Source organism: Phoxinus phoxinus (assembly GCF_949152265.1).
Source record: "Phoxinus phoxinus genome assembly, chromosome: 2".
NCBI lineage: Eukaryota > Metazoa > Chordata > Actinopteri > Cypriniformes > Leuciscidae > Phoxinus > Phoxinus phoxinus.
This window is the reverse complement of record NC_136877.1, coordinates 2,196,957-2,268,575: the sequence shown is the minus strand read 5'-3', so window position 1 is coordinate 2,268,575 and position 71,619 is coordinate 2,196,957. Positions and strand designations below refer to the sequence as shown.

Sequence of the window (71,619 nt, the reverse complement as noted above, 5' to 3'; positions counted from 1 at the left end):
AAGAGGGTGATGGAGTGTGATGGAGTGTGAAGGAGTGTGATGGAGTGTGAAGGAGTGTGATGGAGTGTGATGGAGTGTGATGGAGTGTGAAGGAGTGTGAAGGAGTGTGATGGAGTGTGAAGGAGTGTGGAGGAGTGTGATGGAGTGTGAAGGAGTGTGATGGAGTGTGATGGAGTGTGATGGAGTGTGGAGGAGTGTGATGCAGTGTGAAGGAGTGTGATGTAGTGTGATGGAGTGTGATGGAGTGTGAAGGAGTGTGAAGGAGTGTGATGGAGTGTGATGGAGTGTGAAGGAGTGTGAAGGAGTGTGGAGGAGTGTGATGGAGTGTGAAGGAGTGTGGAGGAGTGTGATGGAGTGTGAAGGAGTGTGGAGGAGTGTGATGGAGTGTGAAGGAGTGTGATGGAGTGTGATGGAGTGTGGAGGAGTGTGATGGAGTGTGATGGAGTGTGGAGGAGTGTGATGGAGTGTGATGGAGTGTGAAAGAGGGTGATGGAGTGTGATGGAGTGTGAAGGAGTGTGATGGAGTGTGAAGGAGTGTGATGGAGTGTGATGGAGTGTGATGGAGTGTGAAGGAGTGTGAAGGAGTGTGAAGGAGTGTGACGGAGTGTGAAGGAGTGTGGAGGAGTGTGATGTAGTGTGATGGAGTGTGGAGGAGTGTGGAGGAGTGTGATGGAGTGTGATGGAGTGTGAAGGAGTGTGGAGGAGTGTAAAGGAGTGTGATGGAGTGTGATGGAGTGTGAAGGAGTGTGGAGGAGTGTGATGGAGTGTGATGGAGTGTAAAGGAGTGTGATGGAGTGTGATGGAGTGTGAAGGAGTGTGATGGAGTGTGATGGAGTGTGAAGGAGTGTGGAGGAGTGTGATGGAGTGTGATGGAGTGTGATGGAGTGTGAAGGAGTGTGATGGAGTGTGAAGGAGTGTGGAGGAGTGTGATGGAGTGTGGAGGAGTGTGAAGGAGTGTGATAGAGTGTGAAGGAGTGTGATGGAGTGTGGAGGAGTGTGAAGGAGTGTGAAGGAGTGTGAAGGAGTGTGATAGAGTGTGGAGGAGTGTGAAGGAGTGTGATGGAGTGTGATGGAGTGTGAAGGAGTGTGATAGAGTGTGGAGGAGTGTGAAGGAGTGTGATGGAGTGTGATGGAGTGTGATGGAGTGTGAAGGAGTGTGATGGAGTGTGAAGGACTGTGAAGGAGTGTGAAGGAGTGTGATGGAGTGTGATGGAGTGTGAAGGAGTGTGAAGGAGTGTGATGGAGTGTGAAGGAGAGTGATGGAGTGTAATGGAGTGTAATGGAGTGTGATGGAGTGTGATGGAGTGTGATGGAGTGTGGAGGAGTGTGAAGGAGTGTGAAGGAGTGTGAAGGAGTGTGATGGAGTGTGAAGGAGTGTGATGGAGTGTGATGGAGTGTGAAGGACTGTGAAGGAGTGTGAAGGAGTGTGAAGGAGTGTGATGGAGTGTGATGGAGTGTGAAGGAGTGTGATGGAGTGTGATGGAGTGTGATGGAGTGTGGAGGAGTGTGATGGAGTGTGATGGAGTGTGAAGGAGTGTGATGGAGTGTGATGGAGTGTAATGGAGTGTGGAGGAGTGTGATGGAGTGTGATGGAGTGTGAAGGAGTGTGATGGAGTGTGAAGGAGTGTGATGGAGTGTGATGGAGTGTGATGGAGTGTGATGGAGTGTGATGGAGTGTGAAGGACTGTGAAGGAGTGTGATGGAGTGTGATGGAGTGTGAAGGAGTGTGATGGAGTGTGAAGGAGTGTGAATGAGTGTGATGGAGTGTGATGGAGTGTGATGGAGTGTGATGGAGTGTGATGGAGTGTGATGGAGTGTGAAGGAGTGTGATGGAGTGTGATGGAGTGTGATGGAGTGTGATGGAGTGTGATGGAGTGTGATGGAGTGTGAAGGAGTGTGAAGGAGTGTGATGGAGTGTGATGGAGTGTGATGGAGTGTGAAGAAGTGTGATGGAGTGTGATCTAGTGTGATGGAGTGTGGAGGAGTGTGATGGAGTGTGATGGAGTGTGATGGAGTGTGAAGGAGTGTGATGGAGTGTGATGGAGTGTGATGGAGTGTGATGGAGTGTGATGGAGTGTGAAGGAGTGTGATGGAGTATGATGGAGTGTGATGGAGTGTGATGGAGTGTGAAGGAGTGTGAAGGAGTGTGAAGGAGTGTGAAGGAGTGTGATGGAGTGTGAAGGACTGTGAAGGAGTGTGATGGAGTGTGATGGAGTGTGATGGAGTGTAATGGAGTGTAATGGAGTGTGATGGAGTGTGATGGAGTGTGATGGAGTGTGATGGAGTGTGATGGAGTGTGAAGAAGTGTGAAGGAGTGTGATGGAGTGTGATGGAGTGTGATGGAGTGTGATGGAGTGTGAAGGAGTGTGAAGGAGTGTGATGGAGTGTGAAGGAGTGTGGAGGAGTGTGAAGGAGTGTGATGGAGTGTGATGGAGTGTGATGGAGTGTGATGGAGTGTGAAGGAGTGTGAAGGAGTGTGATGGAGTGTGATGGAGTGTGATGGAGTGTGATGGAGTGTGATGGAGTGTGAAGGAGTGTGATAGAGTGTGATAGAGTGTGATGGAGTGTGAAGGACTGTGAAGGAGTGTGAAGGAGTGTGATGGAGTGTGATGGAGTGTGAAGGAGTGTGAAGGAGTGTGATGGAGTGTGAAGGAGAGTGATGGAGTGTAATGGAGTGTAATGGAGTGTGATGGAGTGTGATGGAGTGTGATGGAGTGTGGAGGAGTGTGAAGGAGTGTGAAGGAGTGTGAAGGACTGTGAAGAAGTGTGAAGGAGTGTGATGGAGTGTGAAGGAGTGTGATAGAGTGTGATAGAGTGTGATGGAGTGTGAAGGACTGTTAAGGAGTGTGAAGGAGTGTGATGGAGTGTGATGGAGTGTGAAGGAGTGTGAAGGAGTGTGATGGAGTGTGAAGGAGAGTGATGGAGTGTAATGGAGTGTGATGGAGTGTGATGGAGTGTGATGGAGTGTGGAGGAGTGTGAAGGAGTGTGAAGGAGTGTGAAGGAGTGTGATGGAGTGTGAAGGAGTGTGATGGAGTGTGATGGAGTGTGAAGGACTGTGAAGGAGTGTGAAGGAGTGTGATGGAGTGTGAAGGAGTGTGAAGGAGTGTGATGGAGTGTGATATAGTGTGGAGGAGTGTGATGGAGTGTGATGGAGTGTGATGGAGTGTGATGGAGTGTGATGGAGTGTAATGGAGTGTGGAGGAGTGTGATGGAGTGTGATGGAGTGTGAAGGAGTGTGATGGAGTGTGAAGGAGTGTGATGGAGTGTGATGGAGTGTGATGGAGTGTGAAGGAGTGTGATGGAGTGTGAAGGAGTGTGAAGGAGTGTGATGGAGTATGATGGAGTGTGATGGAGTGTGATGGAGTGTGATGGAGTGTGATGGAGTGTGATGGAGTGTGAAGGAGTGTGATGGAGTGTGATGGAGTGTGATGGAGTGTGATGGAGTGTGATGGAGTGTGAAGAGGGTGATGGAGTGTGATGGAGTGTGAAGGAGTGTGATGGAGTGTGATGGAGTGTGATGGAGTGTGAAGGAGTGTGAAGGAGTGTGGAGGAGTGTGATGGAGTGTGAAGGAGTGTGGAGGAGTGTGATGGAGTGTGAAGGAGTGTGGAGGAGTGTGATGGAGTGTGAAGGAGTGTGATGGAGTGTGATGGAGTGTGGAGGAGTGTGGAGGAGTGTGATGTAGTGTGAAGGAGTGTGATGGAGTGTAAAGGAGTGTGGAGGAGTGTGATGGAGTGTGATGGAGTGTGAAGGAGTGTGAAGGAGTGTGATGGAGTGTGATGGAGTGTGATGGAGTGTGAAGGAGTGTGAAGGAGTGTGATGGAGTGTGGAGGAGTGTGAAGGAGTGTGATGGAGTGTGATGGAGTGTGATGGAGTGTGATGGAGTGTGGAGGAGTGTGATGGAGTGTGATGGAGTGTGATGGAGTGTGAGGAGTGTGATGGAGTGTGATGGAGTGTGAAGAGGGTGATGGAGTGTGATGGAGTGTGAAGGAGTGTGATGGAGTGTGAAGGAGTGTGATGGAGTGTGATGGAGTGTGATGGAGTGTGATGGAGTGTGAAGGAGTGTGAAGGAGTGTGAAGGAGTGTGATGGAGTGTGAAGGAGTGTGGAGGAGTGTGATGGAGTGTGATGGAGTGTGAAGGAGTGTGAAGGAGTGTGACGGAGTGTGAAGGAGTGTGGAGGAGTGTGATGTAGTGTGATGGAGTGTGGAGGAGTGTGGAGGAGTGTGATGGAGTGTGATGGAGTGTGAAGGAGTGTGGAGGAGTGTAAGGAGTGTGATGGAGTGTGATGGAGTGTGAAGGAGTGTGGAGGAGTGTGATGGAGTGTGATGGAGTGTAAAGGAGTGTGATGGAGTGTGATGGAGTGTGAAGGAGTGTGATGGAGTGTGATGGAGTGTGAAGGAGTGTGGAGGAGTGTGATGGAGTGTGATGGAGTGTGATGGAGTGTGAAGGAGTGTGATGGAGTGTGATGGAGTGTGAAGGAGTGTGGAGGAGTGTGATGGAGTGTGATGGAGTGTGAAGGAGTGTGGAGGAGTGTGAAGGAGTGTGATAGAGTGTGAAGGAGTGTGATGGAGTGTGAGGAGTGTGAAGGAGTGTGAAGGAGTGTGAAGGAGTGTGATAGAGTGTGGAGGAGTGTGAAGGAGTGTGATGGAGTGTGATGGAGTGTGAAGGAGTGTGATAGAGTGTGAAGGAGTGTGATGGAGTGTGATGGAGTGTGATGGAGTGTGAAGGACTGTGAAGGAGTGTGAAGGAGTGTGATGGAGTGTGATGGAGTGTGAAGGAGTGTGAAGGAGTGTGATGGAGTGTGTAGGAGAGTGATGGAGTGTAATGGAGTGTAATGGAGTGTGATGGAGTGTGATGGAGTGTGATGGAGTGTGGAGGAGTGTGAAGGAGTGTGAAGGAGTGTGAAGGAGTGTGATGGAGTGTGAAGGAGTGTGATGGAGTGTGATGGAGTGTGATGGAGTGTGAAGGACTGTGAAGGAGTGTGAAGGAGTGTGAAGGAGTGTGATGGAGTGTGATGGAGTGTGAAGGAGTGTGATGGAGTGTGATGGAGTGTGATGGAGTGTGGAGGAGTGTGATGGAGTGTGATGGAGTGTGAAGGAGTGTGATGGAGTGTGATGGAGTGTAATGGAGTGTGGAGGAGTGTGATGGAGTGTGATGGAGTGTGAAGGAGTGTGATGGAGTGTGAAGGAGTGTGATGGAGTGTGATGGAGTGTGATGGAGTGTGATGGAGTGTGAAGGACTGTGAAGGAGTGTGATGGAGTGTGATGGAGTGTGATGGAGTGTGAAGGAGTGTGATGGAGTGTGAAGGAGTGTGAAGGAGTGTGATGGAGTGTGATGGAGTGTGATGGAGTGTGATGGAGTGTGATGGAGTGTGAAGGAGTGTGATGGAGTGTGATGGAGTGTGATGGAGTGTAATGGAGTGTGATGGAGTGTGATGGAGTGTGATGGAGTGTGAAGGAGTGTGATGGAGTGTGATGGAGTGTGATGGAGTGTGAAGAAGTGTGATGGAGTGTGATCTAGTGTGATGGAGTGTGGAGGAGTGTGATGGAGTGTGATGGAGTGTGATGGAGTGTGAAGGAGTGTGATGGAGTGTGATGGAGTGTGATGGAGTGTGATGGAGTGTGATGGAGTGTGATGGAGTGTGAAGGAGTGTGATGGAGTATGATGGAGTGTAATGGAGTGTGATGGAGTGTGAAGGAGTGTGAAGGAGTGTGAAGGAGTGTGATGGAGTGTGAAGGAGTGTGATGGAGTGTGAAGGACTGTGAAGGAGTGTGATGGAGTGTGATGGAGTGTGATGGAGTGTAATGGAGTGTAATGGAGTGTGATGGAGTGTGATGGAGTGTGATGGAGTGTGAAGGAGTGTGATGGAGTGTGATGGAGTGTGATGGAGTGTGAAGAAGTGTGAAGGAGTGTGATGGAGTGTGATGGAGTGTGATGGAGTGTGATGGAGTGTGAAGGAGTGTGAAGGAGTGTGATGGAGTGTGAAGGAGTGTGGAGGAGTGTGAAGGAGTGTGATGGAGTGTGATGGAGTGTGAAGGAGTGTGAAGGAGTGTGATGGAGTGTGAAGGAGTGTGGAGGAGTGTGAAGGAGTGTGATGGAGTGTGATGGAGTGTGATGGAGTGTGATGGAGTGTGATGGAGTGTGATGGAGTGTGAAGGAGTGTGAAGGAGTGTGATGGAGTGTGATGGAGTGTGATGGAGTGTGATGGAGTGTGATGGAGTGTGAAGGAGTGTGATAGAGTGTGATAGAGTGTGATGGAGTGTGAAGGACTGTGAAGGAGTGTGAAGGAGTGTGATGGAGTGTGATGGAGTGTGAAGGAGTGTGAAGGAGTGTGATGGAGTGTGAAGGAGAGTGATGGAGTGTAATGGAGTGTAATGGAGTGTGATGGAGTGTGATGGAGTGTGATGGAGTGTGGAGGAGTGTGAAGGAGTGTGAAGGAGTGTGAAGGACTGTGAAGAAGTGTGAAGGAGTGTGATGGAGTGTGAAGGAGTGTGATAGAGTGTGATAGAGTGTGAAGGACTGTGAAGGAGTGTGAAGGAGTGTGATGGAGTGTGATGGAGTGTGAAGGAGTGTGAAGGAGTGTGATGGAGTGTGAAGGAGAGTTATGGAGTGTAATGGAGTGTGATGGAGTGTGATGGAGTGTGATGGAGTGTGATGGAGTGTGGAGGAGTGTAAAGGAGTGTGAAGGAGTGTGAAGGAGTGTGATGGAGTGTGAAGGAGTGTGATGGAGTGTGATGGAGTGTGATGGAGTGTGAAGGACTGTGAAGGAGTGTGAAGGAGTGTGATGGAGTGTGAAGGAGTGTGAAGGAGTGTGATGGAGTGTGATGGAGTGTGATGGAGTGTGGAGGAGTGTGATGGAGTGTGATGGAGTGTGATGGAGTGTGATGGAGTGTAATGGAGTGTGGAGGAGTGTGATGGAGTGTGATGGAGTGTGAAGGAGTGTGATGGAGTGTGAAGGAGTGTGATGGAGTGTGATGGAGTGTGATGGAGTGTGATGGAGTGTGATGGAGTGTGATGGAGTGTGAAGGACTGTGAAGGAGTGTGATGGAGTGTGATGGAGTGTGATGGAGTGTGAAGGAGTGTGATGGAGTGTGAAGGAGTGTGAAGGAGTGTGATGGAGTATGATGGAGTGTGATGGAGTGTGATGGAGTGTGATGGAGTGTGATGGAGTGTGAAGGAGTGTGATGGAGTGTGATGGAGTGTGATGGAGTGTAATGGAGTGTGATGGAGTGTGATGGAGTGTGATGGAGTGTGAAGGAGTGTGAAGGAGTGTGATGGAGTGTGATGGAGTGTGATGGAGTGTGAAGAAGTGTGATGGAGTGTGATGTAGTGTGATGGAGTGTGGAGGAGTGTGATGGAGTGTGATGGAGTGTGAAGGAGTGTGATGGAGTGTGATGGAGTGTAATGGAGTGTGATGGAGTGTGATGGAGTGTGATGGAGTGTGAAGGAGTGTGATGGAGTATGATGGAGTGTAATGGAGTGTGATGGAGTGTGAAGGAGTGTGAAGGAGTGTGAAGGAGTGTGATGGAGTGTGAAGGAGTGTGATGGAGTGTGAAGGACTGTGAAGGAGTGTGATGGAGTGTGATGGAGTGTGATGGAGTGTAATGGAGTGTGATGGAGTGTGATGGAGTGTGAAGGAGTGTGAAGGAGTGTGATGGAGTGTGATGGAGTGTGATGGAGTGTGAAGAAGTGTGATGGAGTGTGATGTAGTGTGATGGAGTGTGGAGGAGTGTGATGGAGTGTGATGGAGTGTGAAGGAGTGTGAAGGAGTGTGATGGAGTGTGATGGAGTGTGATGGAGTGTGATGGAGTGTAATGGAGTGTGATGGAGTGTGATGGAGTGTGATGGAGTGTGAAGGAGTGTGATGGAGTGTGAAGGAGTGTGATGGAGTTTGATGGAGTGTGATGGAGTGTAATGGAGTGTGATGGAGTGTGATGGAGTGTGATGGAGTGTGAAGGAGTGTGATGGAGTGTGAAGGAGTGTGATGGAGTTTGATGGAGTGTGATGGAGTGTAATGGAGTGTGATGGAGTGTGATGGAGTGTGATGGAGTGTGATGGAGTGTGAAGGAGTGTGATGGAGTGTGAATGAGTGTGAAGGAGTTTGATGGAGTGTGATGGAGTGTGATGGAGTGTGATGGAGTGTGAAGGAGTGTGATGGAGTGTGATGGAGTGTGATGGAGTGTGAAGAAGTGTGATGGAGTGTGATGGAGTGTGAAGGAGTGTGATGGAGTGTGATGGAGTGTAATGGAGTGTGATGGAGTGTGATGGAGTGTGAAGGAGTGTGATGGAGTGTGATGGAGTGTGATGGAGTGTGATGGAGTGTGAAGAAGTGTGGTGGAGTGTGATGTAGTGTGATGGAGTGTGAAGGAGTGTGATGGAGTGTGATGGAGTGTGAAGGAGTGTAATGGAGTGTGAAGGAGTGTGATGGAGTGTAATGGAGTGTGAAGGAGTGTGATAGAGTGTGATGGAGTGTGATGGAGTGTAATGGAGTGTGAAGGAGTGTGATGGAGTGTGATGGAGTGTGATGGAGTGTGAAGGAGTGTGATGGAGTGTGATGGAGTGTGATGGAGTGTGAAGGAGTGTGAAGGAGTGTGATGGAGTGTGCAGACACCAGTGGAAACAGAGACGCTGACTCATTAGGGTAGTTGGAAACTCTCTGGATTCCAGAGGCAAGCGGGAATAGAAGCGTCCTGCTTGGCTCATTCCTCATCTGGACAGAAATAGCGCCTCAAGATCTATTTTAGCCCGTCTGAAGCAGTTTAGGGCCGAGCCCATGCCTCCCTCACCCTAACTACAGCGTATTTATAGACTTTTGTGGAGTCACAGTGGTTATAGTTAGGAGAAACGTCATGGAGCATGTGGTGACAGGGGGTCAAGATCACGTCTGCGTTCAGGCCTGCAGTTTATCCAGCTCTTTCTCAACCAGAGATTCAGATACAGTTCAATTCAGCTTTATTTCCAGACTCAAGGTCCAGAGAGAAAACATACAACAACCTACACAACATTACATACAATACAAATAATTTAAAATAGACAATCATGCCAATACTTTCTCATAGATGACTGGTATCGCACCACACTTTGCCTAGGGTTTGACAACAGCATGATAATAGCATTCTGTGAATTATCCAGCCGACAAATGCTTTTATACATCAAATTTCTCAATAAAGCCATAAAGGGTTTTACTCTTGACATACAAAATAGATTACTTGCACTGCTCCATCTCGGTTTATTATATATAATCCTCATACAATCATTGTAGGCAAACTGAAGCTTACATAGGCTCACTTTTTTAAGCAGTATAAAAAGAAGTACAGTATGCTCTACAAAGGTTTATCTTAACCTGATCCGAACACATATAAAATTGTCTCACAATCATATTAGCTTGGCCATATAACATCCGTCACTTCCTATACATATCGTCATCATCACACATTTCATCATTAATCATATGCCCCAAATATTTTGTTTTAGTACTTGCCCTGACATGTAAAAATCTGCAAAATGAAGGTCCTTATCCCCTTTTGTTCTACATATCATGGCAACACTCTTCGTTGCATTATATTTCACATCATATTTAATCCCATACTCAGAGCATTTAGCAGCTGATGAAAGCCAGCACTGCTTGGAGAAAAAATGTCCAGATAGTCAGCATACATAAGATGATTGATTAAGATATTACCCAGCATGCATCCAGTCTTACAGTCACTTAATTGTTGGGATAATTCATTCATATAAACATTAAAACGTGCTGGTGAGAGCACACTGAAGCTCCTGCAGACAGTGGGATTGGTGGACTGCGGCTGAGGAATGAGACGGATGTAAATTTAGTGTTGGAGGTGAAGCTTTGGTCATTCCGGCTCCAGTGCGGATAAACGAACACATTCCAGTGTGTGTCTGCTGTGTCATGACTATAGTAAAAACACTAGAGACGTGCAGACGGAGACAGACCTTAATACGGGTGCTTCAATCCATCATAGGTTTCAATGCGGTTCAGCTTCATTGACAATATATTGCAAGCTCTGTTTGATTTATTGAGTAAAGCGAAATAGAATTCTGTAGGGGAAAAGTGTTGTTTTTTAATCAGTGATCAGACAAACTCTAAATTTCTTTTAGATGAGAGAAAAGAGACCTATATGAAAGGACAACAACCGACCACAGACAAGTGAAACACTGAGGTATATAGGAAAACAAGAGGCTAACAAGACACAGGTGTGGGTAATCAATAACAAGGGTAACTATAGAAACAAAGGCTGTGTCTGAAATCGTCCTATACTACACCATTAAATAGCGCACAGCCATTCGCAGTGGTGTCCGCACCATTCGCAGCGCACATCCATTCACAGTGATCATCATTCATCTGACGACCGCTGGTCCAATGTGGCTACAGCGTAACATCATACGGGTATACATGCCTTTTTATTGATTATTAATTAAGGTTTACAGTTTCCATTACAGAGTTCAAGATACAGTACATCCTTTAATTACTACTGGAGGTGCCAGTTTGCTCAGTTTTTAATGATTATCAAACAGCACAAACTATGTGAAAGCGGCAACGAATTCAAAATTCGTTGAATTCCGCGTTTTACAGTAAACTCCTATTTTATGACTGGATTCTGAGATTCCGGGCAGAAATCATAGGGCCCGCCCCCTTTTTTTTCTTTTTTCTTTTTTTTAGGGAATGTAATGTAATGTAGGGAATAGTGAATGAGGGTTTCAGGGGTGATTTCGAACACAGCCCGAGATCCATGGTGCCGTTACGGCCCCCAGCTGACCTCCATCCACCTGCCAATAGACAGATATATATATATATACTGTATATATACAAGGAGTTTTTCCATGCACAATTACAAATGGGAAACATTGTAGGTTTTATTTAGCCTCGAAGAATCCTCCTCTGCTCAGCTGCCCTCAATATAGACATATTAATTAATACTGTGCGCGCTGGGAAGAAGGATCGTTTGGCATGTGAAGTCAAAAGTTCAACAATCATACACTGGTTTGAGCCTGTTGGGTCATTTTTTGGGTTATTTTGTCCATGCTTGGGTAATTTTACCCAGTGTGAAACGGAGAGGATAAAATCCTATCGATTCCCAACTTTCAGTGTTTCTTGGCTGATGGTTTTGGCTGTAGTGCTATTAGTGTGTCCGTTGGCAGGTGAAAAAATAAGCGAAATATGGTCGAATTTGTTTGTAAAAGTAAGTTATGAAACTTTAAACTTTTAAAAAGCAATTTCGTTTAACTGTATACGCTGTATTGCTTATTAATAAATGTTCACCTTTTGATTGTGAATGTTTCCTGTGTTGTTGCTCTAGTATTTCTGTGTGGCTTTAATGTGCAACCTATTTTGGGATAATTTTAATTCAGCAATATAGTAAACAGTTTTTAAACAGTATTAAATAAAATAGTCGAGTGTTGAGTCAAACATGGTGAAACTCCAGCTTTTAATGTTGTTTATGTGTCTATGTGGTGTTGTTAATCTGCTTTAAGACAAATCATGTGTAAGTTCATAAGTCGACAGCATTGCTGAGTATTTTCTGCTTAAAACTGCAGTGAACCAAAGACAGTCTCAAAAACACGGTTTGAAATCGCTGGTGTTTCTGACGTCACACACTACCTTGTAACCAATCAGATCAACGTGTGATCGTCAACCAGTGGATCTCTGAGTGAGTGAGTGAGTGAGTGGAGGCGGGGCTCATTTGCATATTCATAGAACCGCGCATACTAAATGAGGCAAGGGTGTCGAGTTACATTCAAGATATTTTAAGCCATGAAGATGTTCAAATAAGTCATTTTGTTGATCAAATATTGGATAAAATATTGACTGCAGGGGGACTTTAACAAATAGTTTTTAACCCACCATTTTTTAGTGTCGTGAGCAAGTAAATGGCAGCTGTTATACTAAACAGGACACATAATATGTTATTAGAAAAATATTATTTTATTGTTTTCTTAGAAATTTCTCCATTACAAAACCATAACCTGAAAAATCATCATTAGAACAACTAAAAAATATGCAAGGCCACTCTCACACGCCGTATTGTGCTTTATAGTTTGCATTCAATCCAAAGAGCATTCAGTGTATCAGTCAGTGTAGCAGATCTGTCCGAGCAGAAGATCTGATCGTCTTTAAAGAGTTATTTCACACAGTAATATAAACTCTGTCAGTAATGACTCTCCCTCATGTTGTTCCCCGTCAGACTTTCCTTCATCTTCAGAACACAAGTGAAGATATTAGTGATTAAATCTGAGCGCGGTCTCACTCCTCCATAGGCTTCTGTTGTAATTGAAACCTGCCGACCCAGAAAGTTAGTAAAGACAATGTTAAAATAGTCCAAGTGGCAGTGAAGGAAAGTCTGACGGGGAACAACATGAGGGAGAGTCATTACTGACAGAGTTTACATGTGTGTGTGTGAACGAACGCTTTAACTGGAGGAACATCAGGACACGGGGCAGCAGCCGGCCTCTTCATGTTTGCTCAGCAGAGATATCCTGGAGAAGGTTTTGAAGCAGCTTCTGCACTGGTACTTCTTGATCTCGGAGTGTGTTTGCAGATGCGCTCGCAGGTTTGAGCGGTCAGCGAACGCACGACTGCAGTGAGGACAGGAGAACGGCTTCTCACCTGGACACACCACATCACCCCAGTTAGGTCTTAGCATTTTACATACTTTTTTTCTTCAAAATTAAAATGCATCATTTTCAAACTTCTGTTAGAAGTATACTGTAGTTCACCTGAAATGAAAATGTTACTTACACTGTGGGAAATACACTTCACCTATAATGCATTATAAAGGTATTCATAATATAGGCCTAGGTTATAAAGCATTTGATTTTTTTTTCATAAAAAACTGCAAACTAAAGTTAAAATGCATTATAATATTTGCGGAATCAGTTGTTGCATCTGAAATTGGTCTAAAGCTGTAACAATTAATAGATATAATGCTTTATAACTGGTTACAAATATTAATGAAACCATACGATTGCACTATAAGGTGCACAATTAATGCATTAAAATTATTTTATAATGTGTTATAAAGGCTTTATTAGACATTATGTTTTATGTGTGTGTGTGTGTGTGTGTGTTTCAAAATTAAAATGCATAATTTTCAAACTTCTGTTAGAAGCACTTCACCTGAAATGAAAATGCCACTTACACTGTGGAAAATAAACTTATTTAAAGCCTTTATCATGTATTATGCTTTATAAAGGTATTCATAATGTAGCAAACAAAAGTTAAAGTGCATTATAATATTAGCAGATTCCTTGTTGCATCTGAAACTGCTCTAAAGATGTCACAATAAATAGATAAGTATTATAACGTATTATAACTATAACAATTATTCATGAGAGCATACGATGCATTATAAGGTGCTTATTAAATACTTTTATAATGCATTATATATAAAACATTTATTAGACATTTTTGGAGTTTGTTTTACAAGAAACATTTCCCCTGTGCTGTCGATCTCAAATCTCATTTGCGTTCACATTTTCATTATTGTCATGATGTGAAGTGAAAACCAATGTCTTTTGCCGTCAGCAATGTGAAAACAGACATATCTAAATACATAATATATAATAGACATCTATTTGACATATCTAAAGGCTCTGTGTGTAATTCAACACAAACGAGAACAAGATTAGAGACTGTGGAAAGGAAAACTGACTCAAGTTTTGGTGTGTAGACTCACTTTAGTTTAATTCAGCGTTTGTGATCATTGTGGAGTTTGGTGGTCGAACTGTTTCCACCCACCTATTTGTATGCATATTTTGGGAATTCGCATTAAAATTAATGCTGGGTGGAAACTGGATGCGCTCTATTGAGTTGGTTAAAGTTTTTATCTGATATGAAGACATGCACATAAACTATGATGGACACACATTTACAGAATAAATCCCTCGATGCGCAACAATAAACTCATGTGGCGATTCCTCAGCGTCAGCTGTGATTGGATAACTGGAGTAACCAGCGGACCAATGGCATCGCATCATCTCTAATGTTGGTTTGGTGTTTCTGATCAGAATGATTCGGTTGTTTAATTCCCTCCAGAAGCGTCTCACACACGAGTGTGTTCCCGAACACCAGCATGCGAACGCAAGAGAACACGACAGCGGTTACTGTGAATTGTTTATTCGCAAATGTTTAATGCGATATTCATATTTTTGCGCATAAGTTAAATTCGCAACTTTGAATGGAAACATAGCTATTCTCAATTTGTGTTTCACACAAGCAGAAGATATGAAATGAAAACTCTTAAAAATAAAGGGGTTACACTTTATTAAGGTTTGATTATTCAAATAAGTACTGAGTAATATTAATGAACTACATACACTTACTATAAAGTTTGCATAATTTACTGTTATTACTACAGTAAGTACATGTAGTAATGTGTAATTACATCACCTTAAAATAACGTGCTACCAATAATGTATTGTCATCGACGGCTCCATGAAGAACCTTTCTATTGGACAAAGGGTTCACTGGCTCCACCGACCGTGAACTTATCATTTTTTAACTTGTATATGAAGACATATGAGCCTAAGAAATTTGACATCTTCACCCTTATTTGTTTGTTTTATTTGTGATAATAACGCAATGCAACCTGCCAAACTGTCCAACATAATTTTGGTCCAGGCGGTCACACAAAGAAATTATGAACACATGCAAAACTAAGAGAGAACCAATAAAATATTAATAACGGATACTGAGCTTTTTCCTATCAGCTTTTTGTTTTTCCATGTATATATATTGATATATTTTTGCATTTAAAATAAAATAAAAATATTGTGATTTTAACCCTCTGGGGTCGACAAACGTGCTGGCGCGTTTTGCTGGATTTTTTTCACATAGTAGCAAAATAGACTTAAAATACTCTGTCATTTATGGTCATACATATACATACTGTGATTTTATTTTTAATGGTAAAATGTTAATTGGTTAACAGAAAGTTTAAAAAACTTAAAGTGAAAAAACGTAAATTGACATTCCCACAATTCCCTGCGTGACACTTTACATTTGATGTTTTTTGTTGAAATAACTGTTTCTTCATAGTTTTTCTTAATTTTTCTAATCAGTTATGTACATTAGGATTTCATGTTACATTTAATGTTGTTAAATTAATGGTGTTTAGTGTTTGTGTGAATGATTGTGCAGCTTCGATATATTAATATTAACTTTCTCAGTTTGTGGAAAAGCTACTTATGATGAGCTTTGATTGATCATGTGACTCTCATCACCGCTGTGATTGGTGTTTGTCAGTGTATTACAATGGTATAAAACAGATATTAGTACTTCAATATATCGGTAAATATTTTTTTTTTTACAGTAAATTTAAGTTAAGTCTGAAAATAAAATATTGCTACCGTATTTTTTAACGTACATTTCTGGCAACCACAGCTGCCATTTTTTTTTTACCGTAAATGTAACTAATTTTTTACAGTTTTTTTGTAGTTCTCCACTTTTCTCAAATAAAAATCACTGAGAAAATCCCCTTTCAGAACCGTTATTTTTAAGAGTGTATGTTGAGAAAACTTTTTTGAGCGCCAGCTTTTCCTCCGTCGAGTCTGATCGTACCTGTGTGTGTGCGAATGTGTCCCTGAAGCAGCCAGGGCCTGGAGAAGGCCTTCCCGCACAGCTTACACACACACGGCAGCGTGTGTGTGCGGATGTGCATCTTCAGCGCTCCCAGACTCACATACTCCTTCTCGCAGAACTTGCAGATGAAGAACTTCTGGCATTGCCTCTGGTCTGCCAGACTCGAGAAGCTCAGGAACGCTCTCTGGCAGTCGAAGCATCCGTCACTGCGATCCTGAAGGACTCTTTGGGAAAGCGGGAATGACCGTGGATCTGGGAGAGGACTGGGCGTCACAGGGAAAGGGAAAGAGAGACCCAGAACCGGGTTCTGTGGAGGAACGTACATCCCTGAACTGATCGGGTTCATCCGTAAAGTCGAGCTCAATCCCGAAGGACACAGAGTCCCGTGAGGATTCAGTGCTTTGAGTTTGGAGCTTGAAGATTCAATATAATTCACATCTGAGGAGATACGTAATGCACATGATCAGATCTTTCTTATAACATAACCTGAATTCATTGGTCAACATTCAAATACATTTCTATAATTCCCAAATATTACTGGTAACACTTTACAAAAAGGTTCATTAGTTAATGTATTTGATTTGAACAACACATTTGTTGGAGTATTTATCTTTAATGTTGGTATAACAATCCAGCTGTTCATTGTGTGTTCATGTTAGTTCACATTAACTAATGCAAACAAATACAACCTTTGATTTTAATACCGTATTAATAAATGCTGAAGAATTATTGTTCATTCTTAGTTCGTGTCAACTAATGAACCTTATTGTAAAGTGTTACCGGATTATTTCTCAATTGTTTAACCCTGGAGCCTGACTAATAAAATGTGCCTTTAAACATGATTGATTTCCCATCATCCACCTTAGTTTCAACATAAGAGCAAGTGTAACTTGAATGTGTGAGGTTTCTGTTGTCATCCATGAACTCACTGCACTCTATAATGCAGGGTTGCTTCAATGTTCTGCTCAAATATGGACAAACCCAACCATTGGGTTTAAAATGTAAAGTCCCCTGTAGTCAATAGTTTTATCCCTTTAAACTCATCTTTAATCAACATAATTACATATTTTAATGTTTTTTCCTTTAAAAATTCTTCAAGCCTTAAAATATCTTACACGTTTTTTTTTTTTTTTTGCAAATTAAAATCAAACCTGTAGCTGTAGTTTTCCACTTTTCTCAAATAATTTAGTCAGATAACTACCTTTAACCAAGTTTAGTGTTTTGTTCTTGCATCATATTTGTGAATGTTCTCCTGTGGCAAATTTTCTTTTTTTATGGTAACACTTTACAAGGGTCCATTAGTTAATGTTAGTTTATGCATTCACTAATTTAACTAACAATGAGCAATTAATCTATTCCTGAATTTAAAAAAAAAATCTTAGTTAACAGTTAATAAAAATACAACTGTTGATTCATTGTTAGTTCCTGTCAGCTCAGGTCTATTATTTATATAATATTAATACAACTTTTGATTTTAATAATGTAGTATATACTGCAATTAACATGGTAAGATTATCAAATCCTAGTCGTTAAGTTTATGTTGCAGATAATTAAAGTTAACAAATGAAACCTTATTCATTTTGTCAGAGAAGATCATCAATGGAAGAAATAAAAAACAGTAAGGGAACAAAATAATAAAAATAACACACAAGCATGTCGTGAATCTAGCCGTGACAGGCTGTACAGTATATATCTCAAATCTTGTATAATTACCATGCATGCATTTTGCATTTTATCATATTAACCTGAAAGACTATTATAAGTAAATATGCATTTATTTTGCATTAAGATTAGAACATCTGTGATATTGTCCACGTTAAACTGTAAGATTTGTAATAATTTGTACATTCAGAATATCATAATTATTCAAAACTAATATTTCCTCCCCATACATTTATACCTTTCAAATTAACCAAAAAAAGTGAATTAGGCTATATTATCCAATGTTATTTCTGCGAAAAAAAAGTTACAAATATCGAAATTATATTAAAAATAACCCTATGAAATAAATAAACAAACAGGTCTATCATAGACTACAGAACAAACATCTTTAACAAGCCAGACATGTATTATTTTAAGTCCGAGTCTGAAGATAAGTTACCGTGCTTCTTTGAATCCAGCACTCCATAGTCAGGCTTCTTGTTCGTGAGGTGTTTCTTCACCAGGAAAGATCTTGGCATCGTATTTTGCGTCTTTAAAAGGAAACTATGTTTGCCTTCTGGCCACGAGCACGAGCTTTAAGCGGGAGATGTTGAGTGTTGAATAAATAGCTGATGTTTAAAGGCTGTTCTTAGCGCCACATTCTCGAGTGAAGAAGAGAAGAGAGAGTCAGGTGCAGATAGAGCTAGACGGACAGCTGGATCAACCAATCAGAAAGGAAGAACAAGTGTAAGTGGGCGGGGCCAAGTGTGTCGCGACATTCCGCAGCAAACAGGTGCACGCGCGCGATCAAAACAACACACAACTATGTTTTGATGAAGCATGACAAATTCTTTTGTTTTGTTTTCACCCTCACTCTCTATTAGACAACTCGACTCGTTGAGCAAAAGGTCGAAAACAATAGCTTATGTTTAGACTTATACTAGACAATGTTAAATGCTTAAAATGTGGTGAATCATTTAATCTCTTATGCTACATAAAATAAAATAATTTATAATATTTCGCTTTGTTGTAGCCTATTGTTTAGATCCCAACAGAAATGTCCCAACGAAACGTCTAAAATCTGCTTGAAATATAAAGGTTAAAAAAATAAATCTGACAGCTTATAGCTTTATCGGTGGTAAATAATAGGCTAACAATTTCTTTAAAGAGTTTATAATTTATTTAACTTGTACCTCATTATATGTTTTTTTCCCACAAGGGAGATCATGTTGTAACTTGTAACATAATTAAGAACTTCAGTAACTCTGTGTCTCAAAACTCTCAAACTATCCCAATATTCCCATATTTATATGTTACAAATTATAAATAACCCTAAACAAAGTACTGACCTTTCAACCTATCGCACTGCTGAATGGGTTTGTGCATGAATTTACTGTGGTGAACAATTTATTTATTTTTTGTTCAAAATAATTATACATTTAATACATATATTCGTGTCGCCACACACACAAATGTGAACGATAATATCAGGCACTGTTTATGTGATTATTTTAATATTAAAAGTGTCTATTGTGACTTTTAATATATTTTTTGCGTGACCTTTATAGCCTTTATAGGCTACACTAGTTTAAATGGATCTCTATTTCATTAAACACAAATTCAATTGCAAATAAAATTTGAAATAAATATAGAAATTCATAAAACAGCTCTAACATTACAGACAGTGTGTGTGTGTGTGTGTGTGTGTGTGTGTGTGTGTTTGTGTGTGTGTGTGTGTGTGTGTGTGTGTGTGTGTGTGTGTGTGTGTGTGTGTGTGTGAGTGCGAGTGTGTGTGTGTGTGTGTGTGTGTTCGAGTGTGTGTGTGTGTGTGTGTGTGTGTGATTTTGGTCATTATGCAACCAGTGGATATGAGGGTTTAACGAAACAGAATATGTGGGCCATGTAAAAAACATATAATCTTTTTCTTTTTTTTTCTTCAGAGAAATGCTTTGATAAATTAAATTGTGCATTTGAGATAGGAAGGTTATAGTCTCTGTATTCGATGTCGCCATCTAGTGTGCCATTAATGTACTCACATGTGCATCTATTTTTTAGGTATTAATTTATCTGAACAGTTTGTTAAAAGGATAATTCATCCACAAATATTAAAATAAAGTCATCATTTGCTCATCCTCATGTTTTTAAACTCATATGATTTTTTCCATGCATGGAGGAGATGTCAGTCAAGAATCACAGCCTTTCATTCACTTTCATTATATGAAAAGCCGTTCACTTGCTTTGGTCCGACCGTCCGGACCAAATACAATGTTTTTTTTTTTTTTTTTTTTTGGTGTGGTTCGCTTTCACACTGTCCTTTTTGCAAGTGAACCAAAAATTGTAAACAAAACCACATGTGTTCTAAAGTCACCCACTCATTGGACAGACATTCTCAAGCACAGGCAATTTATGGAGATCTTCCTAGTGCACTTTTTATTCTTTTACTGATTTGGTGAAGAAACTTATGTGCATCATATGATACAATGTCATCATGTTGTAATTAGTATTTTGCGAAGACGAAGATGTGCTGCAAGACTGGCGGAGAAAGCATGCTCTTCTTATGATAAAGTTCTTACATTAATAGCCTAAGTGAACAGTCCGTAATAAAATAAGAACAAATACACAAATTACAATCAGAGATGAATAAGTTACAAAGTCTAATTCCGGTACATAAATAATAATTAAGCCTACATTTAAAATAACACTATTTGCGCTCTCTCTCTCTCTCTCTCTCTCTCTCTCTCTCTCTCTCTCTCTCTCTCTCTCTCTCTCTCTCTCTCTGGCTTCCGGTTTCCGTTGGTGTGAGTGAGTGGTTGATTGAGTGAGTGGATGTTGATGGAGAGCTAGTTTGTAGGCTATGCTTTTTGGGGGATAGTGGTGATCTTTTTCCCCTCACGTGCATAAAGGTAAGACATCATTTATTTTTTTTTAATTAGGCGGAAAATAGTTGTAATGGTGCGTTCACACCGGATGCGAGTGATCAATGCACGCGTTACGCGCGTAAAAATTCCTGCGGCGCGAATGAGAGTGCGGCGCGGTAGACGCGAATGATTTTATGTAGTGCTTTTTGTGCATTCACGCGTCTGCCGCCCGACTTGAAAAATCTGAACTTCTACGTCAATTCGCGCCGCGTTAACCAATCAGGAGCCTGCTTGCTTCACGTGGCATAAAGTGACATAGCATAACAAACTCCCGCTCGAAGTCACTCATTCCAAATGGAGGAGAAACTAATTTTAGCTGTGAGTTTTCACCCGGAATTATATGACTCAATTTCATACTTTTATAGAGACAGGAACAAAAAGGACCTCGCTTGGAAGAAGATTAGTGAGGAGATTACTAGTTAGAGATAGATACATTACTGAGAGATTGCTCTCCAGAGCGACTCTCTCGATAAATGATCGATCAACATCAGACATCTTGTAAAATGATGGCCGCCAACGGGTTTCGAAACTTTTGAAACTTTCGCCTCTGGCGTGCGTAATGCGTGTTAATTTCGCTGCAAACTTATGTTTTTACGCACGTCAATTTCGCTCTTGATGCGCGAATAAACACAAAGTGATCAAGCGTATAACTAGACGCGGCAGGTGCGAATTTGTGCTATTCGCGTCCGGTGTGAACGCACAGTCACACCGGACACGAATAGTGGGTCAGGCTCGAGTGATTTCAATGTTAAGTCAATGCAAAGACGTGTTACGGGCGTAAAAAATTCCTGCAGCGCTAATGAGGCATAGAGTGCGGCGTGGTAGACGAGTGCGACGCGAATTGAGCGTCTGGCGCGTTAAGCGCAAATTATTTTATGTAGTGCTTTTTGTGCATTCACGAGTCTGCCGCCTGAGTTGAAAAATCTGAACTTCTGCGTCAATTCGCGTCGCGTTAACCAATCAGGAGTCTGCTTGCTTCACGTGGCATAAAGTGACATAGCACAACAAACTCGCTCCGATGCGGGACAGCAGGTCATCAAACTGGGCGCGGGACAGGCGGAAGTACCGCTGAAAGCGGCCGTCATCCAGGCGCAGCTCCTGGAGCAAATGGTGAAACTCGCTAAACTGGGTTCGCCTCCGAAGGGTCTGGTGGACCCAAATACGGCGACGATGATCCCAACGCCGCTGTTCTGCTAGGGATGGGCGATATGGCCTAAAATCTATATTGCGATATACATTGCAGCCTCTTGCGATAACGATATATATCACGATATATAAATTATAATAGAACCATTTCAGAACAGGTTACATAGACCCTAAGGAAAGACACATTTTTTAGTTTTTATGTAGTTTTGAGAACATTTATTGTGCAAAACTGTAATTATACAAACTAATGTTGCAGATAAATAAAATGCAAGTACACTAGCTGCAGAGACTTTAACAAAGAAAAAGCTTAAAGTATTGGGTTTCTTTCCTTTATTGCAAAGTGCAAACCATTCTAAAAGGCACTACACTTAGTTCAGGGGTCTCCAACCTTTTTTCATTTGAGAGCTACTTTTTAAAAATGAAAGTGTCCAAAAGCTACTCATGTAATACAATATTAAATCTCTTACATAATGTCTCATAACTCTCATATTAACAACTATCCAAACTGTTTAAGACCTAAAAGAGTTTTTGTAGGCCTATATATGTCACCCTTAAAAATCAGTGAAAAGAACAGAATCAGAGATTATTTTTTATAGAAAATTCTAAATTGTACTTTCCATATTATAGGCTACTGTAAAAACACACACATTTCTTTTCATTTTTTATACACATTTTCACATTTTGTATAACTTGAAACACAACAATAATTTAAATAAAAAGAAACAAACAAACATTTAAAAAAAATAATAATAAAGGGCATCACAAACATATATGCTATGTTAAATTAATTTAGCAAAGATACAGATCTCTGGGCTTTCTGATTTTTTAAAAACGTTATAGACTCAAACTACATTTTAAAGGCTGCTTTAAAATTAGCAAAATTGGGTTTTGAGTTACTCCATTTAGTTTGATGAATATACAATTTTCATAATAACAAAAACAAATCGATAACATATATTGTTCCCACTCAAATGAGGGAAACATAACCCAAACAAATTTAGAGTGAGGAGAAGAAATGTTAACAAAAAGAGATCTAATCGATTGGTTACTGCATTAATCATTAATTAAATCAAGTTTATCTAAAAACAAATGTTTGGAGACTTTAAGTCCTACTGCGTTACACCAAGAGACCTGATTTCTGAATAGAGATAAAATTTTGGCAGAAATAGAATTGATTACAATAAAATATTCTTTAACAGAAATATGACAGTAATACCCCAAAACTCGCCATCATAATTCAACAACTGACCAACTAATAGTTGGCTATATCAGACTCAAACCAATGTTTAAAAAATAAAGCTTTTCTTTGGTGTGTAGCCTAATATATTTATTATTCCAAATAAAAAACGAGTGAGGAGAAGAGAAGTTATGTTTAAAAGCCAAACACCAAGTCAAAAATAATTGCTTGTGAAAATCAGCTTGCGTGTGACCATGTTAGCGTTTCAGATCGTGCACGAGGAGGCGGGTTTCGTGACATCATCACGTAGAATAGAAGACCCATTTCATTGGCTAGGTGCCAGCCAATAGAACGGCTCCTTTAAACACCCCCGCTACCGCAATAAATACCAATATTTATTGTACAAGTTCTCAAATTCACATCTACGTGCTCTCGAGTTTTGCTACTCATTTACCTTCATACACTGCCGCCCCGGGGTAGGGTGCGTGTGTCTTATACGCTTGGGTAGGATTAGTGGTGTGGGGTGCATGTGTATATCACGCAATAAAGTGCGTATCATATGCACGCGCAAAACTGCGTATCATATCCACGTAAAAACTCATTTTCGCATATAAATTGCACGATAAACACACTGCGTGCTATAGAGACGCATTTGCGTGACTGACTCCAAATGTGGATGCGCGTTCATGTTTGTGGGGGGGCGTAGCTTTGGACGGAGCACTGACAGGAGGGGGTGGAGCTTAGAAGAGGTGCCACTTTCAAATCTGGCTAGCTCTCCAACATTACCGACCCTAGCTTTAATTATATTTAATATTAGTTAATTATATTTAATATCTCCAAGTCTCTATTCAATTACATAACTTGAATAATAACCTTTAAATGTGTTTTTTGTTTGTTTTGGATTTCAAGTATGCAATAAATACACTTAATTGTACTTTTCCACAAGATGTAAAACATTGTTATTTTATTCAAGTTACAAAAAGAAATGTAACAACCATTTGAAATATGCTGTCAGAGATATTCACAAATCTCAAAACATTTCCTTTACAGCATTCATAAAACATCTTGCATGTGTATACAAGATAATCAGCACAAAATCAATATGTAAGATCTACATATAACTGTAAGGTAAAAGAAAAAACAAGTAAAATGATTATCTAAAATATACTACAAACAATAGATAATCTCCATAATGACGAATATGAATACATTTATCAAAAATGAGTAAATGAGTACCATAGTATGGATTTATGGATATGTAAGTTTATACCTATATGATTAAAGAAGTAAAAAGAAAGAAAGACGATAATAAATGGACTATAACACAAGCTTGGCTTTTTAAAGCATAATAACCAGACCCACAATCACCCCATCAGATAACATACATGCCGGCACAGATGGCATTAAAAAAGTAATATCCATTATTTCCCATTAACAGTCAAATACAAGAAGAGTTAATAAAACACAATTTCTATAAATCGCTTCAAAAGGCAGAATGCTGTGTTTTACAATACGTAATATTTTTAGTAGACCTTTTCTCTTATATGTGAAGCACACATTAGCCTTAAACATTATTTAGGCCTGGCAAAATATTTTCTCAAATTGCAACACTGTTGGGGATTTTGTCTGGGGACAAATAACCATAATCAAATGTTAATCCCTTATTCCGCCTCTTGATGATTTTGGTCACCTCATCTAGTTCATTGAGGAAAGTGTTGATGGCTTCCTTCACTGGTTCCTCTGTGAAGCACATTTCTGGATACGTGCCTAAGAAAGGCTGGGGAAAAAAGTAAGTTCTTCAGAAAGCAGAACAACATCTTTCTTTCTTTTTACAAGGTAAACTGACCCTTCTCTAAGCTCCACCCCCTTCATTTCTGTCAATCACTCAGACAAGCTTATTAAACAAACAAAGTATTGGGGATTTTAAACTTCTCTGAATGAAGTCTGACATTGCAAAGCATTTTAATTTGCTGTGTTTCTTTAAAGGACTTAAAGTAATATAAAATAATGTAAATATGGATGTGTACATGTGTAATGTAAAATAATGCGGTAACATGATAAAGAACTGCAGATCAGCAGAGATCAGAATCAGTGCAAATGCTTTTTACATTCAGCAGAGAGAAGGCGATTACAGCACTGTAAAAAAATATATGATCAACAAGTCATATATTTTCCCCATTCATTTAACCAATTTCAGCTTAATTTTATAAGTTGTACAAGATTCAAGTAAAATTTTAAGTCAAGATTTAAATAATGAGTTGATATGACTTGTACAGACAAACTGATTTATGAAATTTGTCTGAGAGCTGATAACCTTATAGTGTGTGAGTGATTTACATTAGGTAAAATGAAATTTTTAACATATTCTGTTAGATTATTCAAGGAAAGTAACAATTTAAATGCATTGGATTACTTATTAATAACTATTTTGACTTTTAAAGTGTGAATGTGGCAAATAATATAGTGAACTAGTAGACGTTTCATTCTCAGTTTTTTGCTTTCCTCTTCTTTGCAAGCACACTAAAATTGTGGTGTACAATGAACAACGCAGTTATTATTACGGTTCATATAGTATTTTAAATACGTAACAACATTAAATTAATAGATAGACTGTTACTCCCCAAACATGATGATGTTTTTTATGTGGGACTTAGCGAAGGGTTAGTTAAATTAATTGCTCTACCTGACTGAAAATATTGCGTTGACAGTGCCAGAGAACACATACACTGTAGCAAGCAAACAATCTACAACAATAATAAGAATTAAAATGTATTTGAGCCAACATAAAAAAATCTTTAGGCTCTTTTTTAAAAACTCATACCTTGATGCTCTGTACCCTCAGCTAGTAACATTCATTCTTTTTCACATTGATTTCGACTAAACTGCTGCCATGTTCTCTACAATTTCAAGTGGAAAGTATATCAGAATAAGACATCAAACCTCGTTCTCCTGGAACTGAGTGAATCCCCAAGATGTTTCTAGAATCATGTAGGAACGTTCATGGTCAGGCAGACTCTCCATGATATACTGCATATCCACTGTGCCCTTCTGTTCTGGAGGCGGCTTGCGCATGGTGGAAGGACTGTTGGGGATCCAGCCATACCAGTCAAACTGGAACATAAAAGTTTACTCACAGATATTATCTAGAACGTTGCCTAGCGATTTTTAATGCTCTTGTTGTGTGTAATGTAGTGTGTAATCTCACCTGTCCAAAGTGGACGGCAGCATGTTGTGCTGAAGCGTTGAAGATCACAACGGTCAGGTACTTGACTAACTCCTCTCGAGTTTTCAGAGACTCTGGAAACTCTGGAAACAGTGGCAGTTTGCATTTAACTTGTGCACACATTTAAAAGTGACTTGAAACACACAAAGACCCGCGGGGTCTTAAAAAGTCTTAAAAAGTGCCAGATTTTCATCCGAGGTCTTAAATTTAATTTAGTCAGTGTTGTGATATGTAACTACAGGTTGTGGGAGTCGCGCAACGGTGACGTCAGGGGTTGCCTCGGCCAGCGCGTTTTGGCATGTGACTGTGTTATGCTCAGGTAGCTTAGCTGTAGCAATACATGTTGGTTAATAAAACAGTTCATTCCCTGTAAGACGACCCGGTTCCTCTTTCATTTAAAGCATCGACACATGACAGTCAGGTCTTAAAAAGGTTTTACACTCGTTCATTTCCTGAAACGCTGGCCGCAGAAAGTTATTACAAAGTAGCAAAAAAGTATTGAGTCGTAGCCTACAAAGCGAAGCTCTAAAGGGGTCTCCAACACAGCGCTCGCGAGCTATTAGCAGCTCGAGGCCTGATCGGCGGTAGCTCGCCAAGAGGCTGTTCACATATTGCATCTTTTGCGCGCTCAAGTTTGTTATTTCAAATGTAGGCACGCGGCAAGCGCACTCATATTTGAAGCGATGCGGCCATTTTTTCCAGGCGGGTGCGAAATAAATAAAAACTTTTTTTTCAGAATTCTGCAAGCGCCCCATTTTCCGTAACAACATTGAAAGCTCAGTCAACATGAAGGATGGGGGTGCACCGTGCACCCAAACACTACGCGTGTTACAGTTCTCAATAAACTACAGCTACAGCAAGCGTTTATCAGTGGTGGAAATACATTAACTAGCTACTAAAACTTCTTTGTCGTTTTGGAGAGCGCAGTGCATGGTTGCATAGCAACGACAGACGCAACGGGAAATTCGGACCGAATTTTACTATTAATAATAAAAGATAAGCTAATGTGTATTGTAAATGTCAGTATTTGTTATTTGCTGGTTAATGCGTCATGTAGGTCTTAAATTTCAATCTTTATGGTCTTAAAATGTCTTAAAAATGTCTTAAATTTGACTTAAATTTAAGAATTTAAGAATTAATAAAAAGAATTTATTACATTTCTTAAGAATTTAAGAAATTTAAGAACCTGCAAGAATAAAAACAATCATGCATGCTTGTAATCATGTAATTTGGCCCTGTTTACACCAGGTATTAAGATGCGTTTCGGTTGATTGGATCACAAGTAGATGAGGGAGACACATTCCCGTTTACATCTGGTGTTTTACTCTCTTTTGTTCACTTTCAACCACTTGAACGCCAGAAGCGTCTTTTACAGTATCACTGTTACATACAGTATGTACTTTCTATAGTAATAACTATATATTATGCAAAATTACATGCAATTAACCCTAAACCAGACCAAACCAAACACTAATCCTAACCCTATAGGAAGTACATGTTGTTACTTAATATTACTCAGTACATCAATGTATAATTACAGTGAAACCCTATATTTTAATAAAAAGCGTAGTTTTTACTCCCTGGCGGGGAAGGAGCCTGAGATTATGCGTGAGGTTGAGAGGTTCCAACTAGAGATAGTTGGGATCACCTCTACGCACGGCTTGGGCACTGGAACCACACTTCTTAAGAGAGGATGGACTCTTCACCACTCTGGAGTTGCCCATAGTGAGAGGCGGCGGGCTGGTGTGGGTTTGCTTATAGCCCCCCAGCTCAGCCGCCATGTGTTGGAGTTTTCCCCCCGGTGAACAAGAGGGTCGTTTCCCTGCGCCTACGGGTCGGGATAGGTCTCTCACTGTCGTGTGTGCCTATGGGCCAAACGGCAGTGCAGAGTACCTGGCCTTCTTGGAGTCTCTGGGAAGGGTGCTGGAAAGTGCGCCGACTGGGGACTCCATCGGTCTACTGGGGGACTTCAACGCCCACGTGGGCAACGACAGTGTTACCTGGAGGGGTGTGATTGGGAGGAACGGCCCCCCTGATCTGAACCCGAGCGATGTTCAGTTATTGGACTTCTGTGCTAGTTACAGTTTTTCCATAACGAACACTATGTTCAAGCATAAGGGTGTCCATAAGTACACATGGCACCAGGACACCCTAAGCCGTAGGTCGATGATCGACTTTGTGGTCGTTTCATCTGACCTGTGGCCGTATGTCTTGGACACTCGGGTAAAGAGAGGGGCGGAGCTGTTAACTGATCACCACCTGGTGGTGAGTTGGATCCGATGACGGGGGAGGAAACTGGACAGACTCGGCAGACCCAAACGCACTGTAAGTGTCTGCTGGGAACGTTTGGCAGAGTCTCCTGTCAGAAAGATCTTCAACTCCCACCTCCAGCGGAGCTTCGACCGGATCCCGAGGGAGGCTGGAGATATTGAGTCCGAGTGGACCATGTTCTCCACCTCCATTGTTAAAGCGGCCGCTGTGGCCGTAAGGTCTCCGGTGCCTGTCGAGGCGGCAATCCCCGAACCCTGTGGTGGACACCGGAAGTAAAGGATGCCGTCAAGCTGAAGAAGGAGTCCTATCTGGTTGGCTTGTGGGACTCCTGAGGCAGCTGACGGGTACCGGCAGGCAAAGCGAACTGCAGCCCGGGTGGTTGTGGAGGCAAAAACTCAGGCCTGGGAGGAGTGGTCATGGAAAAGGACTATCGGCTGGCCTCGAAGAAATTCTGGCAAACCTGCAAACCGGATCTCCTCAATCCCGCCATCACGTCTTCCATTGAGGAAGCAGAGGCTGACGGCTCAGAGGTGGACTCGTCCATCACCCAAGCTGAAGTCATCGAGGTAGTCAAGAAACTCCTCGGTGGCAAGGCACCGGGGGTGGATGAGATCCGCCCTGAGTACCTCAAGTCTCTGGATGTTGTGGGGCTGTCTTGGCTGACACGCCTCTGCAGCATCGCGTGGCAGTCGGGGACAGTGCCTCTGGGATGGCAGACCGGGGTGATGGTCCCTCTTTTTATGAAGGGGGACCGGAGGGTGTGTTTCAACTACAGGGTGATCACACTTCTCAGCCTCCCTGGGAAAGTCTATGCCAGGGTACTGGAGAGGAGTTCCAACTGAAACCTCGGATTCAGGAGGAACAGTGCGGTTTTTGTCCGGGTCGTGGAACACTGGACCAGCTCCTGGACCAGGAGTTTGCCCAACCAATCCACATGTGCTTTGTGGATTTGGAGAAGCCATTCGACTGTGTCCCTCGTGGCGGCCTGTGGAGGGTGCTCCGGGAGTATGGGGTCCGGGGTCCTTTGCTAAGGGCTGTCCGGTCCCTGTATGAACGAAGCAGGAGCTTGGTTCGCATTGCCGGCAGCAAGTCAGACTTCTTCCATGTTGCATGTTGGACTCCAGCAGGGCTGCCCTTTGTCGCCGGTTCTGTTCATAATTTTTATGGACAGAATTTCTAGGCGCAGCCAGGGGCCGGAGGGTGTCTGGTTTGGGAACAACACGATTTCGTCTCTGCTCTTTGCAGATGATGTTGTCGTGTTGGCCCCTTCAGACCAGGACCTTCAGCATGCACTGGGACGGTTTGCAGCCGAGTGTGAAGCGGCTGGGATGAGAATCAGCACCTCCAAATCCGAGGCCATGCTCCTCAGTCGGAAAAAGGTGTCTTGCCTACTTCAGGTTCAGGTTCAGGTTTATTGATATAGCCCATTTCATACACAGAACGGTAGTCCAATGTGCTTTACATCATCATAACAAAGTAGACAATATAGTTAAAACAAGTAAAAAATACAGGTACAAATTAAGTCAATTATAATGAAAAGGCATCAGAGAAAAGTTTAGTTTTTAGTCTAGATTTAAAAATGGAAATAGTAGAAGAGGTCTTAATGTCTATGGGAAGACGGTTCCAAAGACGGACCGCATAACAGCTAAAGGCTGCCTCCCCTTGTTTAGTACGAGCACTGGGTTGTACCAGTTGGAGTTTTGTAGCTGATCTAAGTGATCTTATAGGGTTATATGTTTCAAACATCTCTGCTATATAGAGAGGTCCTTGGCCATTTAATGTTTTAAAAAGAAGAAAAAGGACTTTAAAATCAATTCTATAAATAACTGGTAACCAGTGTAGAGTTTTTAAAATAGGTGTAATATGTTCTCTTCTTTTGGTTCTGGTCAATAGCCTTGCTGCTGCATTTTGAATTAATTGAAGTGGTTTTATTGTACTTCAGATTGGTGGAGAGTTCCTGCCTCAAGTGGAGGAGTTTAAGTATCTTGGGGTTTTGTTCATGAGTGAGGGAAGGATGGAACGGGAGATTGACAGACGGATCGGTGCAGCTTCTGCAGTAATGCGGTCGATGTACCGGTCTGACGTGGTGAAGAAAGAGCTGGGCTGCAAGGCGAAGCTCTCGATTTACCGGTCAATCTACGTTCCTACTCTCACCTATGGTCATGAGCTTTGGGTCATGACCGAAAGGACAAGATCCCGGATACAGGCGGCCGAAATGAGCTTTCTCCGCAGGGTGGCTGGGCGATCCCTTAGAGATAGGGTGAGGAGCTCGGTCACTCGGGAGGAGCTCAGAGTAGAGCCGCTGCTCCTCCACATCGAGAGGGGTCAGCTGAGGTGGCTCGGGCATCTGTTCCGGATGCCTCCTGGACGCCTTTCCGGGAAGGTGTTCCGGGCGCGTCCCACTGGGAGGAAACCCCGGGGAAGACCTAGGACACGCTGGAGAGACTATGTCTCTCGGCTGGCCTTGGAACGCCTCGGTGTCCCCCCAGAAGAGCTAGAGGAAGTGGCTAGGAAGAGGGAAGTCTGGGCATCTCTGCTTAGACTGCCGCCCCCGCGACCCGGATATGCGGAAGAAGATGGATGGATGGCGTAGTTTAATCTAAGTGCTCTGTCTAATCCCTTTAAAGCGCACTTCAGAATCTGGCTGGAAGTAGTAGGTCATCCGGGTACTTTCTGCTTTCTCTTTTATGAATAATGTGAATTCGGACATTTTTTTTTTGACCTATAAGGAAGTATGTGATTTTGGATGCAGCCACAATCAAACAAGTTGGCAGAACTAACTTGGTTCACAAATAATTTTGAATTGTTTGTTCAGTTTCCCGTACACACTGTCTTCTCACATTCGGAGCCATGACAGGAAATTTAAGAAAATTAAGACCGTTGAATAAAGTGGCCGTGGAACTACAATTGAACGCAAATCTGCAAATGCATCTTATTGTTTACCAGCGATGAAGATCTTGATTAAACTAGATGAACATCTGCCTTTGCTCTCTATGAACAATTCCACAGGTTTAGCTAGATTTCATTTCATGCAGGTAATACTTTTTACAACAAACATATTACGCTAAGCAAACAATACCACTACAACAAAGTATCACATTAGCATTTTTTTTGATACGGTCCTAATTTATACAATAAATAAGCGATCATTTTTCACAGAGTAGGAAATGAACATCTGCCAAACCACAATAATTTGTAGGAATTGCGCAGTGGCGGGCAACCTGTTTGTGTTGAAAACGAATGCCTTTGCATTGCATACATCAACCGTCAGTGTTCACATCCCAGTGAGCTCAATCATGACACTTAATGGCACCACGTCCAAACCTCTGGAACCTCCACGTGTGGTCTCTGGATGGGACGCAGGGAATATAATTGATCTATTCTCACCGGTGATCTACCCATCTATGTTAACTCTGTGCCCCTGTGCTAGATCAGGGTTAGGTCAGCCCCTGTGCTAGTGTTGTGATTCCCCTACAGGTGATCCAACAAGTGTATTTTTCCACGGTACGGCTTCCCTATCAATGAGCCAGTGTCTTTCCCTCTACAGATCTGCTCTGCCGTCTCTGCACAGTATTGACTCCACCCTAGCTAGGCTGGATCTACCAAAGAGAACTTCCCTATGTAGCCCTTCCCTACGGGCCAGTCCATTTGTCTAACGCTACATGTCACCTCCCTGCGGTCAGTATGTGGTCTCCATAGCATCCCTTTCTGTTTAGAAGAGGCACGTTTTCCGAGTGTTATCCAAATAGTCTCACTGTATGGGTTAGAAAGAGCAGCAGTGATCGACTCTCTCTGCGTAAATCTCGTTCTTTTCCTTCACCCCAACAGGTGCGAAGAAATTAGGCGCTGAAAGGGACAGCAATTGTGGCATTGTGGTAGTGATCCCGATTCATTAGTTCAGTTCTGATATATGTTAAACGTGACTGACTGTAGTTGACTGTGTCTTTTGTGGCCGTTCGAACACATTCGATCACATGAACGTTTACACTACGAAAGCAGTCCGGTCTAATGAGTTTTCAACTAACTCTTAAAGTGGTTGAAAGTGAACAAGCTTTAGACCCTGTTAACACTTGTTTTTACACCTTATGTTACGATCAACCTAAACCTCTTAATACCAGGTGTAAACAGGGCGTTTGATAAATTAAACCTGTACTCACTGTCAGAATTATTCATGCCAAAGGAAACATCCTTAACAAAGTCTTGAATCTCCCCATCACTTTGAACGGTCTCATCGCTCTCATAGTAGATCTTGACCACAGCAGACACAAAACTACAGAAAGATCAACAAAATGACGAATTAATAAAAATAACTCTGGATGCCAAAAATGTTCATTGGAGTGTATGTGAACTAGTTTGTACTTTTGCGGTACTGCAGAATCTGAACTGTTGCTAAACCTACCTGTTTATTGTATACCAGATCATCATGCCATCATCTCTATAATAGTACTTGGATAATACATATTCCATTCCTCGATCTTCTATGGTCTCAGGGAAGCACAGGGACTCGTAGGTTAAAGTCTCCATGGCATTTTGAATCACTTTAGCTATCCCATCTCCATTGACGCTAGTAATCTTTGGATACCAAGAATTCAGTTAATCTTTTGCTTCAATATTTTCAGCACTTATTTAGCCTATTCAAGTGACCATCTAGGGGATTATGGGTGAAGTTTTATTCTGGTGGGGTTTTTGCATTAAATTAGGAATTAAATTTAGAAACTACTTAGGTCTTTCGGTTTAAGCAAACACCAGTTAACTAAATACAACGTAGGCTATGAAATAGAAGTAAGAGCATTCAGTAAAAAGACAGAAGATCACAAGACAAAAAGTCAGGTAATGGCTCAGGCCTGTCATGATGAAGATTTGTTAACACTGTGTGCGTCTTTAAACCTATATCATGGACAGAAATTATGGCTTGGCAGACAAAGACAAAATAATCAAATTTGAATAGAATTGCTGTGAATCCTAGCAAAATGCTGTTTATGTGTGTATATATTAAATTAGGTGTAAAGCTACCTTGCTGAAGATCCCGCCTTTACTGATGAGGTTTTCACAGGCAATTGCATTGTTTGCAATTGTGAAACGAACATGAGGTTTCAGTAACTGTAAGAAGGATTTAAACGTGCATTAAATCATAAAAATGTATTAAAAAAGCATAACCTGAAAGGGGAACTGCCCTGGAGGTTTTTGTTTAACATTAATAAGCAGTGGCTCAGTGGTTCATGTAGGTTGTCTGCAAACCGGAAGGTCCAAGTGTCGAGGTGTCCATGAGCAGGACACCTAACCCCAACTGCTCCCTTGCATGGCTGACAACAGCGTTGGTGTATGAATGAGTGAATGTGAGGCAATATGTAAAGTGCTTTGGTGGCCATGGGTCTGTTAAAGCGCTATATAAATGCAGTCCATTTACCATTTAAACCATTGTTAAAAAAAGAAAGAAACGGAAGGATATCAGAACCATCAACCCTTCATCAATAAATTGACATATGTGAAACCACAACCTTCAGTTTAGCCCTGAATCTAAATGTCATGACTGTGTATTGGAAGACTTGTACCTTGTATACAGGATGGACTGCAGAGAGCTGTCTGTACATGGCCACTTCAAAAACCTCTGATATCAGATGTGTCTTGAGAAGGTGCGTGACCAACTGGTGTACAAGGAAGTCGGCAGATTTCACCCACATCTTGGCAAGCATCCAATCATATTCATTATCACTCGGGAGAAAGATTGGGCTCTTTTCCCCTGGGGTTTGACTGAGCTGATTTAGGAATAATAAAGCCAAGCAGGATATTAATACTTCGGTAAGTAAATTCACAGCAAAAGCATTTTTATTTTAAATTTATATTTTAATTTGTTACTGATTATATATGGGACAGATACCTGAATGGCAATTGGCACAATTTGGTCCAATCTGTTCTTGTACAGCAGGCAGAGCGGTGCAGTCAAAAAGACCAGATCGCTGGATGTTGGCACTCCCTCCAGTATTTCATAATCCACTATGTAGATGTTTCCTTCCTGTAAACGTGTACACAGGTGTAAAGATTAGAACTGATTATTTGTGGGTTCAAATAACATTTATCAAAAAGTCATTTATGTAAATTAAATTATGTGAAGTGTTATTAATTATGTGAAATTATATGATACAAGCCTTGAATTTGATTATTGACCGACTGTTCAAGTAATTTATGTCTTAATATTACTGACCTTTAATTCCTTTTTTAGTGTGACACCTTTCTCCAGAAAGCCCTTCACCATCTCATGTGTGACTGGAAACTTGTCTGGAATATTCCTGATCTTCCTGATCATGACAGGATTGCAGCCATTCAAAAACTGATAGCCGAACATGTAATCCTTTCTCCAGTCGTGCATATTTTTCTCTGTCAGATTTCAAAAGGGAAAATTCAGTCAACAGTCAAAGGCTTTACAGGTATGAGAAAAAGTTCCTCTTCATTGTTGGTTCCTCACAACAATTGTGTTTTTTTGGATACATAGATTTTGTTTAAATGAAGAAACAAACAAAAAACAAACAAACATTGTTAATAAAGGAAGAAATAATCCAAACCTAGTAGAGGGTGCTTGCTAGTAAAATCTTCCAATATCTTTTCAAAGAATTCCATGCCTTTACAGGAATGAAAGAGTTCTTTACATTTTTCAAGAATGAATTCCTTCTTCCTGAAACAGAGTGCATACCGTATAATTATACACATGAACAGTATTTGCAAGATTTTTCATTCTGGAATACGGAGTAAAAATTCAGTATCAAATCAACAAGAACTGTGGCCACGACACCGAACCTTACGCTTTCATCTCATTGTCCGCAAAGCTTTTCTTTTTTTCCTGATCAAACTGAACTTCTGGAGGAATTTCGCCCTCTATGCTCTTAGGGAAGCCTTGGCACCTCTCAGTCCACCTTCAAGAAGAAAAATTACAACATTAACTTGTACAGTTACACTGTCATATACACTGTTCCCCTTCAGGAACTACCGCTGCGTGAAATCGCAGTGGGAACGCCCCCCAGCGTAACGCGTCTGAAGCATGAATGAAATCAGTCAATGGAGAGATGGAGCGTCACAGCGAGTGACGTCATCGACCAGGAAGCTATAAATATCCCCTAAATTTCTTCCCAGATCTTCACACTGAGGTGTCAAAGACCTGGGCTAGACCAGTTTCAAGCAAAATTTATACGAACCAATCTAATGCTTATGGAAACATTTTTGGAGCAAAATCTTTAGGGTATGTGACGATGCCGAAGGCGGAGGAGACACTCGCGAGCTATCTCTCTCCTGCTTCGTCATCTTCACTTAAAGCACCGGCCCTTCCCTCCAGGCCACTTAAAAATACTTCTGCGCTAGTGGGGAAGGCTTACTCGGCGGCGGGGCAGGCGGCTGCATGTTTACACACTATGGCCATTATGCAGGCTTATCAGGCCGACCTGCTTAACCCCCTGGGGTCGGCAATCACGCCGGCGTGATTTGCGCGTTTTTTTTCACATAGCAGCTGAATAAACTTAAAATACTCCGTCATTTGTGGTCATACAGACTTAATAAAAATGAAAAAAGAATCTGTGAGATGTCTACTTTTGTATGTGTCCACTTACAATCAAAACAAAACGTTGTGCTTTTGTAAAATAAAGAAATTAAACAGGGTGTGCTTTCTGCCTCTCCATCTCGTGAACTTTTTTTTCTTGAGCACCTCTCTAAACATAAAAAAAACTCAGCGAATACTTGTCACACATTTGTGAGCTCTATATATTTATAATCATTTAAGTGTGTAGTTTTAAAATATCTGATTCAAAACGAAAACAAATATTCTCTGTTTAAGTAATTTGTATAAAACCAACAAGATATTCAGTTTCTCTAACCCTTCCTCATTAGTTTTAATGTGACCACACCCACACGCGCAAAACATATAGAGATGCAAATCGTCCATGTGTCGCGCGACCGCCCCCATTACCTCAACAACAAAGCGGCAAACTTTATCAGTCCTCTGCAGTCGTCGAGTTTGGAAGACATGCTGTGAGATTATTGGGTTTACATCTGAAGAAGAAGATCGCGATTTGAAGACAAGAACGATTTTAAGGTAAGAAATAATCCTGAATTATATTAGTTAGTGTTATTGTTGCATAAACTTCATTTTGCCTTCATTGAACTGTTGCTCGATGCCTCAGTAAATGTTCCCTGCACGCGCTGTGAGTTTGAAAACGCAGTCGCGCGACGTGCGTTTGAAAAGCAAAACGCACCATGATTTCACTCCAATCTCATTTCATAACGTCATATCGATGTCAACATTTGAAGTAACATATGATAATCAATATGTTTTTCTCAAGTGTAGTGTTACTGAAGTGTTCCTTTTTAACTATGCCTGCTATACTATTGTTCTTATTATTTGATTCAGCCCTGCAGGTATATGCCTACAAGGCACAACAAATATATATATATATATGTATATATATATATATATGTATATATATATATATATATATATGTGTGTGTGTGTGTGTGTATTTTGTAAATTTTAAAAAGGAATTTTCACCAGAAATCTAAAATGTATTCCCACAATCATGCAGCCCTGGTTTCTTCTTGATATCAGCATGTTCACAGCTTTTTTATATATATATATATTTTTTTTTAGGTAGCTACCCGTCCTGCTGACTTCAACATGAGCATGAGGAGGTAAAGTGAAAAATCAAACACCTTGGAAATGACAGGTATGCACTATGTTTCAGGAAAGGAAAGGTGTGTGACTGGTTAAGTCTCTGTCTTTAGTTCAGTGTGTTAAATAATGTGCTTTTTGCCATTTGTTGTGTATCTTTGGATGATGTTGTGTTGTAAATAAATTCAAACAATCAAAAAGCCATTCTTTTTTAAATCTCCTCATTCTTTGTGCAAGGTAATGTAATGATAGTGCCTGAGAGCTCCTAATAGGGCCATTATGGGAGGGCCTTTGTCTTTTCTCAGGTGTGAAACACTCAATATTCATGGTGGTTAACGCCTCCTCGCATAAAGCTTTCTTACACAAAACATGTCATACAAATTTTAAATCAATATATTGTCTTATCTGAATGAGTATTCAGGATGATTTTCACATAGTTTTGGAGCAAATATTCTAGGCTACGTGATACAATTTTCAAAAGCCTTGCGAAGAAATAATTAGTTTGTGTTTCATGACATTATTTCAGTGACTTTTTTTTTGGTCATTTTCACAAACCACGCATAAATGTTATTATCTCAAAACTACAAACTTTTACATACATGCTGCTGACATATTATTGTAGCAGAGTTTGTGATGAATGCAGTGTAATAATACTTTAGTCATGAAAATGTCACAAGTAACAGAAATAAGCACAAATGTTAGAGCATGTCAGAACACCTCCAGGACCCAGAAAACACCTCAGACCCCAGGGGGTTAAGGATGCTTGTGAGAGGGGGGGGGGGGGGGGATTTCTGAGGATATGATTAATGAGCTCAGGCAGACTGCTGATCTCACTCTCCGGGCCACCAGGGAGACCGCTAAATCTATCGGCCGGTCTATGGTAGCCATAGTGGCCACAGAGAGACATTTATGGTTGAGTCAGACCTCAATGAAAGAAAAAGATAAGACTCTCCTTTTAAATGCTCCAGTTTCGCCTGCGGGCCTCTTCGGTGGCGCTCTTCACTCTGTCACCGAGAGGTTTCAGGAAGAGAAAAAACAGACGGCTGCTTTTCATAAATTTATTCCCCTCAAAGTATGTATCGTTGGGGCTGCTGAGCGAGGGCAGTCTCAGCCGCCGAGTACTTCATCTAAAAGAGCGCAGCAGAAAAAGAGCGATGCGTCTCGTGCCCCCCCGCAGAGAAATTGGAGGGACGAGGCGGGGCGCTCTCCGGCGCGGCCTTCTCGGGGCAGGGCTGATCTGAGGACAGTCATTGTCGCTAAGAAGGCCGCGTCGAAAAGGTCCTGACGGTTTCAGCGCCAGGGCTCTGAGGGTGGTCCCCGCCGAGAGAGACTTGCGTTCACCTCCCTTTAGGGTGCCCTGTCTCTCCAGGCGCCCATTCTACTAACCCTGCCAAAACAGGGCGTAGAAGGGTCCGGCGAGTGCTTTCCCGAGGGACGCTCGCCGCCTCTACGGAGGGTTCTAGTGTGTTCAGACCAGTCGTTCCCTGCCGGTGCGCTGTTACAGGGCACTGTGTCTGTCACGCAGAATGTTCAACCAGAGGCCAGCCCCGAGAGGCTAGTACCCTTAGTAGAATTTTTGGTAGAGTGGAAAAACCTTCCAAATGTGTCTCTTTGGGTCCTGCACACGATCGAAAGAGGTTACGCTATACAATTCAGGTCTCGTCCGCCTCGGTTCAGAAGGGTCATTCCCACTGTGGTGGGCCCCGAGCAGGCTCTGGTAATGGAACAGGAGGTGATGACTCTCCTTCAAAAAGGAGCTATAGAGCGGGTTCCTCCTCCCAGCAGGGAGTCAGGCTATTACAGCCGGTACCTCATTGTTCCAACGAAAGACGGGGCGTTGCCTCCGATTCTAGATCTGCGTATTTTAAATCGCACTGAAGGGAGAATCAAGTTCAATATGCTTACTCTCAAACAGATCGTGCCACAAATCAGGTCCGAGGACTGGTTTGTCACGATAGACCTGAAGGACGCCTACTTCCATGTATCTATTCTTTCTCAACATCGGAAATTCCTGAGGTTTGCGTTTGGGGACCAAGCATACCAATATCGGGTCCTTCTGTTCGGCCTAGCACTGTCACCCCGAACATTCACCAAATGTATGGATGCGGCGATAGCCCCGCTGAGACTTCAGGGCATCCGCATTCTGAACTATATAGACGACTGGTTAATCCTAACTCAGTCGGAACTACAAGCGGTTCGGCATCGAGATGTCGTTCTCGCTCACATCAAGAGATTGGGGTTGAGACTGAACACCAAGAAGAGTGTGCTTTCTCCAGCATAGAGAACCATTTTTCTCGGTGTGGTGTGGGATTCAACAACGATGCAGGCACGGTTGTCACCTGCTCGTGTTGCTTCGATTCTCACCTCAGTCAAACAGATCAAGCTAGGCCAGCTATTCACTGTAAAACAGTTCCAGAAACTGTTAGGTCTCATGGCGGCAGCGTCCAACGTTATTCCTTTTGGCCTGCTGCACATGAGACCGTTGCAGTGGTGGCTCAGGACCAAGGGATTCTCCCCGAGGGGGAATCCGCTCCGCACGATCTTGAGTTTGCGACGCTGTCTTCGCGCCCTGATTGTGTGGAACGATCCTTGATTTCTGTCCCAGGGTCCTGTGTTGGGAGCTCCTTGTCGTCGCGTAATGCTAACGACAGATGCTTCTCTCACAGGTTGGGGGGCGATCATGAGTTGTCGCCCAGCTCAGGGTCTGTGGCAGGACCATCATCTCCTATGGCACATAAACTGTCTAGAAATGTTGGCGGTGTTTCGGGCTCTGAAACACTTCCTCCCAGACCTAAGGGGCCACCATGTCCTTGTCCGGACAGACAACACATCGGTGGTCTCTTATATAAACCAACCAAACTGGAGATACCGGTCAGGAGGGACCTACTATCTCAGGCGAGTGGGTCCATCTTCCACCCTCGCCCAGAACTGTGGAGGCTGTGGGCTTGGCTTCTGAGGGGGCCCAGCTCGTACACCTTGGTCTCTCGACTGGGGTTGTTGAGACCATCCTCCAGTCCAGAGCTCCCGCCACAAGGAGGCTTTATGCCGCGAGGTGGAAACTTTTCACCTCCTGGTGTAGTGAGCGCCAGCAGGACCCAGTTTACTGCCCGGTCGGTACAGTGCAGGAGTTCCTGCAGGACCGTCTCTCTACAGGGTTATCCCACTCCACACTGAAGGTGTACGTGGCAGCCCTAGCTGCTTACCACGCCCCTTCGAGTGGAGGCTCTCTCGGGAGACACCCACTGGTATCTCGTTTCCTCCGTGGCACCTTGAGGTTGAGGCCGGCAGTATGCACGAGGGTACCAACTTGGGACTTGGCCGTTGTTCTAGAAGGCCTTTCCCTGGCTCCCTTCGGGCCCCTTGAAGAAGTTTATGAAAAGTTCCTCACTTTAAAAACTATTTTCTTGCTTGCTATCTCATCTCTCAAGAGGATAGGAGATATTCAGGCATTGTCAGTGGCTCCCTCGTGCCTGGAATTCTCGCCTGGTATGGCTAAGGTGTTCCTCTACTAGGCCAGGGTATGTTCCCAAAGTTCCGCGGACAAAAGGCCTGCAGTATGACTGGTCTAACAGTAGTTGTTGGAACTAGAGTTAGGGCCCTTGCGCAGCGGTAGTTCCTGAAGGGGAACGTCCCGGGTTACATATGTAACCCTAGTTCCCCGAAGGGAACGGACGCTGCGTGTCCTGCCATACTTCCTGCATCCCCTGGATCGCTTGCTTCAGTAACTTTTAGCTGGCGGCTTGTGTATTCTGGGGATATTTATAGCTTCCTGGTCGATGACGTCACTCGCTGTGACGCTCCATCTCTCCATTGACTGATTTCATTCATGCTTCAGACGCGTTACGCTGGGGGTCGTTCCCACTGTGATTTTACGCAGCGTCCGTTCCTAGGGAACTAGGGTTACATACGTAACCCGGGACGTTATGTTTGGTTAGTTTCACTTTCATGGACTTTTAGTTTGTTTATCGTCAGTTTCCTGTTTCCTTTGTTTATGCATCACTATCTATCTATCATCACACCTGTTATTCTTTTAGTTCATTATCTTGTTTATAAGCTCTCTGTTTTCAGTTCCTTATTGTCCGGTATTGTTTGTGCGCAGCACACCGTTTGTTTATGTAACATTGAGTTATTTAATAAACCTTTTGTTATTTTGATCCTTTTTGTCATTTCTTCATCACGACTCATTGTCCAAGCGCTTGTTCTGTCCAGACTGGACTATTGTAATGCTCTCTTGGCAGGCCTTCCAGCACACACTGTCCAACCTCTGCAACTGTTCTTTATCAAGCCTCCTCTCGGCTGAGTATTTAGCCATTTTCAAGCCATTTGAATTTCTTCATAACTTGACCCATTAATACTAACACGCCACCCGAGGAGCACCAGAGCATTACGCGCCTATTAGACTTTGTCTATTTTGATTCTATTGTGCTAAATCATGTTTGCTTTTTATGTTTCATTGTATTGTGCCGTACTGGGCCACCGTAAATATCCTAAATAATTACTAGAGTAAAAGTAATTTGACCCCCCCCCCCCACACACACACACACACACACTTACACTTTTACAATTTGTTGCTACGGGCCTGTGTAGGTGACATTATAATGTATATGTGCAATATATTTACAATAGTGTGTCAAGCACATTGAACTCTATCAGGATTAATAAAAGAAAAAAACGCAACAAATGAATATTTTTCAAGAATGTAATTGTTTCTTCAAACCTAAATTTGCCCTGTCTAGATTCCAGTTCCTCTAGTCTTTTCTTTTTAAGAAATCCAGAGTCATCCTGAGGCAATCGAGCTAAATGAACACAAAGAAATACATAGCACACATTTTACACATAGAAAGGACAGCATTTAAGACATATTTCAAATCAAAACTGAACAACTGAATACATTTTTTTATAATAATAACAATAGTAATAATAATTATAATAATACGAAGAAGAAGAAGAATGCTTAATTTAAAACTGGATAATGAACAAAAGCGATAATGCACGTACCAGTGCCTTCTCGGATAAACACTGGCTTTTCGTCTTCTAACCAGCAATGACAGGGGAACTCGAAGCGTTTTTCAGAGGGACTTTTCACTGTGATATGCTCACAAAACCAATTACAATTTACCAAGTGTTTCTCCTTTTCAAGTTTCACCAGGACAATGTCTCCAAAGTCCTCCTTCACACAGATGTCGAGGGAGATCTCCTTTAATGACAACTTTTATTAGACACATAATATGGGAAACAAACAAACAAGAAACATCTCTCCACGTGCTTTGGTTAAGAGGGATTCATCCTAAATTAATTCCCTGATTATCAGGATGCCCATGTTTGATCATTTTATCTCACCAGATGCAGTTTTTATTTCTCTACATTTGTGTATCCTAACTTTTAACTGAAAATGGTTAATAAGAAAACAAAATGAAATATAGCAGCGGAGACAGGCCAAAGCACGATGGGCACATGTATACATGTGTAACTATTTCATTACATATTGTTAATGACACACTTCCTGCTGCCAGCTGGTGGCGCTGTGACCATGACTCAAAATAACCACATCCATATGATCCAAACATATAACACCAGTTTGATCTAAATCAGACGATGCATAAAGATGGTACGACTTCAGGTTTCCAGTTTCCCTTTTTTGTCATACATGTATTCCTTCAACATGGCAACACCGTTCCATACATCAAAAAAACCTTTGGCAATTCAGCATCTTCAATGTCTTGGAATAATGGTGAGCATTGCAGGAATCCTCTTGGAGGAGTATTTTAAAGTTCAGAGCCTGCAATTATCCAAAATTCCACATTAATAATAAATAAATAAAAAGGCTGACTTCCTGGGTGGGGCTAATAACTGTAAATTTGAAAGTTGCCCAGCCTGATGTGAACAATATTTGTATTATGCAATATATATATATATATATATACACACAACTATTCCGTTGTGCCGCCTGACATAAACACATTCAAAAATTTAGTGCAAACACTTTGGATTTTACCTAACAATTGAAACCGGTTTAAACATTGTTTATAACTCAATAATATGCATTACATCTATTTTGAAAAGATTTATTAAAAAAAACTTTTTTTTAAGCTTTATTTGTCCCAATTAATCAATTTTATTATGCTATTTTATGAATTATATATATGTATATATAATTAATAAAATAGCCATGTTTGCAGGTGTCACCCTGAAATTTGAGAATATACAGATTGCTGGTTTTTGGAAAAATAATTTCAATGATCTCAACAGCTTTAAAACTACTGATATTTAAAAAAAAAAAAAAAACTGAAAGGTTTCAGTTCATTTGTGCAGACAGTTGCACCACCTGACAACTTGAGGGTTTAAGATAACAAAACAAAAAATGTTATATATATTATTTAAATGTACTAAAATTAATACAAATTAAATAGGTTTTATAGAATAAAGTGATATAAGTATGTCATGAATTTAGCGAATTATAATCATAATACATATAATATCACAATATATAAAGAAATTACTTCAAATAAAAATAATCAAGTCTTTAACGTTCTTACCCTTTGGAGAGGTGTAAAAAGAGATTTGTTGACCAGGACTCTGTCACTGCTCTGATCCTTTGAGTCTATCAGCGTCAGGTAAATGCTGTTGGTTTCCTCAGCAAAAACCTCTAGACCAGTAAATACAGTCACCTTGTAGGTCAACATTTTGCCTGAATGAAAGATGTACAAACTCTGGATCCTCAGTTTATTCTTAAGCACCTTTATATGAAGTTCACTTCCGGCGCTACTCTCCGCCTCCTGTGACATTAGTCAAGTCAAGTCTAGTCTAGTCATTATAATGTGGGTTTGGTCTGTCAATCAAAAATGTCATGTGCATACCTGCATATGTGATCTATATCAAGTTTCTGACCTTATAGAAGAGACAGGAATAAATGTAAAGGTATTCCTGTGCAGACAATCCTCTTTCACTGATAAACTTTTATAATTACAATTGCTATTTAAAATTTAAAATTTAGCAAAAAAACTCCAGATGCAGTTTTAATTTCTCTCCATTTGTGTATCCTAACTTTTTTTTACTGTTAATTGAAATCCGGAAATAAAAAAAAGAATAAAAAAAGATAAACTTTTTTAGTGTATGTCAGTGCAGAAATAGATGGCGAGATGTTTGCATTTGCAGCATACTTTTCTCTGAAATTGCACATAGAATATTCTCTTACAAGAACAAAAACAAACAATCAATTCTAAACAAAAGTAATACAATTTAGACGATGACCCGTGTTGGTTTGGATATTGATCAGAACTCGTGTGAATTCGGACAGTAATTGTTTCTCAAGGGGCCGTAAGGTATTTTCAGCAATAACAGGAGTAAGTCGATGATTTTATTGCCGTCTGAATCCATAATGTCGTGTTTTTCTCTCACCATCCGTGTAAAGATCCCCGGCTGAATAACCTACTGTTTCTTATCATAAACCAAGGTCGTGTGGTAATTTAATTGCCACCTGAATCGATATAACTGAGTTTACAAGATGAAATACTGTAAATTCAAAATTCACTGTTTAAATCCTTTTTTGACCACTGCCGAGACCCGTAGGGTAACTAACTTTAGCACTTGGCTGTAATTTGCATTTTTTTTAAATGCTGGAAAGTTACAAGAACAATATTTTAAACTGCACAGAGAGAATGTGGATGAGGACATTAATTATTTTTGCAAGTTGTAATCTTGTAATTCTGGTAATTTCGGCGTGGCGTGTTGAAGTACAGTACTGAAGCGGTCTTCATATGGAGGAAGCCGTGCTATGGCGGCTGTCTACCATATGCCCCAAGAGCCTCTGAAAAAGTTTCAGTGGGACCCTTTCTCACTTCTGTATAGCACTGACTAGACACGTTCTTCTTGAGAGACGTGTTGGACCGAGTCCTTCTCCATACTGGAAAAAGAGATCCTCAGCCCGTAGGCGAGTTTACTCTTTTCCCAGTTGACCTAAAGGCCCAACTGGCTGTGGAGCACTCGAAGGGTAGGACTTTGTACTGACTTCGAACCCTCAAACTCCAAAACGCAGGTATGGCCTGTGTTGCGGAAGGATAGAGATCTGAAGAACGCGTCCTTCAAGTCGAACGCTGCAGAGCAATCTCGGGGACGGAGCATTCGAAAATGCGTCTCTTCGTTAGCAACTTGAACGGAAGCTTAAAAAAGGGCCCGAATCAAGACTCGCAGGTCCAAGATTGGCCATAACATCACCTTTCTTGGGTACAATGAAATACGCGATAGAGAAGCCGGTCTTCATATCGGCTGGAGGGACCGGCTAAATCTCATCCTTCCCCAGTAGGAATGCGATGTCCACGCCAGCCAGGGATATTCGCTCAACACCGAGGTGACGCTGACGCTAGCCACCTGGCTTGGCAGTGCCTGGAGCGGGCTGGGCACCTCATCTTCGGCCGGCTCCACGCTAAGGCCTGGGTGGAGGCGGCCGCAGACAAATGTCCTCGACGACTAGCAGGAGGAGGATCTGCCACCGAAGGAGGGTTAGTGGCAGCAGCAGGCCAACGGGACAGGATGTGCCGGATGGCCTCCGTCTGCTTCTGGGCGGCAGAGAACTGTTGGGCAAAATTCTCTACCGCGTCGCCGAACAACCCAACCTGGGATATGGGGGAGTCCAGGAACCGAACTATGTCCGCTTCCCTAATGTCTGCCAGAGAGGGCTCTCCTGGACCACTAGGGTGGACATCTCCAGACATCTCCGTGCCCTGGAGGGCGAGGACGGTTGTAGTGTGGAGCTCACTCATGAGCTTATGGTCTTGGCCACCCTCGTGCATGTTCATAAGTGCCTGGGCCTGGTAGACCTGAAGCAACGCCATGGCATGCAGAGAGGAAGCGGCTTGCCCACAGGCTTTGTAAGCCTTGCCTATAAGGATGGACGAGAACTTACAGGCCTTAGAGGGGAGACGAGGATCCCCCTTTCACAAATTAGCGGTCGCCGGACACAGTTGCATCATGGATAGTGAGGGGGGAAGAGCTACTTAGGTGGTTTCTGGCAGAGAAAGATGCCGCCCATGTCCTCGTAAGCTCCTCATGCACTTCAGAGAAGAAAGGTAGTGGGGCGGGGAACCAGCCCGGCCCACCCCGAGAACACAGCACTCCAGCCTTCTTCTGGGAAGCTGGGCATGTGAGTGGGTACTCCACCGTCGCCGGACGAAGGCGAGTCTCGATCTCAACACGTGATGGTCATATTCCCGCAATGGGAACATGAGTCATCCACAAGAGCTGATTCAGTGTGCTGTAAGCCTCAGACACGTGATGCAACTATTGTGACCATCAGAGGGGGACAGAGCCCTACCGCACCCAGAAGTGCACGGATGGCATCTTGAGAAAGGAAATGGGACCGTCACCAGTGCCGGAGCACACAGGGGAATGACTGTGGCAACACAGTGAACTGAAACAGTGAAGCATTCAATTCTTCGCCCCCTGACCACCGTCAACAAACACACACAGAAATTTGATTCTGTTAAAACAGCAGTTGAGAGCTCAGAAGTTCACAATCAACGCTGCACTCACTCTGTAGAAACACCAGCACTACGAGAGTCTTCCAGAAGAACACCGACCCACTCGCTCGTTGTATAACACAACACTCTTCAGAGACATCGACACTGATCAGCTCCGAAGCGAAAGACAACTGGTGTGTGCATCCACTTCCGTATTTATATCTGCGCTGCGGAGCGTGTGATGCAATTATCTCACGCCAATGTGCATTGGCTCGTTTTAACAATACTCGAAGATAACAGGCTCCCTAAGCGGTATCCCATTCAATCGACTACATAGTACGTGAATGACTGAGAGGGAACACATTATTTTACTAAGAGTGAGGTTTCTGAACTGTGAGGATTTGTTGGACACGTTTTTTTCATTCATTCATTTTTTTTGCATTTTCATATGTTGCAAGTATAAATGGCAGTTTGTACTAGACTGACAACTTTTCAGTTGTATTTCTGAATAATTCTATCTATAGACTTACAAAAGAAACACAAAGCTGTTAGGCAACAATGCAATGCCATTTATTGTGTAATAGAAATGCATAAACTGTCATAACTAATGAATTCCCATGAAGATTTAATCCTCTATGGCACGGAATTGCCCTCAGGGAATAAACTAGAGTTCACAAACTGCTGTTTCCACAGCATTGCACAGTGTGTTTGTGTGTGTGTGTCGGTCTCGGTGGGCGTTTCCCTGAGTGTGTATACATTACACCGCGGCTATCCCTTGGTGCCTCAGCACGGAAAGAGTTTTTTTTTTCTAACTGAAAGAATAACAGCGACGCAGCGTGACCCTGCGTCCTTTTCAGGATGTCATTCCGCTTGTGCGTTTCTGGATGCGGTCGTTCCCTGGCGCCAGCAGACGGCCACAATAGCTGCCTCTCGTGTTTGGGCATTCAGCACGCTGAGGCAGCCTTTGTGAATAGCTTACAGCTTACAGAGACTGTGGACAGGTTGCTTCTGCCCTCCATACCATTGCGCTCCTGCAGGTCCACCAGGTGCTCATGGATAAGCACGAGGGTGGTTCTGACCCAGAGCTCCTTCTCCCATATGCATATTCTTCCACCACCAGCTCACCGTCACTGTTCGGTGTAGCCTCCCCAACCCCAGTGACATTCCATATGTTGCACTGCTCCTAACCGGCCAGTTCATATGTGTATAACGGAACAGCAGCATGAACTCCCTCTACGCAGGCCTTCGCATCAGCCAGTTGGGGGCCTGAGAGTCTTGCGTAGGGCGCTGGATGTGGCAGAAACTGTGGCGTTTTCCATAGGGATCCCAATTACGTCATCACGTCGACGCTACGTCAAACGTGAGTGACTGATAGGGAACGTCTCGGTTACTAATGTAACCCACTTTCCCTGAAGGAAAGATGTAACTTCACGTCGCCATGGTTGCTGACCATCGCTGTAACGGCCATCACATTCTCGGCTCCTCAGTGAAAAACAATGTGTGCGTGCGCCCGCTTCCTGTTTATACCAGCGCTGCGGGGCAGGGCACGTTACGCGATTGTTTGTTGTAATTAGTTGTAGTAGTAGTTTTTTTTTTTCATTGTTGGATTTTGGTGATTGGTTGAAACCAAATGTGATTGATGTTTATCCAAGTAAAACATTTTGTAATTCACATGTATTGCTTGTTTTCCCTATTCCACAAAATTCTGTTTAAAAAAAGTTTTAGTACCCTCATAGCACATTTTGTGATGGATATATTATCAGGGATTCCCCAAGTTCCCAAAAAATATTTGTGAAATATTTCCTGTATGAAATTTTTTATTCATGACATAGAGGGTCAACATATAGAGGCTTCTAGAGGAGGAGAATAGATAACCCTACAGACGAAACATTTTATAATCTTTCATGTAGTTTTCACAAGAAATCTCAAAATAATTGTTTTCTTCTTATAAAGTACACTCTTTAAAAAATTAAAGGTTTTAGAAAATATTTTTTTGCTCATTCTTGCATTAGAATTAAGATTTACACATTTCAATGAATAGTAAAATTCCATCAAATTGAATTGAATAATCCTTACACATTTTAATTAAATAACTGAACAATCTTTAATCATTTATTTAATTAAAATGTGGAAGGATTATTAAATTCAGTTTGACAGAAATTTACTTATTCATTGAAATGTGTAAAACTAAACAAAAATTATAACTTTTTTAGTGTATGTCAGAGCAGAAATAGATGGCGAGATGTTTGCATTTGTACTCTTCTCTGAAATTGCAAATAAATGATCTCTTACAAGAACAAAAACAATTCTAAACAAGTAATCAAATTTAGACAATGACAGAAATCATGTTGGTTTGGATATTGATCGGAACTCGTGTGAATTCGGACAGGAATTGTTACTAAGGAATTGTAAGGTATTTTCAGCAATTACTGGAGTAAGTCGATGATTTTATTGCCGTCCGAATCCATAATGTCGTGTTTTTTCTCCCACCATCTGTGTAAAGATCGCAGGGCGAATAACCTAAATCAAGATCGTGTGGTAATTTAATTGCCATCTGAATCCATATCACTGAGTTTACTAGATCAATTAAAAATTCACTGTTTAAATCCTTTTCTGACCACTGCCGAGATAGGGTAACGTTTGCACTTCGCTGTAATTTGCATTTTAAAGATGTACACTTTTATTACTGAAATGCTGGAAAGTATTTACAAGAACAATATTTCATGTGGCTCCACTTTAGCGAGTGGGAGCTGTTAAGAACAAAAAAGAGGAAAAGAAAAAAGCAATACAGTTTTAAATATTCTATTATACAATTATAAGCATACAAAAAAATAAACCAAGCAGCTTTATGTTTACATCCTGAAAATCAAGTACAAATTCCAAGTTCAATTTCCAAGTTTTCCGTTTAAATAGAGCTGAGGGCAATCTATCTTAAACTTGTAATTATAGGGTCATATGGGCGTGGCGTGGACACACCTTAAGTGCTGTTAGTGTCTGTCAGGGAGAACTGTAAAAATATAACCACACAATGTAATCCATTTATCTAATTTAGTCTTCAAATATTTGTAATATTGTGTGCTATAACAGAAAATGCCATTGGAAAAATACAAAAAATTAAAAAAAGATTTTTTATTTTTTTTATGCAGTATTTTAGTTTAATATAGAGTCTAGGCCTCCAAAAAAAATGGTTGAAGCAGATTAGCACCATCTGGTGAGAGTATGGAGAGAAAGCGTAGAACCATGTTGTAACCACTAGATGGCATAAACAGCACTCTATGGAGAGGCATGTGACTTCCCCAGCTGTTTAATGGACACATTTACTTTTTTTTTTTTTTGGATTTGAATATATATTTAAACAATCTCAAAAACTATTTCTTATCAAGTTTTAGATATTTTTTTTTTTTAGAAATAGTGATTTAAAGTGTTAGTTTTTGCATTATGATTAGTCAAACCTAAACATTGTGTTAGAAAGCCTAGAAGCCTAGATGTTTTAGAGTGTCACCCCTTTACTGCTGTGTACTTAAAAAATTTTTTTTGTGAATTTTTGTTTTTTTGTCAATTTCCCATTCATTTCCTATGGGGGTCATTTTTGACCAAAGACCACAAGTGTGACTAATTTTTTAATGACCACTTAGCATGCTCGGATCATGACCTCAATTTTTGTGTGTGTTCACATACATCATGCCATAAAAGTCACCAAGTTTCGTAACATTCCGATGAAGCTGTGATTTAAAAAAAATCAAAACATATTTTTTGTAATCTGAATTTATTGGTGTGTATGTGTATAAAAGTGTGTTTGTATGTGTGTGTGTGTGGGTGGGTGTGTCTGTTTTGCACTCTTGATGTTGTAGAGTTTCCCCCCTTTCCTGCGGTGTACTTTTTTTTAGGATTGTGTCCGATTTGTAGATTGTACACACAAAAATGCAGATAATTTTTGTAAATTTCCCATTCATTTCCTATGGGTCGGTCATTTTTGACCGAAGACCACAAGTGTGACTATTTAAAAGAAGGGCTTTAGAAGATGCCAGGCTTCCAGTGGAGTGGGCTCTTATGGCCAGAGGTGAAGGCATATTGTGCACCTGGTAGGCCAGATAGAAACCCTTAACGAACCAGTTGCTGATTGTTGCAAGGGGGGCGTGGTTCAGCGAGGTCTGTGATGGGAGAGAGGATCGGGAGACAGGTGCGGTGTAAGTGGGTTAGTGTGAATGACAAACACCTTTTGTCTTGTTTCAGTAATTGGCGTGGGGAGACTAGAAAAAAAGCCAAGAGGAAACAAGAGCAAGGGAGAGAGATACAAACGGGAGACATGTGGGTGATCATGTGCGCAACTTTGTTTTGTTCTTTTCCTTATTTTGAATAAATACCCACAATCTCCCCAAGCCGACCCTGCCCCTACATACTGAACTCTGTTACAATGATCGTTTGCTTAGAGGCTTACCCTTCCTGGGTAACACAAAGCACACTAATAGTTGGACTGGATTCCTCCAACGAGAAGAGTTTGAACATAAATCTCTAATGCCCGAACGGGGCAGAGCAAATGAAGTCACTTCTGTTCCGCCGACACATGTGGTGGAGGACACATATGCCTGTAAGATGGTAGACCACACCACATTAGAAGGCACTTTAGGCACTATACCCAGTCTAGGGTGTAGGATAGCTTTCACCCTCCCGGGAGCAAATTCTAGGCTGGGAGGAGAAATAGACTGAGCTTGAAGGTCTCCGACTCTTTTAAGGGACGTAATAGCTAAAAGGAAAGCTACATTGAGGGTTGGACATTCTCAGAAGCTGACTCCAGTGGCTCGAAGGGGGCCAGAGACAACCCTTCAAGAACCATTGCCAGATCCCAGGTTGGAACTCTGGCATAAGTCAAAGGCCTCATCCTCCATGCTTTACGACCAGCTGGTGCCACCCCAGGGGTCCATCACCTAATGGGTTGCGGAAAGCTGCTATTGCTGCCACATACACATTAAGCATGGATGGGGTAAGACCAGCAGAGAAGCAATCTTGGAGGACCTCCAGCACTGAAGCCACCAGGCAGATAACAGGGTCCAAACCACTCTCCCTACACCAAACAATGAAAACATTCCACTTTAAGCCATACAGTCTCCTTGTGGATGGAGTTGAGTATGGTCTAGACCACTCCGACTGAAAGGCCAGCCTCTAGGTACTGAGCCTCCTCAGGGGCCAGACCCACATTTCCACAGCTCTGGCTGGGGGTGATATATTGTGCCCCTGGCCTGGGAAAGCAGGTCCCTCCTGAAGGGAATCTCCCACGGAGGACCTGCCAGAAGTGATATGATGTCCGAGAAACATACTCGGGCCGGCCAGAACGGGGCTACCAAGAATAGACTGACCCCGTCCCAATGGAGTTCTCTCTAGAACTCCTGGGATCAGAGCGATCAGCGGAAATGCATACAGGTGAAGCCTCGGCCACGTCTGTACCATGGCTTCCAGCCCCAGATGAGCTGAATGCGTGAGGGAGAACCACAGCGGACAGTGGGTCATCTGAAGAGATGGAAATAGATCCACTACCGCTGGGCCGAATCTCTCCCATATCCCGGGCCTCAGCCCCTGCCTCGACAGGACGTCTGCTCCCGAATTCTGGTCTCTGGGGACATACATTGCCCTGAGGGACAACAGTTTCCCCAGGGACCACAGGAGAATCTCGTGCACCAGTCTGCAAAGAGAGCAGCTTTATCATGGAAGCCATGGACAGGATGGTCTCGATACGTGCAGGAGACAATTTTGCCCGCATCGTAGTCCAGTCCCATACCACGCCCAGGAAGGTGGTTCCCTGGGCGGGTGTCAACACGGATCTGGCAGGTGAAGGCTGAGATAGGGCTGGGCCCGTCTAAACCCCTCTGCCAAATCCATCTGCGAACAACATGATCTGTTCTGGCTAGACAGAAAACTGCTCTGGAGTTCAGCAATGAACATGAAAAATCAACAGAAAATCTTTTTCCTGAAGGAATAAATTCTGATCAAATAGCGCGCAGCACACTGATATGAAGCTTGTGTGACGTATTCTTGGGGCAGTGCAAGGCGCTATTAGCCAGTCCAATTTTATGGTATAAGGGCTTCAGACATTCATCACATCGAAGGAATTCCCATAGCGACAGTGAATCGAGAGATCGCAGTGTCGAGATAACCTATAAATGGGAACTTTCTATTGTTATTGTGTCTCTTTTAAAAGTTAAATTGTAAATAGGGTAATTCCACTGTATTGATGGGTGCCTATTAATTATTTGTAAAAATAAATTTTATCCTGGGGTTTGTAATAGATAGGGAGCGAGGGAAGTGTGATGTATTTTGTTTTACCTTTTTAGGTTATGGCAGCACTTAAATAAATAGTTAGTTTCTGTTTTGTTTGTTATTTTGGCATACCGTTTTCCCATGTAGGGGCCTGTAGTACAAGGAACAGAAAAAAAAGTAATAAAAGAAAGCCCACACTTTTCTTATGTGATGTTTCTTCAGTTATATTGCGCCACGCTGTTCCTATACTGGGATGTAACACATTGATATTATCAGCTTAACAGTTTCCTGGCAATGGAACCAATGACATTGTGTAATGGCTGAGGATGAATCCTATTCAACTGACCACCAGAGGGAGCCCTCTCCCGAGTAATAGTCATGGACCTGTTCTTATCTGCTCATTTCTTGTTTATCTTATGTATTTAAGCCCTGGCATTTCCATGTAAACTCTATGAAATATTGCCAGTTTTACTGCACTACTGAACATATTTCATTGCCTTCTGTTCATGATTCTGATTATGACCATTGTGCCTGTTTACTGGATATCGTCTCTTGGGTTATTGTTTTCATTGTGTTTGCCTGGTTTGACTGATAGCTGTGTTTTCTTCTTAGGTCTGCCTTTTGACTACGCTTCATTGCATTATGTTCTGGATTTGTTTACGCCATTTATTCTACTCCAAATCCACATACTGATTCTAAATCTGTCCCATATCGAGCTCTTTACACATTGGTGTTGCTAGCATCATTCTCTATCAGTTAAGGTTATTATTCAAAAAAAAATATTTTAAAATAAAGATAGTAATAATAATTCAATTCTTAGGTTAAAATAAAAAATAAATACCTTTATCTTAAAGACACACATTCAAGAAGGTGTATTCCTACAGTATACTATGTGTCTTATTAATTATATTTAATATTAGTTAATTATATTTAATATCTCCAAAAGTCTATTCAATTATATAACTTAAATAATAACCTTTAAATGTGTTTTTTTGTTTGTTTTGGATTTCAAGTATGCAATAAATACACTTAATTGTACTTTTCCACAAGATGTAAAACATTGTTATTTTATTCAAGTTACAAAAAGAAATGTAACAACCATTTGAAATATGCTGTCAGAGATATTCACAAATCTCAAAACATTTCCTTTACAGCATTCAGAAACATCTTGCATGTGTATAATTAGCACAAAATCAATATGTAAGATCTCAATATAACTGTAAGGTAAAAGAAAAAACAAGTCAAATGATTATCTAAAATATGCTACAAACAATTGATAATCTGCATAATAAAGAATATGAATACATTTATCAATGAGATGAGTAAATGAATACCATAGTAAGGATTTATGGATATGCAAGTTTATACCTATATGATTAAAGAAGTAAAAAGAAAGAAATACGATAATAAACGGATTATGACACAAGCTTGGCTCTTTAAAGCATAATAACCAGACCCACAATCACCCATCAGATAACATACATGCGTGCACAGATGACATTAAAAAAGTAATATCCATTATTTCCCATTAACAGTCAAATACAAGAAGAGTTAATAAAACACAATTTCTATAAATTGCTTCAAAAGGCAGAATGCTGTGTTTTACAATACGCAATATTTTTTGAGCTGTTCTTCTCTCTTATATGTGAAGCACACATTGGCCGTAAACATTTTTTAGGCCTGGCAAAATATTTTCTCAAACTGCAACACTGTTGGGGATTTTGTCTGGAGACAAATAACCATAATCAAATGTTAATCCCTTATTCCGGCTCTTGATGGTGTTGTTCACCTCCTCTAGGTTCTTGCGGAAAGTCTTGATGGCTTCTTTCACTGGTTGCTCTGTGAAGCACATTTCTGGATACATGCCTAAGTACAGCTGGGGGGAAAGTAAGTTCTTCAGAAAGCAGAACAACATCTTTCTTTCTTTTTACAAGATAAACTGACCCTTCTCTAAGCTCCTTTGAGAAGTGATTGGTTACTGTCAATCACTCAGACAAGCTTATTAAACAAAGGAATTGGGGATTTTCAACTTCTCTGAACGAAGTCTGACATTATTGTATATTACTTTAAGTTCTTTAAAGAAACACAGCAATGTAAATGTGGATGTGTACATGTGTAATGTAAAATAATGCAGTAACATGATTAAGAACTGCACATCAGCAGAGATCAGAATCAGTGCAAATGCTTTTTACATTCAGCAGAGAGAAGCCGATTACAGGACTGTAAAAAAATTATTTGATCAATAAGTCATATTTGTTTCCCATTAATTTAACCCATTTCATCTTAATTGTATAAGTTGTAAAAGATGCAAGAAAAATTTTAAGTCAAGATTTGGAAGATTTATGAAATTTGTCTGAGAGCTGATAACCTTATAGTGTGAGTGATTTACATTAGGTAAAATGTAATTTGTAAGATATTCTGTTAGATTACTCAAGGAAAGTAACATAATTTAAATGCATTGAATTACTTATTAAACACTGTTTTGAATTTTAAAAGTGTGAATGTGGCAAATAATATATAGTGAACTAGTAGACGTTTCATTCTCAGTTTTTTGCTGCCCTCTTCTTTACATGCAAACTAAAATTGTGGTGTACAATGAACAGTGCAGTTATTATTACGGTTCCTAATATATAGTATTTGAAATATGTAACACCATTAAATTAATAGATAGACTGTTACTCCCCAAACATGATGATGTTTTTAATGTGGGACTTAGCGAAGGGTTAGTTAAATTAATTGCTCTACCTGACTGAAAATATTGCGTTGACAGTGCCGCAGAACACGCACTTTAGCAAGCAAACAATCTACAGCAATAAGAAGAATTTTAAATGTGTTTGAGCCAACATAAAATAAATCTTTGGGCTCTTTTTTAAAACTCATACCTTGATGCTCTGTACCCTCAGCTAGTAACATTCATTCTTTTTCACAATGATTTCGACTAAACTGCTGCCATGTTCTCTACAATTTAATGTGGAAAGTATATCCGAATAAGACATCAAACCTCTTCATCCTGGAACTGAGTGAGGACCCAAGCTGTTGCTAGAACCGTGTAGGAACGTTTATGGTCAGGCAGACTCTTTAGGATATAATCCAAATCCACTGTGCCCTTCTGATCGGGAGGCGGCATGAGCATGGTGGAAGGACTGTTGGGGATCAAGCCATACCACTCAAACTGGAACATAAAAGATTACTCACAGATATTATCTAGAACGTTGCCTAGCAATTTTTGATGCTTTTGTTGTGTGTAATGTAGAGTGTAATCTCACCTGTCCAAAGTTGACAGCAGCATGTTGTGCTGAAGCGTTGAATATCGCAACGGTCAGGTACTTGACTAACTCCTCTCGAGTTTTCAGAGACTCTGGAAACTCTGAAAACAATGGCAGTACGCATTTAACTTTTGCACACATTTATAAGTGACTTGAAAACACAAAGATGCATATAGAATATACAAGAATACAAACAATCATGCATGCTTGTAATCATGTAATTTGGCCCTGTTTACACCAGGTATTAAGATGTGTTTCGGTTGATTGGATCACAAGTAAACGAGGGAGACACATTCCCGTTTACACCTGATGTTTTACTCTCTTTTGTTCACTTTCAACCACTTGAACGCCAGAAGCATGTTTTACAGTGTCACTGTTACATACAGTATGTTACATGTACTTTCTATAGTAATAACTATATATTATGCAAAATTACATGCAATTAACCCTAAACTACATCAAACCAAACACTAATCCTGACCCTATAGGAAGTACATGCTGTTACTTAATATTACTCAGTACATAAATGTATAATTACAGTGAAACCCTATATTTTAATGAAAAGCGTAGTTTAATCTAATCGCTCTGTCTAATCCCTTTAAAGCGCACTTCAGAATCTGTCCGGAAGTAGTAGGTCATCCGGGTACTTTCTGCTTTCTCTTTTATGAATAATGTGAATTCGGACATACTTTTTTTTACCTATATAGAAGGGAAGTATGTGATTTTGGATGCAGCCACAATCAAACAAGTTGGCAGAACGAACTTGGTTCACAAATAATTTTGAATCGTTTGTTCAGTTTCCCGTACACACTGTCTGAAGTGGTTTCTCACTATGAGCCATGAATGGGAAATTTAAGAAAATTAAGACCGTTGAATAAAGTGGCCGTGGAACTACAATTGAAAGCAAATCTGCAAATGCATCTTATTGTTTGCCAGCGATGAAGATCTTGATTAAACTAGATGAACATCTGCCTTTGCTCTCTATGAACAATTCCACAGGTTTAGCTAGATTTAATTTCATACAGGTAATACTTTTTACAACAAACAGATTATTACGCTAAGCAAACAATGCCACTACAACAAAGTATCACATTAGCATTTTTTTTATATGCTCCTAATTTATACAATAAATAAGCGATCATTTTTCACAGAGTAGGAAATTAACATCCGCCAAACCACGATAATTTGTAGGAATTGCGCAGTGGCGGTCGACCTGTTTGTGTTAAAAACGAATGCCTTTGCATCGCATACATCAACCATCAGTGTTCACATCCTTGGCGGCGATCTCAATCGTGTAGCCCTTGAGCTCTTAGGACAGCACACACTCCGGGAGAATAAAGACTTTACCCCCAGGTGGTCCAGCTGATTTAGAGTCGCTTCAGAGTTGCACAAGTAGACCTGTTTGCCTGTGCAGACAATTCCCACTGACATTTGTTTTACTCCCTGACTGAGAGGACCCTCGGCACAGATACCGCGGCACACAGCTGGCCTCATGGCCTATGTGATTTCCCCCAGTGAGCCTACTCGCACTGACACTGTGCAAGGTCAGGGATGACGAGGAGCAGGTCTTGTTGGTTTAACCGGCCCAACCAGACCTGGTTCCCAGAACTCATGCTCCTCTCGACAGCCCCTCCCTGGCGGATTCCTCTGAAGAAAAACCTGCTTTCTCAGAGACGGGGCACTTAATGGCACCACGTCCAGATCTCTGGAACCTCCACGTCTGGTCTCTGGATGGGACTCTACCCATCTCACTGGTGATTTACCCATCTATGTTAACTCTGTACCTCTGTGCTAGACGAGGTGCATCTGTTGTGATTCCCCTACATGTGATCCAACAAGTGTATTTTTCCACAGTACGGCTTCCCTATCAATGAGCCAGTGTCTTTCCCTCTACAGATCTGCTCTGCCGTCTCTGCACAGTATTGACTCTACCCTAGCTAGGCTGGATCTACCAAAGAGACCTTCCCTATGTAGCCCTGCCCTACGGTCCATATGTGTAACTCTACATGTCACCTCCCTGCGGTCAGTACGTGGGCTCCGTAGCATCCCTTTCGGTTTAGAAGAGGCACGCTTTCCCAGTGTTATTCAAATAGTCTCACTGTATGGGTCAGAAGGAGCAGCAGTGATCGACTCTCTCTGCGTAAAGCTCTGTATTTTCTTTACCCCAACAGGAATTAGGCGCTGAAAGGGACAGCAATTGTGGCATTGTGGTAGTGATCCAGATTCATTAGTTCAGTTCTGATGTACGTTAAACGTGACTGACTGTATTTGACTGCGTCTTTTGTGGCTGTTCGAACACATTTGACCACATGAACGTTTACACTACGAAAGCAGTCCGGTCTAATGCGTTTTGAAAGTGAAAAAGCTTTAGACCCTGTTTACACTTGTATTTACACCTTATGTTACGATCAACCTAAACCTCTTAATACCAGGTGTAAACAGGGCGTTTGATAAATTAAACCTGTTCTCACTGTGAGAATTATTCATGCCAGAGGAAACATCCTTAACAAATCCTTGAATCTCCACATCTTCTTGAACGGTCTCATCGCTCTCATAGTAGATCTTGACCACAGCAGACACAAAACTACAGGAAGATCAACAAGATGACAAATTAGTAAAAAATAACTCTGGATGCCAAAAATGTTCATTGGAGTGTATGTGAACTAGTTTGTACTCTTGCGCTACTGCAGAATCTGAACTGTTGCTACACCTACTTGTGTATTGCATCCCAGATCATCATGCCATCATCTCTATAATAGTACTTGGACACATCTTTCATTCCTCGATCTTCTATGGTCTCAGGGAAGCACAGGGACTCGTAGGTTAAAGTCTCCGTGCCACTTTGAATCACTTTAGCTATCCCATCTCCATTGACGCTAGTAATCTTTGGATACCAAGAATTCAGTTAATCTTTTGTCTCTATATTTTCAGCACTTATTTAGCCTACTCAAGTGTGTACTCAATTATGGGTGAAGTTTTATTCTGGTGGGTTTTTTTGTATTAAATTAGGAATACAATTTAGGAACTACTTAGGTCTGTCGGTTTAAGCAAACACCAGTTAATTAAATACAACGTAGCCTATGAAATAGAAGTAACAGCATTCAGCAAAAAGACAGAAAATCACAAGACAAAAAGTCAGGTAATGGCTCAGGCCTGTCATGATGAAGATTTGTTAACACTGTGTGCGTCTTTAAAACTATATCATGGACAGACATGAAGGCTTGGCAGACAAAGACAAAATAATCAAATTTGAATAGAATTACTTTGGATCCTAGCAATATGCTGTTTATGTGTGGATATATACAATTAGGTGTAAAGCTACCTTGCTGAAGGTCCCGTCTTTACTGATGAGTTTTCCACGGGCCGCTGCATTGATTGCAATTGTGAACCGAACATGAGGTTTCAGTAACTGTAAGAAGCATTTAAACGTGCATTAAATCATAAAATGTATTTAAAAAGCATAACCTGAAAGAGGAACTGCCCTGGAGGTTTTTATTTAACATTAATAAACAGTGGCTCAGTGGTTCAAGTAGGTTGTCCACAAACCGGAAGGCACTTTGTTCCATGAGACACCTAACCCAACTGCTCCCTTGCATGGCTGACACTGGCGTTGGTGTATGAATGGGTGAATGTGAGGCAATATGTAAAGTGCTTTGGTGGCCATGGGTCTGTTAAAGCGCTATACAAATACAGTCCATTTACCATTTAAACCATCGTTAAAAAATAAAGAAAAGGCACCAGCAGAACCAGCAACCCTTCATCAATAAATTGACATGTGGAACCACAATCTTCAGTTTAGCCCTGAATCTAAATATCATAACTTTGTATTGAGAGACATGTACCTTGTATACAGGATGGACTTTAGAGAGCTGTCTGTACATGGCCACTTCAAAAACCTCTGATATCAGATGTGTCTTGAGAAGGTGCGTGACCAACTGGTGTACAAGGAAGTCGGCAGATTTCACCCACATCTTGGCAAGCATCCAATCATATTCATTATCACTCGGGAGAAAGATTGGGCTCTTTTCCCCTGGGGTTTGACTGAGCTGATTTAGAAATAATAAAGCCAAGCAAGACATTTTTACCTCAGTGAGTAAATTCACAGCAAAAGCATTTTTATTTTTAATTTATGTTTTCATTTGATACTGATTCTATATATGACAGATACCTGAATGGCAATTGGCACAATTTGGTCCAATCTGTTCTTGTACAGCAGGCAGAGCGGTGCAGTCAAAAAGACCAGATCGCTGGATGTTGGCACTCCCTCCAGTATTTCATAATCCACTATGTAGATGTTTCCTGCCTGTAAACGTGTACACAGGTGCAAAGATTAGAACTGATTATTTGTGGGTTCAAATAACAGTTAAGTTATTAATGTAAATTAAATTATGTGCTGTTAGTGTTATGTAATTATGTGAAATTATATGATACAAGCCTTGAATTGGATAACTGACCGACTGTTGAAGGGATTTATGTCTTAATGTCTCTAACCGTTATTTCCTCTTGTAGAGTGACACCTTTCTTCAGAAAGCCCTTCACCATCTCATGTGTGACTGGAAACTTGTCTGGAATCTCCGTGCACTTCTTGATCATGACAGGATTGCAGCCATTCAAAAACTGATAGCCGAACATGTAATCCTTACTCCAGTCTTGCATCACGTTCTCTGTCAGATTTCAAAAGGGAAAATTCAGTCAACAGTCAAAGGCTTTACAGATATGAGAAAAAGTGCCTCTTCATTGTTGGTTTCTCACAACAATTGTGTTTTTGGATATATAGATTTTGTTTAAATGAAGAAACAAACATAAAACAAACAAACATTCTTAATAAAGGAAGAAATAATCCAAACCTATTAGAGGGTGCTTGCTAGTAAAATATTCCAATATCTTTTCAAAGAATTCCATGCCTTTACAGGAATAAGCGATTTCTTTAAATTTTCCAAGAATTAATTCATCGGTCCTGAAACAGAGTGAATACTGTATAATTACACACATAAACAGTATTTGCGAGAATTTTCATTCTGGAAAACCAGGTAAAAAAATCAGTATCAAATCAACAAGGACTGTGGCCACGACACCGAACCTTACGATTTCTTCTCATTTTCCGCAAAGCTGTTCTTTTTTTCCTGATCAAACTGAACTTCTATAGGAATTTCGCCCTCAATGCTCTTCGGAAAGCCTTGGCGCCACTCAGTCCACCTTCAAGAAGAAAAATGACAACATTAACTTGTACAGTTACACTGTTATATACACTGTTATGTTTGGTTAGTTTCACTTTCATGGACTTTTAGTTAGTTTATCGTCAGTTTCCTGTTTACTTTGTTTCTATGCATGACACTGATTCTATCATCACACCTGTTATTCTTTTAGTTCATTATCTTGTTTATAAGCTCTGTTTTCAGTTCCTTATTGTCTGGTATTGTTTGTGTGTAGCACACTGTTTGTTTATGTAACATTGAGTTATTTAATAAACCTTTTGTTATTTTGAACCTTTTTGTCATTTCTTCATCACGACTCCTTGTCCAAGCGCTTGTTCTGTCCAGACTGGACTATTGTAATGCTCTCTTGGCAGGCCTTCCAGCACACACTGTCCAACCTCTGCAACTGTTCTTTATCAAGCCTCCTCTCGGCTGAGTATTTAGCCATTTTCAAGCCATTTGAATTTCTTCATAACTTGACCCATTAATACTAACACGCCACCCGAGGAGCACCAGAGGATTACGCGCCTATAAGACTTTGTCTATTTTGATTCTATTGTGCTAAATCATGTTTGCTTTTTATGTCTCATTGTATTGTGCCGTACTGGGCCACCGTAAATATCCTAAATAATTACTAGAGTAAAAGTAATTTTACCCCCACCACCACCACCACCACCACCCCACCCACACACCCACACACCCACACACCCCCACACACACCCCCACACACACATTTACAATTTGTTGCTACAGGCCTGTGTAAGTGACATTATAATGTATATGTGCAATATATTTACAATAGTGTGTCAAGCACATTGAACTCTATCAGGATTAATAAAAGAAAAAAACGCAACAAATGAATATTGTTCAAGAATGTAATTGTTTCTTCAAACCTAAATTTGCCCTGTCTAGATTCCAGTTCCTCTTGTCTTTTCTCTTTAAGAAATCCAGAGTCATCCTGAGGCAATCGAGCTAAATGAACACAAAGAAATACATAGCACACATTTTACACATAGAAAGGACAGCATTTAAGACATATTTCAAATCAAAACTGAACAACTGAATAATTTTTTTTATAATAATAACAATAGTAATAATAATTATAATAATACGAAGAAGAAGAAGAATGCTTCATTTAAAACTGGATAATGAACAAAAGCGATAATGCACGTACCAGTGCCTTCTCGGATAAACACTGGCTTTTCGTCTTCTAACCAGCACTGACAGGGGAACTCGAAGCGTTTTCCAGAGGGACTTTTCACTGTGATATGCTTACAAAACCAATTACAATTTACCAAGTGTTTCTCCTTTTCAAGTTTCACCAGGACAACGTCTCCAAAGTCCTTCTCCACACAGATGTCGAGGGAGATCTCCTTTAATGACAACTTTTATTAGACACATAATATGGGAAACAAACAAACAAGAAACATCTCTCCACGTGCTTTGGTTAAGAGGGATTCATCCGAAATTAATGCCCATGTTTGATCATTATATCTCACAGATGCATTTTTTATTTCTCTACATTTGTGACTCAAAATAACCACATCCATATGATCCAAACATACACCACCAATTTGATCTAAATCAGACGATGCATAAAGATGATATACGACTTCAGGTTTCCAGTTTCCCTTTTTTTGTCATACATTTATGTCAGGTGAGATATACAGAGGACCCAAATGCAGAGGTGAATGCAATAATAGAGTTTATTCTCAGAAAACTGTAACACAGGAGACTGTCGTCAATGGTAGACACAGATATGTAGTGAGCACAAAACAATGTGGCTTGACAGGAGAACTGCCGATGCAGAGAATCCAGCGCAGAGGAAAAAGGCGAGCGGCAACAAAGCTCTGTCCCTGAGCAACGAGGATGTAACACTCGGGTGGCTGGTTAGATGATTGGGTAAAAAACAGCAGGATAGCTGGGCAGAGAACAATGTTAAAGGTCCAACACAATAACTCACGACTAGACAGGATAGGACAAGACAATCTTCACGGAGAGGACGCACAGGCAACAGTCAGCGAAGAGTCAGAGCACAAACTCGTACATTCAACAATAATCTGACAAGGAAGCAGAGAAAACAGAAACTAGAAGTAGTGGAGAGAATTAGAGGAAAGAAGGGACAGGTGAGAAGGGATCAGCGTAAGTGCTGATTAAAATGAGGAACAGCTGCGGGTAGCGTGACAGAGAGAGAAACATGAATGGGAGTCAGAGAGTGTGGGCGCAGCGCGATCGCTGATAAGGTGAGGAACAGCTGAGTGTGTGTGTGTGTGTGTGTGTGTGTGTGTGTGTGTGTGTGTGTGTGTGTGTGTGTGTGTGTGTGAACAGATAGGAAAACAGAGAGAGAGGTAACCAGATCAGGACAATTTATTCCTATAACATGGCAACACCGTTCCCAGGGCCGTTTGAAGGAATTTGGGGGCCCCAAGCAAAATGGACATGGAGGGCCCCCCCCCCCCCCCCCCATCCCATTATTATATAATGTTTAATAATTATTAATAGTGCTGTAAATTAACAGTTTATTGTAACACACATTATGTCTATCATATAATATATTGGGTATCGGGTAATGACTAAAAAATTTTTGTAACCATTTTTTAAAACATCTATAAACATTAGATAGACGGACCAGATATTCCTAACACTTTGTTAAGGGTTACTAGTTGGTTTGTAAACTGTCTATAAACATTATCTGGAAGGTTATTATAAAGTTGCGACAGATGACTATAATACCTTGTTAAATAGTTAATAAACAGTACCAGTAAAACACGTGGGTTGTCCTGATACTGTACTTTAAAATGTAACAGTGTAAAAATTGCCACACAGAATAAAGTAACTGTTCAAGGTCCATTGGTAACTTATAAAAATAATGTCATATTTGCGTAAACTGTTACTACCGTATATCACACGACACTAGCACATTAAGATAAGCTATGAAAATATCATGTTCCTCTGCCTCTTTCTGGTTAAATACTGTTTATAGATGGATAAAAAGACTGTTTGCTAACTGTTAAATGACAATTAACTAAAGATTAAATAACTAACCATTTACCATCTATTAATGATGGTTATTATAAAGTGTTACCGAAAAGATATGTTAGCATTTCCATATTTTGATATTAGAAGGGAAGGGATGCAGCTGCTTTCACAACTACCAATGCTTAAAATCATCCCAAGCTAATGTTTGATGCACAGCATTTATTGTGTGGTTTTCCTAACCCCCATAAATAGATTATCACGGTGGAATAATTAGTAGGCTATAGCATGCTATGCCACTTTCATCAAAACCTATTACAAGCTATAGCAATGTCATGTCATTAAATACGATAAACAGTGATTCTGGAACAAATCTGCGTCTTCCTTATCCCGTTAAAAAAACACATTACAGCAAATAAAAAGTTGCACTAACTGTTCGTTACCAGCAGCATTTGCCGTCAGGCAGGTAGCTAACATACACATATTTTTGCTAGCCTACCTGCTGCAAAATTACACCATTTGTACAAGACAAGTAGAGCTATTTTATCCAGTGTAATTTATCACTTACCACTATCTTGTTTTTCTTTTTCTTTTCTGGCTTCCTGAAGCATAATTCCGCTTCATTATGACTACCGAGGAGGTTTTGTATTTTGCCGGCCGCAGAGATCGCGTGGTTGGCTGGCTGCTGTCAGCGAGAGGGGCCCTCTTGAGGGGTATCCCGATAACAGTGTCATTGCACTTTACTGCATTGACTATCAAAGGGGTCCTCACGCAGTTTGTCGTTGCATTTTATTCTTAACCAGTCGTTGTCTTGGGGCCCCAGGCCAGCTCGGGGCCCCAAGCAATTGCTTGGTTTGCTTGCCTTGTCGCGACGGGCCTGACCGTTCCATACATCAAAAAACCTTTGGCAATTTAGCATCTTCAATGTCTTGGAATAATGGTGAGCATTGCAGGAATCCTCTTGGAGGAGTTTTTAAAGTTCAGAGCCTGCAATTATCCAAAATTCCACATTAATAAAAAAAAAAAAAAAAGGCTGACTTCCTGGGTGGGGCTAATAACTGTAAATTTGAAAGTTGCCCGGCCTGATGAGAACAATATTTGTATTATATAATATATATTCCGGTGTGCTGCCTGACATAAACACATAAAAAAAAAAAAATATTTAAACACTTTGGATTTTACCTAACAATTGAAACCTGTTTAAGCATTGTTTATAACTCAATAATATGCAATACATCAGTTTTGAAAAGATTTATTTAAAAAACATCATTTTTGAAGCTTTATTTGTCCCAATTAATCCATTTTACTATGCTATTTTATTCCTATTTCATTAATTATATATATATAATTAATGAAATATATAACATGGCTATTTTATGAATTATATATATAATTAATTAATAAAATAGCCATTTTTGCATTGTGTGACCCTGACATTTGAGAATATACAGATCAGAACTACTGATATTTTTTTTTAAAATTATGAAAGGTTTCAGTTCATTTGTGCGGACAGTTGCACCACCTGACAATTTGAGGGTTTAAGATAACAAAACAAAACAAATATATGTATTATTTAATGTTTACTAAAATGAATAAAAACTACATAGGTTTTATAGAATAAAGTGATATAAGTATGTCATGAATTTATCGAATTATGATCATATATAATATCACAATATACAAAGAAATTACTTCAAATAAAAATAATCAAGTCTTTAACGTTCTTACCCTTTGGAAAGGAGTAAAACCAGATTTGTAAAATATATAAATTTATAATATAAATATATATATAATATCATAATAGAAATAAATAAATTACTTAAAATAAAAATAATCAAGTCTTAAACGTTCTTACCGTTTTGAAATCATCAAAAACGGAGCGTGTACTGCTCTGATCCTTTGAGTCTATCAGCGTCAGGTAAATTCTGTTCGTTTCCTCAGTAAACACCTCTGGACAAGTAGAAACAGTCACCTTGTAGGTCAACATTTTTCCTGAATGAAAGATGTACAAACTCTGGATCCTCAGTTTATTCTTGAGCACCTTTATATGAAGTTCACTTCCGGCGCTACTCTCCGCCTCCTGTGACATTAGTCAAGTCAAGTCAAGTCATTATAATGTGGGTTTAATCTGTCAATCAAAAATGTCATGTGCATACCTGCATATGTGATCTATATCAAGTTTCTGAACTTATAGGACAGGTATTAAATGTAAAGGTATTCCTGTGCAGACAATCGTCTTTCACTGATAAACTTTTATAATTACAATTGCTATTTAAAATTTTGCAAAAAAAATAAATTCTCTACATTTGTGTATCCTAACTTTTTTTTACTATTAATTGAAATGCGGAAAAAAAAAAAAAAAAAAAAAAAAAAAAAAAAAAAAAAATTGTATGTCAGAGCAAAAATATATGGTGAGATGTTTGCATTTGTACTTTTCTCTGAAATTGCACATACAATATTCTCTTACAAGAACAAAAACAGACAAACAATTCTAAAGAAAAGTAATACAATTTAGAAGATGACGGAAACCATGTAGGGTTTGGATATTGATCAGGGGTGCGTTTCCCGTACTACTATATAGCTCGCTGCTTAACTACCATAGTACGATGCATCGTTGGAGAAATCAACTAGCTCGTCATGACTGTTTCCCGAAACCGTATGTCGCAAAGTATCGTTCAACCACGTTGGTTTATGACGTCTCGCACGTGGTGGACTAATAACTTATTTTAATTAATCTGTTTGAGATCGAATTAACACTCGATTTTGTCATATAAGTTACAGACATGGCATCTGAAGACCATTTAAAAAAATTCTCAGTTATTTTGCTTTATTACCAGACTCAATATTTGGCTCGTTCTTACATAGTAGAGCACGTTCGCACATGCGCAGTCTTCAAAAACGGTGCTTTAAATCTCTTGACAAACTAAAAGACGTAAATTACATTTGTATGTATTCTAAATAAATAACACGGGTTGTACTGAACGTCAGCTTGCTTATTTTGCTAAAGATACGGATTTATTCAGTCTACATCTCATGCAAACTAGAAACTCTGCTTCTAACCACAGCTCCAGAGCTGTCGTTGCAACCACACAAGTTTGCGATGCTGTTTGCGAACGTTCGTTGGAACGATGGTTTCGGGAAACACCAAATCGTTGAACTGCTGATAACGACGGAACTTGCAATCATAGTTGGCTAACGATGCTTTCGGGAAACGCACCCCTGAACTCGTGTGAATTCGGACAGTAATTGTTACTCAAGGGTCCGCAAGCTATTTTTAGCAATTACAGAAGTTAGTGGATGATTGTATTGCCGTCCGAATCCATAATGTCGAATTTTCTTCCACCGCCCGTGTAAAAATCAAGATTCAAAATCAAAATGAACAAAAAACAAGGTCGTGTGGTCATTTAATTGCCACCCGAATCCACATCACTGCGTTTACAAGAACAGACCAATTCAAAATTCACTGTTTAAATACTTTTTGACCACTGCCGAGACCCGTAGGGTAAGGTTTGCACTTCGCTGTAATTAGCATTTTTAAGATGTACACTTTTATTTCTGAAATGCTGGAAAATATTTACAAGAACAATATTTCATGTGGATCCACCTCAGCGAGTTTGAGCTGTTAAGAACAAAATAGAGAAAGAGAAAAAAAGCAATACAATTTCAAATATAATGATGTTAATAATAAATGTATGATAATACATTTATTATATACAATTATAAGCATTAAAAACATAATCCAAGCAGCTTTATGTTTATCTCCTAAAAATAAGAGGCTGCATTAAAGGAGAACTCCGGTCAATTTTAACATTGAGCTCAATTTTTAGTAAATTTGGAGTGCTGTCAATACAGAGAACAACGACAAAAATCGGTGTTGCCTACACTGTGTTATCCTATTTTTCAAATTTGCACCCTATTGACTTGAATGGGGCAAGTTTTAAACCTGCTTTTATCCTCTTAACATCCTTGATGTGTCATTACAAGTGCCCAGCCATGTGAGTGATTCCTTCAGAGTGAACAGTGAATCTGACTGCAGGAGATGTGAAAGATATGAATAAAAATGATGTTAATTCAGCCAGCGCAAATACCTGTATTTAGTTCCTGTTTTCGGTGGAAGTCCAAAGTAGTCGATTGTCGAGTTCACGCGCGTGATCATAGTAACTAAACCTATGCGCGTGAACTCGACAATCGACTACTTTGGACTTCGACCGAAAACAGGAACTAAATACAGGTATTTGCGCTGGCTGAATTAACATCATTTTTATTCATATCTTTCACATCTCCTGCAGTCAGATTCACTGTTCACTCTGAAGGAATCACTCAACATGGCTGGGCACTTGTAATGACACATCAAGGATGATAAGACTAAGAACTGGTTAAGTTTAAAACTTGCCCCATTCAAGTCAATAGGGTGTAAATTTTAAAAATAGGATAACACAGTGTAGGCAACACCGATTTGTGTCGTTGTTCTCTGTATTGACAGCACTCCAAATTTACTAAAAATTGAGCTCAATGTTAAAATTGACCGGAGTTCTCCTTTAACTAATAATAATCCACACATTTTTTTATTGACATCCATCATTTTGAGAGATAAAATGCAAGAGAGAATTGATATATGATTATATATAATTAATATGCAATTATAAAGGAGCTGCTCATTTGATTGTCAATGGCCGTCTTGAGAAGCGATCGGATTATGTGTGCAAAATCCTTAAAAACTGCCCAGAAAGGATGTGGATGAGGACATGAATGATTTTTACAAGTTGGAATCTTGTAATTGCTGTAATTTCGGCGTGGCGTGAATGTTCCTGAAGTGCTGTTAGTGTGTGTGAGGGAGAACTGTAAAAGCACAGAGAAATACAACCCCACAATGTCTCTAATCATTTGTGTTGCTAATTTAGTGTTGATACATATTTTTAAATATTGTGTGCAATAACAAAAAAATAAGTATCCTGCGAGACCCGGACAGGAATAATAATAGTCCACCCAAAAATGAGAATTCTGTCATCATTTAAACACCCGTTCGAAACCAGTTTGTCTTCTTTTCTTCTGTGGGACACAACATCAGATATTCTGAAGAACATTGGGAAACAGTAAAACTAGTATTGTTGCCCCTTGACTTCCATTGTATGTATAAAAAAAACATTGACACATTTTTTTGTAAATATGTTCCATGGAAGAATGAGTCATACAACATGGGTGCGACATTATTATTATTATTATTGAACGAACTATCCTTTTAAAACGGACCCCAAAAAGCGTATATCTTGTTTTTCTTTATTGTATTTCGTTTAGAAACATACACAGAGCATTGTTTAACAGTTTAGAGAATCTGAGATAAATAACTACTAATAATACATATTATATTAATAGAATTAGCAGAAAATAGTTAATGCAGCCATATTATTTACAAGAGAAACATAAATCTGCTTGTTTTTTCTTTTTCTTTTGTATGGTTTATTTAATACATATTTTTAAATTGTATTGCTTTTATTTTTCTAATTTTGTTCTTAACAGCTCTGAAGCAACGCATAATGTAATAAAGCATAATATCAAACTGCACATAATGTAATTACACTATTAATGTAATAAAATGTTTATAATGTAATCATTTTGTCAAAAAATAATAAAATATTGTGCTCATTGTATAAGAAATGCATCGTTGCACCAATAAGAATTAAGCCCAGTTTAAAGCTAATCTAGGATTTGTTGATCTGGGGCCGTATTCACAAAGAATTTTAAGGCTAAAAGTAGCTCCTAACTGGCGAATTTAGGAGCAACTCCTAAAAATAATGGGCGTGTCACTCCTAACTTTAGGACTCCTAATTTTTTTCACTAAGAGTAATTCACGAAGCATTTTAGCCCTAAAAGTAGCACCTAAGTCTGGGACAGCTTAAAAGAAGTCAAGAGGACTCCTAACTCACTAAGACCTATTCACAACGGGTCTTAAAATCGCCGCGCGACGCAGTATGGAGATGTCACGGAGTTATTACAAAGATACCGCCTTAACCGTGAGGGAATACTGATTGTTGTGGATCTTGTGAGGGATGCAATAACAGCGCCAACTAATCGCAACAACCCAATCAGTGCCGAATTGAAATGTTTGATAACACTTCGCTACCTGGCAACGGGGAAAATGCAATTGTGTAATGCCAACGATCTAGCCATATCCCAGCCATCGGTAAGCAGATCATCCACCAAACTAGAGCCCTGCATTTCAGCCCGAGCCCGACGGGCCCCGACTTATTTACGCCCCTAGGGCCGGGCTTCGGGCCAATTTTCACGTCATAGTTCACACGCGGGCCGGGCCTCGGGCCTGTTTTAGGCTTAACCTTCTTTTTATAGCCTATTTCAGACATGTATTCAAATTAAATATGAGAAGTTGACGATGGAAAAACAAACATAGAATTTAAACCTATCACACTGACATATGACTGACAAGACAGTCTGCTCGCGCTCGCGCACACACACACGCACGCACACAGGTTTCCCGGCGGCACGACCCAAGATTTGCGCGACCGGCTCGCTGTTTGTAGTGTCCCTGCCAGCAGCAGAAGTATAGCGAGCGTGACTTCAGCGCAGCTGGAATAGTTCAAGAAAAAAGTACGACTGGATTAAAACCTTCCACTGTGGATGCTGTGATTTTTCTTCACGATGCTCTGTAAGAAACTGTTCTTAGCCATGTTAGGGGGCTGTCTTGTTGGTTTTCTTTTGAAAACGACTTTATTTTCATCAGTCTGTTGGAAACTATTGGAAATAAGAATGGCCATGTTCTGTAGTGAAGACTTGATTTTTGAGGTAAGATAATCTGCATGTTTGTTTTTAATTTAATCATGCCATTTATTTTATTTGTTTAGATTGTAGCCTAGGCTATAGCTCATTTCGTTTGCGAGCGCTGTTGCGACTGTGAGCAGCAGAGCAGTTTGCCTCAGCTTTTAAATGATAATAAACGTTTAAACTTAAACTATAACTGTCTATGTGTGATATGCTTAAGGTGTTTTATGGATTTTATTGTAGCCAAGTAAAGTGTTGATTTGAGAGGCTAAATGGATCAAACATGTTTAACTCGCTGTCGGCTGCTTGGTCGTCAATAAAAAAACAAAAAGAAACCGAACATGTCTAAATTAACTTAATAAAGAAATTAAAATAAACATAACTAACAAAACAGACCTAGGCTATTTTAATGGCTGCAAATAGCTAGTTAGCCCTAGGCCAGGCTAAAGCTGTGTATATATATATAAATATAAAAAAACGGGCTCGGGTCGGACTCGGGCTGATAATTATGATGAGCTGTCGGACACGGGCCGGGCTAGGGCCTGAGCGTCTCGGGCCAGGGCCGGGCTAGGGCCTAGATTTGAGGCCCGTGCAGGGCTCTACACCAAACCATCAATGCACTCTGCAGACCCCATATTATTCGACAGTTCATAAGTTTTCCTGACATTCGCCAACTCCAAAGAAACAAAGCCAGCTTTATGGATATTGCCGGTGTGCCTGGAGTGGTCGCTGCTATAGACGGATCGACACATATTAAAACAATTGCACCACGTCAGGATGAGGACGTGTTTGTGAATAGAAAGAAAACCCACTCCATCAATACCCAGATTGTGTTCGACGCAAACTTCACAATTCTCGATGTTGTATCCCAGTGCCGAATTTCCCTTTTATTATGTTTTTTTTTTTTTCAGCACCAACTGGGCCAGCAGCAGTAACTGATCCTGCGTCCAGTTGGGCTTTCTTTTCTGTTTTGGCGAGTTCATAATCCACCGTCATTCAACTATTACATTACTTAAATAGGAGCAACATTTCCTTGCTTTAATTAGTCTATTTAGGCTAATAGGATGTCAATTAACCAAG

The 71,619-nt window shown here is 40.8% G+C and overlaps 4 protein-coding genes and 1 long non-coding RNA gene across 5 annotated transcripts; 1 reads left to right on the top strand and 4 right to left on the bottom strand.

Moving 5' to 3' along the window:
• Window positions 1–11,927: 11,927 nt before the first annotated feature.
• On the bottom strand, window positions 11,928–17,939 carry snai3 (snail family zinc finger 3). Its single transcript, XM_079591912.1, has 3 exons — window positions 17,697–17,939; window positions 15,575–16,033; window positions 11,928–12,622 (listed from the first exon to the last, which is right to left on the bottom strand). The coding sequence occupies exons 1-3, from the start codon at window positions 17,773–17,775 to the stop codon at window positions 12,441–12,443; spliced, it is 720 nt and encodes a 239-aa protein (XP_079448038.1). The 5' UTR covers window positions 17,776–17,939; the 3' UTR covers window positions 11,928–12,440.
• A 5,480-nt stretch (window positions 17,940–23,419) lies between these two features.
• LOC307012540 (polyunsaturated fatty acid 5-lipoxygenase-like) lies at window positions 23,420–43,395 on the bottom strand. The gene is made up of 14 exons (XM_079639342.1): window positions 43,158–43,395; window positions 41,620–41,818; window positions 41,339–41,417; window positions 34,769–34,879; window positions 34,532–34,641; window positions 34,174–34,346; window positions 33,850–33,984; window positions 33,524–33,727; window positions 32,985–33,071; window positions 32,371–32,543; window positions 32,129–32,241; window positions 25,683–25,783; window positions 25,418–25,588; window positions 23,420–24,254 (listed from the first exon to the last, which is right to left on the bottom strand). The coding sequence occupies exons 1-14, from the start codon at window positions 43,302–43,304 to the stop codon at window positions 24,075–24,077; spliced, it is 1,983 nt and encodes a 660-aa protein (XP_079495468.1). The 5' UTR covers window positions 43,305–43,395; the 3' UTR covers window positions 23,420–24,074.
• On the top strand, window positions 28,946–32,104 carry LOC307012547 (putative transposon-derived protein F52C9.6). The gene is made up of 2 exons (XM_079639355.1): window positions 28,946–29,368; window positions 29,914–32,104. The coding sequence occupies exons 1-2, from the start codon at window positions 29,021–29,023 to the stop codon at window positions 30,562–30,564; spliced, it is 999 nt and encodes a 332-aa protein (XP_079495481.1). The 5' UTR covers window positions 28,946–29,020; the 3' UTR covers window positions 30,565–32,104.
• A 10,155-nt stretch (window positions 43,396–53,550) lies between the features above and the next one.
• On the bottom strand, window positions 53,551–61,237 carry LOC306994484 (polyunsaturated fatty acid 5-lipoxygenase-like; the record flags this gene model as incomplete). Its single annotated transcript, XM_079605007.1, has 12 exons — window positions 53,551–54,204; window positions 55,330–55,500; window positions 55,595–55,695; window positions 58,066–58,178; window positions 58,309–58,478; window positions 58,917–59,003; window positions 59,437–59,640; window positions 59,763–59,897; window positions 60,086–60,258; window positions 60,442–60,551; window positions 60,680–60,790; window positions 61,104–61,237. 12 exons carry the CDS (start codon window positions 61,235–61,237, stop codon window positions 54,025–54,027), a joined length of 1,689 nt encoding a protein of 562 aa, XP_079461133.1. The 3' UTR covers window positions 53,551–54,024.
• Window positions 61,238–61,680: 443 nt separating this feature from the next.
• Window positions 61,681–65,756, bottom strand: LOC306986245. The gene is made up of 3 exons (XR_013794946.1): window positions 65,621–65,756; window positions 61,964–62,162; window positions 61,681–61,761 (listed from the first exon to the last, which is right to left on the bottom strand). It is a non-coding gene; the product is annotated as an uncharacterized lncRNA (long non-coding RNA).
• Between the last annotated feature and the right edge of the window lie 5,863 nt (window positions 65,757–71,619).

Excerpts from the sequence above, each read along its gene's own strand:
- snai3 (XM_079591912.1), bottom strand. The coding sequence starts at position 17,775 with ATGCCAAGATCTTTCCTGGTGAAGAAACACCTCACGAACAAGAAGCCT. Across the intron at positions 16,034-17,696 it reads GCTGGATTCAAAGAAGCACG|ATGTGAATTATATTGAATCT; the intron begins GTAACTTATCTT and ends GTATCTCCTCAG. Across the intron at positions 12,623-15,574 it reads ACACATTCGCACACACACAG|GTGAGAAGCCGTTCTCCTGT; the intron begins GTACGATCAGAC and ends TGGTGTGTCCAG.
- LOC307012547 (XM_079639355.1), top strand. The coding sequence starts at position 29,021 with ATGAACGAAGCAGGAGCTTGGTTCGCATTGCCGGCAGCAAGTCAGACT. Across the intron at positions 29,369-29,913 it reads AGGTGTCTTGCCTACTTCAG|ATTGGTGGAGAGTTCCTGCC; the intron begins GTTCAGGTTCAG and ends ATTGTACTTCAG.
- LOC307012540 (XM_079639342.1), bottom strand. The coding sequence starts at position 43,304 with ATGTTGACCTACAAGGTGACTGTATTTACTGGTCTAGAGGTTTTTGCT. Across the intron at positions 34,642-34,768 it reads GCGGACAATGAGATGAAAGC|GAAGAAGGAATTCATTCTTG; the intron begins GTAAGGTTCGGT and ends ACTCTGTTTCAG. Across the intron at positions 33,985-34,173 it reads CACTAAAAAAGGAATTAAAG|GAAGGAAACATCTACATAGT; the intron begins GTCAGTAATATT and ends ACACGTTTACAG.